The following is a 68,607-nucleotide window of genomic DNA, read 5'->3' as shown; positions in this document are numbered from 1 at the left end:
GGCCTTTGGGGCACAGGGAGGGCCTTTGGGGGTCCGGGGGACAGTTGGGGGCCTGGGGGGCATTTGGGGCCGGGGGTTGGCCTTGGGGGGTCTGGGGGGGCCTTTGGGACCCCGTTGGTCCTTTGGGAGCTGGGGGGGCTTTGAGGACCGGGGGCTTCCTTCGGGGTTGGGGTAGGAGGATCGGAACCCTTTGGGGTTGGGTTAGAGGACCTCACAACACTGTTTCACCTTTAAATTCTCTTCTAAAATCTCTTCAAAAATATTCTTTTAAAATATCTCTATCTGTTTCGCCGAAATAGTTCCATAACCTGTCTAAAACGGTTTCGCCCAAATAATCCCTAAACGTAAATTCAGCGTGTTCCTTTGTTATTGGCATCTCTGTGCTAACGCATTTCAAATTAATATGAAACCTTTTCGCGCGCTAAAACAATTCATCGCTAAGATGTTTCTTGCCTAATTGTTTCCATGGACTTTGGTTATTTATATCTTTTGGAGTTCGACCAGTAGAACTGTTCCCGAGGCAAAGACATTAATGACTTGAATCTATTCCTGGAGAAATGTTTCTAGGCGAAAATTTTTAAAGTCTGATAGATGATGTCATTGATTGATTGATCTGTCAAGAAAGGGAAATTAATTTGTTGTTTCTAAGGGGAATTATTGATTCACGATAGGTGAATTGAGGTCGACAGCACAGGTGTTCCAAATTCTGGGTTTTTGTTGTTGTAAGTGCACGCTCTCAGCGAATGTCAAGGTCGATGTTGTTGTTGTTGACATACTTTGAATACGCAATCAAGTTCTCGGAAATTCACTTCCCCTTCGATTACGCAATCAATTTCTCGGAAATCCACTTTCCCTTCGATTACGCAATCAATAACATTGCTCCCGTTATAATTCAATGCGCATGTGCAACATTCGTCCCGGAGTTATTGCACACAGAAACATCAAATAAATCGACCTTGGAAAAAGAGGTCATTGACCCCATTACGTAATCATTCTCCCTAGGGACGCTATGCCCATATTTGGTGTACTCGTGGGAGTTTTTAAAAAAAGTGTCCGGATCGGGATTCGAAGGGGTATTGTACTCGTGGGAGTAGCACCCCCTCCTCTACTCTTGAAAAAATTTCCCTATTGTTTTTAAGTTGTATTTGTTTGATATGGAAAGGCAGTGTGGTCTTCGTCAATATTTAACTCTTTCGATTGGAAATTTAAAGGGCTAGTGCCCTTTTTAATAGTCAAAAGTAATTTGAGGGCAACTACCCCCCTCTCACGCACACCTTTTCCCCAAACACATCCAATCAAAATTTTTAGATAGCCATTTTATTCAACGTAGTTGAAAGTCTTGGAAATTAGGTCTTTAAGGATGACAACCCCGCCCCCCCCACAACCCTCAGGGCAAGGGTTTTAAGTTATGCCCTGGGGGCATGTAAGGCTTTTATAGAAAGCGATGTTGTAAAAACTTCGAAAAGGACTCATTCAATTGGAAACTGAAAGGGCTATTGCCCTTTTAATAGTCGAAAGTAATTGAAGGGCAACTAACCCCAGTCTCACGCTCACCATTTCCCCTAATACAACCAATTAAAATTTGTAGATATTAATTTTTTTCAACGCAGTCGAAAGTTCTGGAAATTAGGTCATTTAGGATGATAACCCCCTCAGAGCCCTCAGGTCAAGGGTTGTAAGTTATGCCCTGGTGGGATACAAGGTTTATATAGAAAGTTATTGTGGAAATTTCAAAAAGGGCTCATTTTATTGGAAATTGAAATTGCCCGTTTTTAATAGTCAATAGTGAGTGGAGAGTAATTGACCCCCCTCTCACGCCCACCATTTCCCCAAACACATTCAATCAAAGTTTAGAGACAGCCATTTTGTTCAACGTAGTTGAAAGTTCTGGAAATTATTTATTTAAGGATGAAAAACTCCCCAGAGCTCCAAGGCCAAAGGTTGTAAGTTATGCCCTGGGGGTATATAAGGTTTTTATAGATAGAGTTGTCATAAAAACTTCAAAAGGGGCTCATTCACTTTGAAACTGAGAAGGCTAGTGCCCTTTTTAATAGTCGAAAGTGATTGGAGGGTAACTAACCACCCTCTGACACCCACCATTCCCCCAAACACATCCAATCAAAATTTTCAGATAACCATTTTGTTCAACGTAGTAGAAAGTTCTGGAAATTAGGTCTTTGAGGATAACAATGCCCCCCCCCTCCAGCCCTCAGGACAAGGGTTGTAAGTTATGTCATGGGGGCATATAAGGTTTTTATTGAAAGCATTGTCTTAGAAACTTCAAAAGGGCTCATTTGATTGGAAATTGAAAGGACTAGTGCCTTTTTTAATTGTTAAAGTGAATGGAAAGCGACTGATGCCCCTCTCACGCCCACCATTTTCCCAAACACATCCATTCAAAACTTTGAGATAGCCATTTTGTTTAACGTAGTTGAAAGTTCCGGAAATTATGTCTTAAAGGATGACAACCACCCTCACAGCTCTTAGGGTAATGGCTGTAATTTATGCCCTGGGGGCACATTAGGTGTTTATATAAAGCGTTGTCGTAGAAACTCAAAAAGGGCCCATTCGATTAGAAATCGAAAGGCCTAGTGCCCTTTTTAATAGTCGAAAGTGATTGGAAGGCTTGAAATTTTACCAGTTTTTATTAATTGAAGTTTTTATTAATTTATATTCAATATTAAATGACATTTTTTTTATCGGTTAATAAAAAGAATATTTACAAACTTCTTTTGGCTTTTCTCCTTAAGAAACAAGATTTTAACTTATTATTTGTATATTGGACAAAACTTTGCAGCAAATTCTGATAATCGTTGTAGTACAGAAATTTGGATGGATAGGTACGTGGAATATTGTTCAAATAAATGGATTGCAAATCTCTCGGCTTGTTTATGGTCGAAGCCATGCTGAAATGGCTATGTCATGACTCGGCTTGTTTATGGTTGACTCGGCTTTTTATAGTTGAAGCCACCATGTTACAGTCCTGAGTATAGATAAACGTTAATCCATTCCACTAAAAATCCCGTAAATGTGTTAACTTAATTCCTTCCGGGGTTCTTGAGATATTCTAGATAAACATTTTTGACAACCTTGGGTGCACATATCCATTGTTCACATCACCCTTGGCTCAGTTCAACAAACGCCTTAATATGCTATGAAAGTCTTAAACTAATACACTTGACTGTTCCAGAAATGTTGTAGAAACATCCTTTTGACCATCTGGATGCATATAGTGTCTTTTGATTCACCTCAGCATCCCACTCAACATCCCCTGAAATCCTTAGCTTAAAAACCTTGACCCGCTCTATTGGCAACCTGTATACATTCAGGTTCTTTTGATTTAGCTTAATATTCTCCTCAACATGCCCTACAAATTTCCGATTAATAAACTTGTCCATTTCTTAGATATCGAAGATACACCTAATGACAACCTTGGATCCACGTATTGCCTTTTGATGTAGATAAACATTTACAGCAACATGTCCTGAAATTTCCTAGGTAATAAACTCAGCCGTTCCTGGGATATTGTTCATGCGCCCATTTGACAATCTGGATACATACCGTGCCATTTGGCTTAGTTTTATATTCCCCTCAACTGTCTCTGAAAGTTTCAACTTAATATACTGTTCTAATACTAAGATACTGCACATATGTGCCATTTTGACAACCTGGATGCACCTGAACCTCTTGGTTTACTTCAATAGTTTTAGTAGTAGTAGTTTTAGTAGTAGCAGTGCCAGTCAATCCCCTTAGTAGTAGAGATATTAGTTACCATCCCTGAATCAGCTATAAACGGTAATGTTATCTAATAGCCAGCTTTTTTTAACGCAACTTCAATTTTTTTATTACTACGGGCCGTGGTTCGTTCTTTACTAGGTTGCAGCTACCGATGCTGCCATGATTGTTTCTACTCGTCTTTGGTTTAATATAGCCCTTCACTTTTCTTTCAAAAACCTCTTTGGATTTAACTTTCTAGTTAGCCGTTACTAGACTGTAGATCTCATAGAGGTTTATAGTAGAAAAACGTTTATGCAGCACAAAGAAAAAGCGATTCACGCCCTCTCTGCTTAATATTAGCTTAATTAGCTTAATACTCCAATACATTCTAGATATATTGCAAATACACTATTTTGATAACCTGGTACTATATACCTTTTTTTTATATACTTTTGATGTACTGTCTTTACTCAACTAAGACGTGAATGAATCCAATTCTCAAGGAGAATTAAAGTGCAAAACGATCAGGTGAATCGGAGACACAATAATTTTAGCCACTTTCACCCCCAGCAAAGAATTTGCGAGCTCCCTCCCCCTTCTTCTCTACTACACTACCTGAAAGTTTCAGCTCCATCTCCAGATCTGTTACCAAGATATCACCGATACGGTATTTTAATAAACTGGATGCATTTTTTTTTATTTATCTCTACCCCCCCCCCCCCAAGTCATAGTCTAAAGTTCCCCTGCCTCCCACTTCAACACTCCCTGAAATTTCAACTTTGTACCACAAGAAGTTTTCCAGATACTGCAGACACGCCATTTCAATAGCATGAAAAAACAAAGTCTCTTTTGATTTACCGCGCTACTTAACTGTGATGAGAATATATGTTCTATAGGAGCTTATAATGATTCTTTTTTTGTGGATTAGAGAAGAAAATTGTCTTCGTCAATTCCAATCCTCCCCTGTCTTCTACCTTCCTTTTCCCAAAAGTTCCTTTGAGTTTTAACTTCAAAAACCAAGCCGCTCTCGAGGTGTTACAGATATGCTTTTTTGATGACCTGGATACACGCAATGTCTTTCGATTTACCTCTGCCCCTCCCCTAATAACATGAAGTTCACATACCCCTCCCCAAGACTCTCCGTATGTCCAAAATGAACGCAACAAGCCGCTCCAAGTCGAAATAAGACATGCGTGTAAACAAGTAGAAACTTAGATTGTTTTCCATTAAGCGATTTAATTATTTTGACAATCGCAATTTCAAAATTTTGACCAGATGTTTCAGGGGCTGCAGATGAGGGTAAAAAAAAGGATATGAGATAAGGATGGTTCCCTATTTCAATGGCCCATTTTTCGTTCCCAAGATATTATAATTATGGTACTTTGATAACCCGGAGACGAATAGTGTTTTTTGTAAGCTCTACACTCTACCCAAAATCATAATTCAGCGTCCGCGTGATCCTTCCACAACATTCCCTGAATGTTTCAACTTAATGCTCTAAGCCATTCCTGACATATCGCGGGAGCTCCGTTCTAACAACCTGGCAGCACATAGTGTCTTTTGATTAAGCTCGTTACTGAGTCGTGCATTTAAAATTACACTGCAAAAACATCACTTTCGTATGGATCGGAAAAAAGTTAGGTTAGCCCCTTGCCTCTTTTATCAAAACTAAATTTGAATTTCCGTTGCTCCGGCCTACCCCTGTCCTTTCTCCTATAGTACTTGACAGTTACCACTCCATCCAAGATAGCCCATTTCCAACATACTACAGACATGCCAGTACGATGGCCTGGATACACGTAGTGTCATTCGATTTACCCCCCCCCCCCATCAGAGTTAAAATTTGACAGCTACTATAACCCTCCCTCCCCTTCGATACCCCCTCGCAGTCCTGACATCCAGAGGCCTTCCTTGGGAAGAGGGGAAATAATTCTAGTGAAATCTTTGGTTCATATCGCACTGCTTGCATAAAAGTATAGTGCCCCATACAGGAACTTACTGGAAAGAATACTGCAGAAGCGAACAGCAGAAGGAGACAGGGTTGTTGATCAGAAAGACAAATTGCTTGTCATGCAAATGCTTGAAAATTCAAATGTATTCGAAGATTGTAACAGACAGAAATATAGTAAAAATAATGATGGCTTCCTCAAAATGAAGCAGGAGAGAAGCTCTAAAAGCAGGAAAAGCAATTACTGATGGTATAGTCGACAAGTCAGCATAGGATCATGTCTAAAAAGAAATCGTAAGCAAAAAGCATATAGCTAAAATAGCTGGCTCATTGAACATCAACCGACCTCTCAGTCTCAGCCAAGAACCTTTACAACTGATCTTCCAGGTTTTTTTGGTTGTTACAAGACGTTCAAATATACCAGAAAGAGGCTGCTTCCAACAGGAATTATATTTTGTTCCTTTGTCACTTTTGACATTGTTGGGCTAGCGATTGAGACCAAACAAGTCTGATATTATGAAAGCTTTATTTGAAGCATGTAAACATATAGATAACGCGTACTTAAATAAAGCTGAAATAATAGGATCCGAACTTTTAGGCTTTGGACGTTGCAGCTCTTCCTAAAGACTGCTATGGAAGACCAGGGGCGGCTTTTCAATGTTTGATCAGTACAAGTCCTAAGTTCATCCATACCCTACATGTTGCACCCAGAGAGGTTTCGGCGCATACGATGGAGGCAGTGTTGGTAATTACTTAAAATAAAAGGTACTAAATTAATTTTTTAAGTAAATAATCTCAGTACTTGTACTATACTTAAGTAAAGGATTCCGAAAGTACTTAATATTCGCACTTAAGTAAAAACTAGAAGTACTTGAGGTTACTTAAGTACTCAAGTACTTTTGAACCTAAGTTCAATTTCAATACCACCTTTATTGGGAAGACACTCACTACGACGCTCTTGAATCGTCAAGCCAGGGATTCTACTTTTCTGAAATAGTGCCTAGTAGCTGAAATTTTAAACAAGGAGACCTTGGAGTATGTTCAACTGCCTCTCGTTTTGAATGGAAACTTTTTTTAGATTAACGGAAAAATACATAAAGATGGGGTCATTTCAGCTGTTAAGTACAGAAGGCTATGATTCGCAAGTTTGGACTGACAGACTATATATCCTTGAGTGCAGACATTTGGTCTACTAGCAACAATAGTTACTTGGGAATAACTGTCCATTTACTTGACGAAGATCTTAGGTGGAAATCCCTTGCACAAGATTGTTTTAAGAGATCCCATTTTTTAAGAGATTGTTTTAAGATGTTCACGTTATAAAAGATCGCATACTTACGACAAAATCGCTGAGCAACTAAATGGTAACTTTGCGAGACATAAAATTGCGGTTGAAAGAAAGGTACGTGGAGTATTAACTGACAATGCTTTAAAAATCAGTAAAAGCATTTAGAGAGCTTCCGACAGTGTCAAGTGATGAGGGTCAAGCAAGTGGCGATGACAATGAAGATGAAGCAGATCAAAATGACTTATTTACCTTTTTAAAGGTTGGAGAGATTCTTATTAGTCGGAGTGAGCTAGAATACTTTGAGCATTTCCCACTTCCTCCTCATTTTAGATGTATCAGCCATGCACTCAATGAGTATGCATCCACAGATGCTGATAAAGCCTTGAATAATGTTGCATATAACCGGCAGAACTATACCGCTTTTGCCAAGTGTGCTGCTCTCTGGGACACTGTTAACAAGAGCTCAAAAGCCGCAGATGCTGTCAAAGATGTATACGATAGACACCTCATCAGGCCTGTGACAACTCGATGGCATTCGAAATATGACAGTGTCAAACAATTGATGGATTTAAAAAAAAAAAAATAGAGGCTTCATGATGTCTGTGATGCTTTACAGAAACCTAGGTTTGGTTTTCGCGGCGTAGATTTGCTAGAAGAATACATGAAATTCATACCGCTAATGGTTCATTAGCGGAAACTCAGGATATCCTTCGGGGGGGGGGAGGAGAAAGGTGCTACTTTGGTACAATTTACCCTACAGTTCAATCTTTCGAAAAAAAGGCTCAAAAAGCTAAAATGTTTAGTGAGGTTTTGCCAGCCACTGGCATATGCTCTTTTTGTGGGTCTGGAGGAAAGATTTCCAACTATCTTGGACGAGGGACTTTTCCATGCCAAGGATTACGTTGTTGCCACTTCAAGTAATCCTTATTTCAAACTTAAGTGGTTCCCTAGCGAGTGTAGAGATATAACTGTTGAATTCTTGGTAGAAGAAGCAAGAAAGGTTGAAGATCCCAAAGCTGTTAACGAGGCTGACAGAACTGACAGAGCTAGCTACTTTCCTGGTGATAAATACTTTGACAATAGTGACGAAGAAACTATCGCAAATATTTCAGAGAATTCTGAACGCTAGGAAATAGTACGAAGGTCGAGGTCCTTTCATATGTGGCTGATAGGCGAAAGGAAATAACCATGCTAAAAGACTACCCAAGAGTAATGAATGTCTTCAGAAAATTTAACTGCATAATCCTGTCGTCTGTACCCAAAGAGCGACTGTTTTCGGCTGGCGGAGGAATTTTACCCCAAAATGATACATGCTTGGAGATGCTAGGCCTGAAAATCTACTACTCTTGAAGGGAAAAAGCAAGAAATCCAATTGAATTGTTATGTAGCATTATATGTTGCACGTTTGGTATTGTTTTGACTATCTAGCATTCTTATATTTTAAACGAACCGCATTTTTATTATCTAAGAGTTACTGTATCTGGTAATCGAAATAGAAACCATTTCTATTGTCTTTGCTAGGTACCTGTCCAATAGGGTTCAGAATCAGATATCTAAGGACAAGCACTTTACATCTAAAAACTAGCACATAGCATGATCTCAGTCTATATGGTACCATTGTCATAGAAGTGATGTACTCCTAACAAAGATCAGGACGGAAACTTTTTGGTAGTCAAATCTGTGAGATAACTGCAAGTGGCATTCCTTCCTGTTTACCTTGCTCGTTTGGTCTTCGCCAGTACCGGGGAGCCAAGTAGATACCACAGTGGTGACTTATGGATTACAGGTAAAGCCTCAGTACTTCAATACTTAAGTACTGAAGTACTGTGGAACTACTTGAGTTTTAAAGTTCTTTAAAAAAATAATTATTACTTAAGTAGAATTTTAAAGGAATACATGACACTTGCACTTAAGTAAAAATTTTCCTGAGTACTTGGTACTTGTGTTTAAGTAAAAAGTAAAAGTACTTGGCACAACACTGGATGGAGGGCCTACAACTAATGACCATAGATAAAGCAGACTAATTAAATTTAACGGAAGAAAAATTTTGGTCACAGCAGATACATGCCTTCAAATACCCAGGATGATTCTTATTTTAAAAAAACAATAAGACAAGCTTCACCCCGATGTCAGTGAAGCATATACGAAAAAGGCATCGACACTATTCATATGGAACACGAAGCGTTGATGAAGATCGTTAAAACGGCTGTTGAGATGTCTTGTATTTATCCTACTATGTTAGTTGGCAATGATACTGATTTACTCGTTGTTTTACCGATCGTTCCAATTGAAATACAAATAAAAGATGATACCTTCCAGAAGAATAACAAGGCGGTACTAGTGGGTTAAGGGACAAGCACATGAGGAAAACTAGCTTGGGACTAGAGCTATACAAGCCCATGATATTCTGCCATGTAGTATACCACCTAACATGTAGTATAAATGGTGTTGGGAAGGAAAGGCTATTAGTCTATTTACGGGAAACTATATTTTTCCGAAAACTTAAAAAATTTTTTTTAAAGTGAGCAGAAAAGAGGAAATAGCTAGTGGTGGAGAGCAAGCTTTATTGCCTGTCTATCAACACGTAAGCATTAAAGATTTTAACTCAGCTCACTATCGTATAATTCATTTGAAATCCTTAACATCTTCGGAACGTACGCATCCTCGAAACTTGTCACCAAAACGTGCAAAGTTTTGCATGTCTAATATTAGGTGTAAAAATGTAGTAAAAAAACAGTCTCGACCCGGATCAGCAGAACTCTGGGTGCAGAAAAAGTGAACAGCTGCGGCTCAGGGAGATGTTCTTATAAGAAGTCAAGTCTTGATTGATCTACGTTCAGCAAATCATGCAGAGGGATTTTTTCCCGAAATGCCAAGGAATCTTCACCCGATTGAAAAGCTTGCAGAACATCTTAAGCTCATTAAGTTGAGCCAATTCATACACAGTTTATTTAGCATTATTGTATTTAAATTCTTTAGTCGTGGTAAATTTTTTGATTTGAAAAAAGTTCCTCACACATTTTTCAACTGAGGTAAAATTCTTAGCGAAATTATCTAGCGAGGATCGCCTATACTATGGTTTAGAAGCAGAAGGGAGATCCCAAAACAGTATACCACAAGTGGAAAACGAATATATCAGATCAATTGACGAAGGATGGAGGAACAATAAATTTCAGACTTGACATTTCCATTGTAAGCGTCCCCTTTTAATAATTGAAGAAAATCTGAGATGGTGGAGCAGTAAATGTCAACCCACTTAGTACCGGATGAACCAACACTTATTTTGGGATGAATGGTAGGATTAGGTAATTAAGATGATTGTTTCTAATTTACGACCAAAATCAATTTACAAGGCTGCCTTTCTTAGGTAAAATTCAATTTACAAGAGTAGTAGAAAACAGTAATATATGTGCAACAGATATCCTAGTCCATAAAATCCTACAAAATATGGTGCGCTATTACCAAGGGTGGCAATCTTGCCAGTAACAACTACAAAGGTAAACAGTGTTCTCTTGAAAGGCTGCAACTAAGCATTCTTACCTTGCCTTTTTTTCGTCTTTGATGAGATTTTGAAATTCTAAAGCAGCTTCACGATCCGAAGATCGAATTCGCTCCCATTCAAGAGTAAGTTGATAGGATTCACTAACTGCAATGATTGGCTAAAAGTAAACGAAGAAGCTTTAAGGATTTTTCCGTAAAGTTATGATAGACGGTAAAACGGCTCCCTAGCCCGCAAAACGTATAATTGGCCTTGAAGAAAATTACTGTGTAACTTTTATTAAAGAAGAACATAGTCAAGCGACGATTTTTATTAGTGCAGTCTTCACATATGATAATAATAATAATAAACTTAGTGCTCTAAAGCCCTAGGGCCATGGCGATATACTGACATAAGCAAAACTGACATAAAGACTACAAAACAAAAACAAAAATACACCAATTACAAAGATTCATTTCTATACTCTATTGCAAGCCTGAAAAATTTTCGTAGTCTTTCCAAACTTACCAAAACACTCATCCCTCACAATGCTTGCCAGCCATCTTTCATCAAAACTACAATCACCATAAACTTCCTTTCATAACTCACTCAATTCTTCACACTCACTCATCATGTGACCAACCGTCTCTTCCATATCTCCACAAATGGGTCAAAAGTAAGGACCATCCCGCCCTTGCCTCATCCTTAAACATTTTCTTCGTTCCCCAAGTGGAAAATATTCACCCTCAATTCAATAATGTATTTTAGCCCTTCCTTCCTTAAATTCACTTTCAAAAATACCCCTTCGCCCCATGTCTCCATTACAACCACCTAAAGTCACAAGGAGTCAGAAAGGCTTCTTTCATACTGCCAAACCTTCACCTTTTGATCGCTTAAAATATTTCCTACCATCTTTGCCACCTCTTCATCTACACCCGATCCATGATTCTATGTTTCTCCCACTCCACAATCTTGTAAAATCTTCCTTATCTGGTACGGCCATAAGCTTGGGGACTCATCTCTAAAACCCTCTAAATGGGCTGATTTAAGTAGCCGCACTCATGGCATTTTTCACAATATGTTCCCAGAGCCTGATCACATTCACTAGCCTACAACTTCCTAGCGAAAAATTTCTAGATCTCTTCTAACTGAAAAACTATTAATGTTTCTGTTTACACCAAACCATCTCTTATAACAACCTAACTGCATCATTTCTAATTTGTCACTTTCTGGAACATATTGCATCAGCAGATACAATCTTATTTGTAAGAACCTCCCTTTGTATCCTAATATCTCTTATATCCTTTACCTGGATCATAAAAATTAAATTCAAACACCTCCTACCTACCTTCTCACTATGTCCTATATGCTTACTAAATAATTTACACTTTGCCTTAAGCTCACCCCTAAATACATCCATTCTTACAGAGTTTGTATTTCTCTACCTCCTAAAATAAATTTACCAGCCTCACTTAACTGGCGCTGCTTCCTAAACACCAAAGTTACTGTTTTACTAACATTCAACTCGAGTTTCTTACTTAATAGAAAAATTCAATCCAGTGTAAACCATTAGTTTCATAAAAATAAGTCCGTATAAAAAAGTTACGTGCCATGGTAAGTTACCTAAGAATACTAGAACTGTTTTCTGGGATACAAAAGCAGCTTTCTATAAGGGTACCCACTGGAAATTTTCTGAGAGAAGCTAAGGTGTGAAAAACGTTTTTTTTTGCCAGAAAAGCGTCATACTTTGTACACAGTAATGCAAATTTAAACTCCCCTAGTCCAAAACCTACAAGACTGCCAGTACTAAAGCTCTATAAACATATTATAGGTACGATAAAACAGGAATCCAATTAAACATCCCTGTTAAGAAAAAAACAGTACAATTTCAAGACTCTACCTAATGATTCCAATAACATACTTGATTTTAGTTAAAAATGGATTAGGGTAGCATATCACGTTTGGGGCACATCAATCTTAGTTCCTCAGTTTCTCGATATCCACCAACCAGCACTAAAGACGCTTAGGAAAAGTACATACCTTGAACAGTTTTACCCTTCAGATATAAAGTAAAATAATCTACATCTTCCATGTTTTTCAGTTAGTCCAGTAAATGTGATTAGCTGACTTTCCATCTTTTCTTCGTATGAACCAAAATTAAAATGGTTTCCCTCGAAGGATTTTTTTTAGAGTTTGTGAGTGTGGCAAACAACAAAACTGCCAAAATTTAGCGATATAAATTCTGGCTAGTGGCATCGAAAAAAACAAAAAAAAAAAACTTTTTTGCATGTTGACAAATGGACTGCCTAAAGGAGGTATCGATCTTCCGATTCTCTACCTTCGGCCGGGAGTGCAATGCGTGGTTGGGGGCAAATCACCCGAGGCTTCTTCTATTTTTCCCCAAGATTTTTCCAGGTACCTATTTGGAGCTGGGTGAACTCTGACTGAGGGACAACAAAATAATGTGTCATCCTATGTCTATAGGAGGCATGTTTGTTTGTGAGACATTAAAGTGAAACCGAATCCAAGAGCATGAGAAATTGATAAGACAGAGAACACCCAAGTTTGTCCCAGCGAAAAAAAGCTAACTTCCTAAATAACTTGCACTCCGAAATTGGCAAGTTAATTAAAAAAACTCTTATTTCGCCAAAAAGGCAAAATCTGTGCACATAATTTTGCTAATCTATTTTTTTTTTTGCATACTAACCTAGTCCTAACTATTATTACCAACAAAAGAGTAATTATTTTTACTATTTTTTAAATTTTAATCATTAGAAAGCAGTTACCTACTTTCAGAAAGCTATCAAGTCTGATTCATAAAAACTTTATGGAAAATTGGAATCCAATTTTTATAAAACAAAAATTCAGCTTGTCCTGAATTTTTCTGCTCGGTACACCGTTAGGGGCACTAATAGTTTTTAATTTCTAACTAAACTACAATGACGAAACGTCAAATTATAACCAAACCTGATGGAAAGTAAGAGCTGGTGTATTCGTTGTGGCTTTTGACCCTAATGTGAACTCTTAAGAAGAAGGTGAAGTCCTTAGAATTTTATTTACTTACGTCATTATGATATATACATTATTCAACATATTCACATATTCAAAATACGTCATTTTGAAGTCAAAGGCCGATTTGGTATCTTTTGAGGAGGAAAAAGCTTAACCCTAATTTTCGTCGTTTAAACACTTTCTTGAAAGAGTCGGCGGATTTCAACCAAACTTAATGGGGAGTAAGAGCTAGTGTCCACACTGTTCCTTTTAAGATCTAATTCCTACTTTTATGGAAGGTATAAAACAAACTCTATGATCTTTATGGAAGGACTGAATTTTTTTCGACTTGACGTCGACCAGAAAGATTTGTCGAATCTCTACTAAACTTGGTGAAAATTAAGAGCCATTATCCTAGTAGTACCTTTTCTGGGGTACGTAAATGGTTCGATGTTTGTGGGGAGAGGGGGTCCCTGAATTAACGTTATAATGCTCATCACCAATGCTAATAAGCTAATCACTGGAGAATAAATCTGCAAAAGCAGTAGGAGCGCTCCACAAGGGCAAACATTGAAGAATCACTACTCTAGTAGCTCTTTTAAAATTATTGCATCTCAACTTTTTGTCGAGTTTCTAGTACCAAAATACGTTCATTTTAAAGAACTACATGTCTCGGAAAAATAGCAGGTCCTTCTTTTCCTTCCCAAACTCCAAATAATCTAATAGTTTCTGAGATCACGATCTGAAATTTTTAATGACCTCCCTCCCTACAGCCTCTCATGGATGCAAGCACCCTCAAAACAGTCGTGTTATTATCTTTACATCTATAACGAACCAAAATTAACAAAAAAGGGACTATTTTCAATACGATTTAAACGGGGTTTATTTATGATCATCTAGTAGTCAAACAGTTCGTGGTAACGAACTGTAAGTAAGGAGCGACTCGGCTCAATAGTAACCGAAACTCCAAAAATGGAATTTTGATACCAATAGATCCATCAAAAGAATCGGATTTTATGCTGATTTCAAATATATAAGTTTCATCAAGTTTAGTGATACCCATCAAAAGTTACAAACCTGAGATAATTTGCCTTAGTTTCGGAAAAAAAAGGAGATACCCCCTAAAAGTCATAGAATCTTAATGAAAATCCCACCATCAGATTCAGTATATCAGAGCACCCTACTGTAGAGGTTTCAAGCTCCTATCTGCAAAAATGTTGAATTTTGTATTTTTTGCCAGAAGGAATATCACGGATGCGTGTTTATTTGTTGTTGTTTATTTTCTTCCCAAGGGTGATCGTATCGACCCATTGGTCCTAGAATACCGCGAGAGGTTATAATCGAACGAAAATTAAACGATCTAGTGCTCTTTTAAGTGACCCAAAAAATTGGAGGGCATCTAGGCCCCTTCTTCGCTCATTTTTTCCCAAAATCACCGGATTAAAACTTTGACATAGCTTTTGGTTCAGCATAGTCGAAAAATCTAATAACTATGTCTTTGAGGATTACTTAATCCTCCACAGTCCCCGGGGGAAGGACTGCAAGTTGTGAACTTTGCCCATTGTTTACGTATAGTGCTGGTTGTTGGGGAGTATACAGACGTTTTCAGTGGGTTTTTTTCAGGTGGAGGGGGGGGGTCGGGGGAGAAGGTTACGTGGGATGATCCTTCCATGGATGAATTTTTCATGGGGGAAGGGAATTTTCCATGAAGGGGGGGGGGGGTCAGATTTCCCAGCATTATTTAAAAAACAATCAGAAATTTTATTAAAAAAATAAATTTTTTCACCTGAAAGTAAGGAGCAATTTGAAACTTAAAACGAACAGAAATTATTACGTATATGAGGGGGTCAGCCCCCTCGTCAATACCTCGCTCTTTACGCTAAAGTTTTTTTAGTACGTTGAAAAAAGCTATTTATTCTAACTAAACCCTTTGTGATTCAGAGGTCATTCTTAAAGAATTGGATCAAAATTCGAACTGTAGCGTAAAGAGCGAAGAATTACCGAGGGGGCGAACCCCCTCATATACGTAATAATTTCTCTTCATTTTAAGTTTTAATGTTACTCCTTACTTTTAGTTGAAAAAACTTGTTTTTTAATTTAATTTCAGTAAAAACAATGATGTAAGTTATAAAGAGTTTGAATTATTCTAACAGATGTGAACCTGGATACCGGTTTAGAGCCTCTGCTCTAAACAAACTGGGCCTACGGTAGTTCTTTTTTTTTTTTTTTTTGCAATTCCTAAACTTAAGGTGCAATCAGCTTCTGGCACCAAAGATACTTCTGATTACCGAAGATAATTAGACTGAAAATACGATCTATAAAACTTACAAGGAATAACAAATTTGAATTAAAAAGGATGCTAAGAATAAAGTTCTAGTCCGTTCTAAAAAACCGTAGAGGTTGTATGCCTGTTTATGCCTGCTGGTGTTCCATCACTAATTATACTATCAAGTGTGAAAACTAATTAAAGTTAAAAAAAGCACATCAAACAAAGCCACAAAAAATTTCGAATAGATATCACAAACCTGGAGAACCCAGAAAGATTCTGGAATAAAATTTTGAATATCATCATGTCTAGTAACACATAAACCAAGGGTAGGAGTCTGGCAAGGGCCATATGAAATCAGGGTCGAATCTGAGCTACCATATTTGTCCTAAAATGAAAATTTGGTGAAGATTGAAGATTAATTTTCATTAATCTTAAAAATGATTAATGAAAATTGCTCATTAATCGAGATTTTCATTTGTGAAATTTGTTAAGATGATATAAAGTGTATATCAAAGGAGAAGGAGAGACGAAGAGAGAGAGAAAAAAGGAGGAAAGGGAGAAATAATAAGGGATGAAAATGTCTATGCTTCCAGAATTAGACTTTCTTCTGCGAAGATGAAAGTTAAATATTGCCTGAACTTTCAGAAAATCTGGAGATCTTAAAGGCTCACAAAATTCAATCAACTTATCCAGCTCCCATTTTTTTTTTCAATCATATCTGAGCAAAGAGTATTTTACTTCAATATTATTTTCTACTGTGTTTTCTTTTCCGCTTTAATTGCTTTGCTGGCTACTTGATAAAGCCAATGGTACATGTTTGCAGGGGCAAAACTAAGGAAACAAAAGGCATCTCCTCTGCCCACCACCCCACAAGGTCTTTCATTTGGCAACAATAGGTGTATAGGTGTCCTTTTTTTTTTCTTACATTTTTTTTCCCCGGCAGATTGATTTAAACGTAATTAAAAGTTTCATGAGAGTAATCGAAAGCGTGAATCAACTCCATGCATCCCCCTCCCCATTCTCAACAAAAAAAAATGTTTTCTAGATATTCATGCATTTCTAAATATATCTCCATTTCTAGATATATGGTACGTTTGAGTTTTTGTTCATTTCATATAACTGAGATCAAAATACTATTACAAAATTTGTGTTTATTCTCTCTCCTCATTTGCGTAGAGATGAAAATAAAAGTGTTAGTTTCACTGAAATAAGCGTTGAAGCTATTTTTATTTACGTTTTTTGCAGCAAATCTCTACAAGTTTTTTTTTCAAATTACAAAAGCACGTATATTAGACATATTCTTGATGTTAATAACATAAGCTACTACAGTGTTATAGAAAAATGCAGTTTTGCTTAAAAAATTGATTTTTTTTTTAATTACAAAAGGTTTTTAACCACATCAATTTGCTTTAAAATGAGCCATTAAGGAACTCCCTAATATGTTCCAGTGCCTAGCTATCTGAGGAAAAAAAGAAAGAAAAAAAGAAAAAAAAGATGCCGTATATGCAGAATATCGTGGTTGCAGCCACTTTTCTTGATTGTCGAGCCAATATATTTCCCTTTTTGTTCAAGCCAATGGACGGTAAGTTTCCTACATAGGGTTTTCGGACAAGGCGGTTCTAATAGTGTACTGCTTGTTTTGATCTGACTCTATTTTCAGGAGCTATGGATTCTTTTAGGAGTTATATTTCTTAGTATTGGACGTGACCGTCTCCTACTAGATTGCTAACTACCGCTGCAAACCAGACTAATATTTCCTAAACAACACATATCTATTTTATAACTAAACATTTCCAACAGACAGCTTTCAGAACAGTTCAACATAAAGTCAAAGTCTTTAAACTGAGGGAAGACAGAAATGGAAATTAAACAGAATTTACTCTTGTCTGCCGCAACAAACACCTGTGTGTCGCGTATATACAACTTAGGAATCAACAACAATGCAAAATCTGGTACTTACACGAAAGAACTTGGTTTGAAATCTAGTAAAAGCACAACCAATCCTAAGATCGAGCTCTTTTCGGGCATCCACACTCTTAGATTCATTTTCGTTCGGTTCGATCAGATTATCCATAGCTTTCAGAATGTCAATCTCGGTGATTGCAGAAAATTTCGCACGAAAAATAACCTACAAATAAGATGGATAAGACTAAAAATATAAAAACATAAAAGAAAATCCATTCAAAAAAATTGAAGAAAGTCCGAAATGGCCAGTCAAAGATTGTTCTAAAAATTCACTCTCTAGATATGGGATGACTCATTTTCGTAATTCTACAAGCGAGTAAAAGAGCCATGTGTAATATTTGTGGAAACGATTCAATTTTATATTCCAACATTTTAGAAGAGTTTTAAACAGGAATATAAAACTTAGTGAGTAGCAAAACGGCGTATTGTTTTTAGTACGTATTATATAAATAAAATGGTATTTTTAATAATTGTTCTTAAAACAGCAATATTTTCAATATTTTGAAAAGAGGTTAAGATAAAAGAAAAAAAAAATTATACCGAGCAGCTAACCAACGTATTATTTTTAGTAAGTGCTGTGATTAATATTATTTTAATAGTTACTTTAAAAAAATTATTCCTTTTAACATTTTTAAAGTAGATCCGTATTATATATAAAATAACAGTCACTAGCTAACTAATATGATCTTCTGCAGGATTTAGGTCAGGCCTAATTCCAGAGGACCTGAATTTTTCAAAAGATACCAAAATATGCCGGAGCCCATAAAATAAGTTTAACTAATAAAAAGATTAAAACAGTAAAATTAGAATAAAATAATTTCTTCAGGAATCAAAGCTGAAGCATTCAATTCCAAAAATGTTCATGATACAGAGGGTATGTTAAGCCAGGCCAAAGAAGACAAACAAATATATTTGACTTAACTTTTCTAAGATAAGGCCCATTTTTCTATCAATTATTGCTTTTAACTTTGTTCCTTTGTTTTATTATACAGCTTAATTACGAACCAAAAAAAAATGATTATAATGAAAAGAAAATATTAAAACTGATAAAACTTTTAATAAGACAGTGGACTTAGGAAGAAGAAAAAAAAAAACAAGTTTCCCAACTTAATTCAGTCCACTGTCTTATCAAAATTTTTATCTGTTTTCCATACTTTCATTTCATTTCAATTATAAATGGATATGCAGTAAGGTCTCAGAAACTGTCTAACTAAGAAAAAGGATTTTCTTTTGTATTTGTTATGACAGAATAACTATAATAACACATTCATTTGGTTAGCTTTCAAATATATTCTAAGAAAAGGTCAGACAAAAATATAAGAATTCATTTAGCAATCATCATATATCTCAACCTAAGGAACATATTGACCGTCAAAATCCAAAAGATGCTGAATAAAAACAAAGGCATGGCCGGAATTTCATTTCGGATTGCGCCCGATTCCTCAGTAGGAGGGGGAGATGAATAAAACTGCTTTGTAAAACATGTCTTTATAGCGATAATATAATCCAGAATTTATCTACCCAAAAACTTCACAAATAGGGGACAAAAAAATGGCTCAGTCAGTCAACCTTCCCTCTAGGTATGTGATTCCTAAACAATTCGTATTCGCTTAACGATTAAAAAATGTTCAATTCTAGAATCATTAACACAGAAGCCGCCTGACTGAATTTCGTGCTTCTTCCTCTGAGAACTCTATTCCTACAATTGATGCCAATCAAGCACATGAAAATATTCCGCGCTTCAATTTTGAATTGCCTACATTGGGAATAAAACAGCTAACACTGGGATTATTTACATTTTGCTCAATTAATTTATGTTTTAAGAGGGTGGTATGAAACGATTCTGCCCTAACAAAGATTCCAGATATTTGTTCCTTAAATTCCCCTTTTTTACTTTATTTTCTTTATTTCCCATTTAAATTCTTCTATTCTGCAAAGTCTCCTTGTAAGTCTGCAATTCAACTCCCCGGTGATGCTTCCTTAACCCGTCTAAATAGTATAGGGCGTCTTTCTCAGAAAAATAATACTTATGAAAGTATTTAATGAAGGCATTGATTCCTCATTTAACAATAATATCTCTCTTTCAAGCACAACTATTAGACTAGGGAAGGAAAAGAAATCGCTTAGGGATTATTTTAATTAGTAAGAGGGGTGGTCAGCCAACTCAAACTCTAATTTTTGCAATTTCACCATTTTAACTACTGACGCGTGGGAAGCCACACTGCCTAGGTAAACAAATGTTTTTTTCTGTAAATATAGCCGTTTTCCCTAAATTTCTGCCCTTTACTAACTTATGTCAAGTAATGCATCTATAGACAGTAGCAATGGTTTTCCTCTTTAAGAATAAATGACATGTTCATAACCTATGAACATTTGGAAATATTCATTTGACAGTGTTTTTGGTCTAATATGTGCAAATACAGCACTCGACGCGCAAAGGAATTTTTAATACCTAAATCTTGATTCAGTATTTGACAAACACTTTCTTTAAAGATTAGAACTATTACGTATATGACGTGAGTTGCTCCTCCTCAACATCTCACTCTTTATGCTTAAGTTTGAATTCTGTCCCAATTCTTTAAAAACAATTCCTGAAACACTTTGTTCTTTAATTAGAACAATAAGAAGCTTTTTTTAAAATTACTAAAAAAAATTAGCGTAAAGAGCGAGGTGTTGAGGAGGAGCGGTGTTGCGAAACAACAAAAGCACGAAGAGGTGTTGAGGAGGAACAACCCCCTTTCACATACGTAATAATTTCTGTTCGTTTTAAGTTTTAATGTTGCTCCTTACTTTCAGTTGAAAAAGCTTGTTTTTTTTGTGTAATGTCAAGAAAAGACGCTTAGCAACAATTAAAACACATCAAGAAATCAAAATAAAATTTTCTGTCTTTACAAACAACGAAAAATATTACAGAACATATCTATACTTCTACTACCGCAAACACTACTGAATTGAAGTGAATTTATATTATTGTTTGATTATTTTCTCGGGGTGGCGGACGTAGTCCACCAGTCTCTCGGTAATTTTGAAAATGGAACATATTGGTCGCGCTAGTTTTGGTAAATAAATACGATTTCTATTATTTTCCCCCGCCAGTTCTTTAAATTTTTCGACGGGGAGTCCTTGTGAGAAAAAATTTAAGCGTGAATTTTTATAGATACGCTAATTCCGGCTATCAGATCAGCCATAAGGACCACGGAATGCTCTGAATAGGGAAGCATAAGCATATGTACGGAGAAGATGAAATATGTAGTAGCACGTGCTTGATAAGATAGGCAGCATTGATCCAGAAGTCCTATGTCAGTATAGGCGAATTTTCAAAATTTTAGTAGATAAGTACACAGCGGGATAACCAATCGCTTTTCATATAAGACTACACAGGGATAAGCAATCACTATCTAGACAAACTTTCGTTAATATTTAGGAAGAAAGTAGTTGATGTAGATGAAATAAAATTTTTAGAGATCTTCATGAGTAGGTACTTGGGTTGATTCCTCAGAGTTTCATTTATGTAGTTCAACTTTTTTCTGGAAATATTAAAGAAAGTCATAATTGCTACAAAGTTGCAATTTCTATGAAGTGCACGTGAATTAACGCAAAATTTTATGAGATAAATTGTTAGTGATCTTTCGTGGTCCATCCAGCTAATGTATGTTGAAGTAGATTAGGACGATTTTTTCAGCAGGTAAGCTCTTCTCTAAGCCAACAGGTAGTGGGAGGTTAGCGTATCCAGGCCTGTAAATTATGTGCAAAAAGAGTGGTAGAACTGGTTTTAAAAACCATTTCTGTTTCTGGAAATGGAATATCCTAGATATAATGAATTAATCCAAAATTTTAGTGAGTATACATGGTCGCCTGTGGTAAGCAATTGCTTTCCAGTCCATCCAGGAAAACGTCAAATCTTCCTTATTGTTAATATTTCAAAGAACTATCGTAAAACTTTTAGGAATTACCTTAAATATTAACTCTTGGAAATCTGAATGCTTATTTCACCTAAATCAAGTAATTTCTCGTAACATATTGACGAAAATTTTACCCAGAAAGAGATATGTAGATTTGCCTGAAAAGTGATTTTTTATCTTACTATGTAAATTACTTACAAAAAAAAAACATTTTTTCCCCCAGGTTTAATATTCTTCTTATAAATGCCTATGCCTGCCTATCCAGACCCCTTCTTGTTCCTAGTGGCCAAACTTATAGCCAAAATTAGCATATCAGTAAAAATTTACACTTTCATTCTTTTTCCCACGTTGAATCACTTGAAGAACTAGAAGAGAAAGGTAAGAAAAATTATGTTTATTTACACAAAAAGATTGAAACTCAATTAGGTACGTGGTTCGAATCTGAGATTCACCGGTCTACTCTCTGAAACTGATGGTTTCAGCATTATTTTTTTTTAGATTATTAGAGAAACACAGTGAGACTTAAGTGTTAAGCCAATGAGACTGGTAGACCCCCTGAAAATGAAACAAAGAAATAAAATAACTTAACCTGTTCCTTCATTGTAGGTCGCTTAAGAACCGGTTTAATTCTATCTAGAACTTCGAAACAAATGTTTTCTCCCTCTTTATCACAGTCTAACCACAGAACAACAAAGGTGGCCCCTTTAGCTTCACGTGATAGATGTGCAAGCATGCGAAGTTTCGGATTGGCTTCCTTTTTCTCTGTAGGACATGAAAACAGTTCAACCTATAACACATAAAAAATCACAAGTCTATCCTACATCTCAAATATAAGGTACTTTTATGCTTTGACTGCCGAAATAATTAAATGATGTCAATAGTTGAATTACAAAAACTCATACTAATAAGTTTCTGCCTTAAATAGCCTTTTTTGGAAGACGATGAAACATTCACCTACGGTGCATTTTATTTCTTTTCTTTTTTTATCTATCGAGACTTCTCAGAAGACTTTTGATTGCATTCCATTCCATTTCTAGGATCTTAGTTTTATTAAAAGGTGTTTTTTCTCACTGGCAGATCCAGGGGAGGACCGGGGACCCCCCCCCCTCCCATCGAGATTTTTTCTGGTGTCCTCTTATACTGTTTTTTTAACCTTTTTTATAATAAATTTGTCAATTATTGGCACCTTTGTCACATTGCCCCCCCCCCCCAAGATTCTGCTCATAATAAATCTCTTAATAAATCTGTTTAAACGACTCCCATCCCAAAAGAAAACTGTGGGAAAAATATACCGTTTTTCGTAATTTTGATCCCCCTATCCCGAGGAAAATCCTCTGAAAAGAATAGCGCATAGCACGAGTATAGCACATTACCTAGATGCACATAGGTCCGAACTTCAGAAGGGGATGGGATGTGTCAGAGCATTTATCCTATGGGTGGAGTTGTAACTGTAGTAAGTCCATTTTTAGACGACTTTTTATTAAATATTTCTGTATTTTGTTTTTAAAGTTGATTATTTTTCAAAATTTGTATTGCCCCCCCCCTCCCCTCCCCATTATCTTCCCTGCGTGCAGGTGTGGCTCATTTTTATCTGACCAATTTATGTCAGTAACATGTGGTCAGAATATACAAATTAGCATCTGCTCTTCAAAAACAGACAAGGATGTACACGGAGGGGGCAACAGCTTATTCTAGACTTGCTGAAAAATTTTAAACTTAGCCTGAATATTAATAGATATTTACCTATGTCATGTACATAGGGGAGCTTTCATGTCTGTCTCCCCTCCCAAAATTTGGGAGGATTTGCTAAAATACCCAGCATTTCACATTAATTTGACCAATCCTATTGCGTCATCATAGGCAGCGCAATAGTGCTGTCTTAGTAAAGAACGATGTTGGCACAGTGTATTATTATTTTTTATTTTATTTTTTTAGACCAGGGCATTTCTTATTGAAGAAGTTGTCGTAAAAACTTCGAAAAGGCCTCATTCGATTCGAAATTAGAAGGGCTTGTGCCCTTTTTAATAGCCGAAAGTGATTGCAAGGCAACTAACACCCCTTCCACGCCCACCATTTCCCCAAACACATCCAATAAAAATTTTGAGATAGCCACTTTGTTCAACGTAGTTTAAAGGTCCGAAAATTATGTATTTGAGGATAAGACTTCTCCACAGCCCTCAGGGCAAGGGTTGTAAATTATGCCTAGAGGGCATATAAGGTTTTTTATAGAAAGCGTTGTCGTAGAAACTTGAAAAAGGGCTCATTCGATTGGAAATTGAAAGTGCTAGTGCCATTTTTGACAGTCGAAAGTGATTCGAGGCCAACTAACCCCCCTCTCAAGCCCACCGTTTCCCCAAACACATCCAATCAAAATTTTGAGATAGCCATTTTGTTCAACGTAGTTGAAAGTTCTGGAAATTCTGTCTTTGAGGATGACAAACCCCCCACAACCCTCAAAACAAGGGTTGTAAGCTATGCCCTGGGGGCATACAAGGTTTTTATAGAAAGCACTGTCGTAGAAACTCAAAAAAGGGTTCATTCGATTGGAAATTGAAAGGGCTAATGCCTTTTTTAATAGTCCAAAGTAATTGGAGGGCAACTAACCCCCCTCTCACACCCACCATTCCCCCAAACACATTCAATCAAAATTTTGAGATAACCATTTCTTTCAATCTAGTTGAAAGTTCTGGAAATTCTGTTTTTGAGGATGACAATCCCCCCCACAGCCCTCGGGGCAAAGGTTTTAAAATATGCCCTGGGGGCATACAAGGTTTTTTATAGAAAGCGTTATCGTAGAAACTTCTAAAATCGTTCATTCGAATTGAATTGAAAGGTCTTTTTAATAGTCGAAAGTAATCGGAGAGACAATCCCCCACGCCCATTATTTCCCAAACATTTCCAATCAAAATTTTGAGATTGCAATTTTATACGATGTAGTTGAAAAGTCTGAAAATTATGTTTTAGAGGGTGACCCCCCACCCCCTCTATAGCCCTCAGGACAAGGGTAGTAATTTATGCTCTTGGGGAATATAAAGTTTTTATAGAAATTTTTGTCATAGAATTCGATTGGAAATTGAGAGGAGTCGTGTCTTTTTTATTAGTCAGCGGGCAAAATGATATTATTAGTCGAAAGTGATCAGAGGGCAAATGACCCCCTCCCCACTCCCCTAGACCATCATTTCCCCAAAAACTTCCAATCAAAATTTTTGAGATAGCCATTTTGTTCAACGTCTTTGACAGGTCTGGAAATTATGTCTTTGAGAATAACAAATCCCCCCCCCCAGCCCTCAGGGCAAGGGTTGTAAGTTATGCCCTGGGTGCATATAAGGATTTTTATAGAAAGCGTGGTCATATAAACTTCGGAGGGGGCTAATTGGATTGGTAATCAGACGCTCTAGGGCTCTTTTTAAGAGTCAAAGTGATAGGAGGGCAGCTGCCCCCCCCCCACAAACACACACATACACGTCGGATTGTCCCGAAATGCATCGAATAGAAATTTTGAGATAGCCATTCTATTCAAAATAGTACAAATATCATATAACAAGGCTTCTGGGGTTAAAACAAACCCCAGAGATTAGGGGCAAGGGTTATAAGTTATGCCCAAGGGGTATTTTATATGGATGGGGTGGTTATTTAACTTTAGAAGATGCTCATTTGGTTGAAAATTGGAAGTTCTAGTTCCTTTCTAAGCGTCAAAAAAGATGGACGGCATTTAGCCCCCCCCCTCTCCCACAACCCCTCCTTTCACCAAATGCATCTGATTGAAATTACGAGATAAAGATTTTTTTTAAATAGTCCAAAGAACATATAATAATGTCTCTAGCGATGACACAACCCCCCAGCGCCCTGGGAATAAGGTTGTAAGTTATTTAATGAGGGCATATAAGGTTTTTATTGAATGGGCGGTCGTATAAACATCAGACGATGCTTATTTGATTTGAAATTGGAAGTTATAGTGGCCTTTTTAAGATTGAAAGTGATTTGAGACCGAACAGCCCCCCCCCCTTAATGCTCAGCATTTGCCTTAACACCTCCAATTATACTTTGGAGATAACAATTTTATTCATTGTAGTTTAAGGTTTTGGAAATTATGTCTTTCAGGAATACAATCCCCCAAACCCCCCACAGCTCTCAGGGAAAGGGTTGTTAGTTATGCCCTTGGGGCATATAAGGTTCTTATAAAAAGGTTGGTCGTACATACTTTGGATGGGACTCATTGGATTGGTAATCATCAATTGGTAATAATCAATTGGAATCAAGTTCTAGTGCCCATTTTAAGAGTCAAAGTGATCAGAGTGCAGCTATCCTCCCCCCCCCCCCACACACACACACAAACACGTAGTGTTTTCCTGAGATGTACACAATAGATATTCTGAGACAGTCCTTTTATTCAAAATAGAACAAATATCGTATAAAAAGGCTTTTGAGGTTGATACAAACCACCAGAGCCTGAGGGCGAGGGTTAAAAATATACCCCTGGGGCATTTTAGGTTTTTATTTTGGGGATGGTTGTATAAGCTTTAGAGGTGGCTCATTTGGTTGGAATTGGAAATTCTAGTTCCCTTTTAAGAGTCAATAGTGATGGAGGTCAAGTAGCAAACCCCCCCCCCCAACCCCACCAAACTACTCCTCTTTTCACCAAATGCATCTGATTGAAATTGTGCGATGGCAATTTTGTTTAAAATAGTCCAAAGAACATATAACGATGCTTCCAGGGTTGCCACAACCCCCACCCCCAGATCCTGGGGGAAGGGTTTTAAGTTATGCCCTGGGAGCATATAAGTTTTTTATGGAATGTGGTCGCATTAAAGTCAGATAAGTCTCATTTGTTTTTAAATTGGAAGTTATCGTGCCCTTTTTAAGAGTCAAATTGTTTTGATAGACCCCCCCCCCCAACGCTCGTCATTTCCTATAACAAATAACCAAACACAGTTTTCAGAAATCAATTTTTTTCAGCATTGTTGAACGGTTCAGTAATTACGTGTAGAAATGGTTGCAGTAGCAGTAGTAGCATTAGTAGCAGTATGCAAATAGCACCTTTTTTTCAACATCCCCTTCAACACACGATGCATTTTTAACTTAATACCATCAACCAGTCCTGAAGTATTGCTGATACGTCCTCTTCACAACCTAAATGGGCATAACCTGTTCCGATTTATTTCAATACAGTTACAATATTACTCAAAATTTTCGCCTTAATACCCTTAGGTTTATTAGTTGTAGTAGTAGCACCAGTAAATATAGTAGTAGCAGTAGGAGTACAGTTAATAGTAGTAATAGTAGAAGTAGTTGTAGGAGTAGAAGCATTAGCATGATGATGCAAATATTGTGTTTTTGTGAGTTCAGAATCCCCCAGAACATGCGTTGTAGGTTTAGACTTCACACACGAAACTGTTCCTAAGATATTGCTGATATGCCCTTTTGACAACCAGCATACGGATGACAGGTTGTCATTCGTACAACAGAAATATTCTCTGAAAATTTTGCCTTCATACCTTAGAAGGTTGTGGATTTTGAGATAGCCAGAAGACACTGTGTGTATTCATTTAATGCTGCTTCTACGGTTACTGTAACTAACGACACATATTACATTATCTAAAACCTGTTACCTACAAAAAAACAGTGACCTATTGAATGAAATTGGATACAATTTTTTGGATATTTGGAATGATGAACCAATCATAAGGTGATTGCCAAGCTCACGTTGACCTACCTATTCAAAATTAAGTGTAGTTTTTGCCTTTTTGATAATACATTTCAATGGTTCAGTTCACAAAGGATGCTGTTGTTCTAGAAAAATTCAGAAGTTATCCACCATGGCCCTGCCGAGTGTTGGACATAATTAAGGCCAAGAACAATAAAATATCTTACGTTGTATTTTGTTACGGAAGCCATGAAATCGTGACAACAACAGCCTCACAGCTTTCGACCTTTGTTAGCATTTCAAAGGAGGCTAAGAAGAGTACAGTTAATAGTAGCAATAGTAGCAGTAGTTGTAGGAGTAGAAGCATTAGTAGCTCCAAGTTAAAACAAAAGTATTAACTTTTGTTTATCAGGTCAACTAGAGGATGTATATGACTAAATTAAACACTAGCCTACTATTTGTGTCATGATTTTCAAAAGAGTTTATGTTGTTAAAAATTGCTGAAAAAGTTTCTTCAGCATATAAATAGCAGGCCAGACAATAAATTCTTAAAGAAAAACCAGAAAGATTCAAATTATTATTTTCTTTCTCCCAGAAAAAGACTATGTCTATATAAAATGAACAGAAATTAATTAAAAAAACTTTTTCCAAAAAAAAGTTTTTAAAAAAACAGTAAATAACTACATTAAACCAAAAATGAATATGATTAGAAACAAGTAATATATCAAGCATACAGCTGCCACTAATCAATATCAATAAATAAATGAAACCCAGAACAAACAGAAATTAAAATAAATAGCATAGTCAAACAGAAATCTAGCAGATGTTAAAATGAGTAGAGTTTCAGAGTTCAGAGTTTTTATTCCACAATACATACACAATCCAATCACAACACTCCTAATCCCCCTCGAAAGGCTCCATGGCCAGGGATACAAGGGGGAATGAGAAAAAAAAATACAATATATCCAAACAACCATAAAAAAGAAATCAATCGCCAAACAACATATAAAATTAAACCATAAAAATAGACCATACCTGAGGCCTGGGAGTCATAGCAAAGAGAAGACCACCATATAAAAAAACTAAACATTCAGGGGAAATCAACTCCACATAAAAAAAAAAAAAAAAAAAAAAAAAAAAAAACTATTCTGTTTGATTCTTAACTAAATGGTCCTTAAAAGTCCTCTTGAAAGTGCCAAACGAGTGGCATTTCTGTACTGAAGAAGGCAGGGAGTTCCAAACCTGATGACAAGCGATGAGGCGATTGAAATCTGACCGCACAGTGGGAGTAGGAGGAATGCAGATATTATGTGACGAACGAAGGTTATATGGAGCTGAATCAGAAATAAACTGAGGAGTTTTTTGAAGAGATTTTGGAAGATTGCCATGAAGCTGATGAAAAACAAAAGAAGCACAAGAAAGAATGTAGATAGACTTTATATTTAGACGCCGTCTTGGTTAATAAGGGTTGGTAACAATAACCAGACGCCTTGCTTTGTTATACTTTATAGAAAATGACCGCAGTGTAGACGGAAAAGTAGACATCCATACTATGGGACAATAAGAGACATATGACTGGACAAGGCAGAAAAAAAGAAGCTTCAGAATAGATCCAGGAAAGGTGTGTTTGAGTTTTCGAATGACACCCAAACTCCGTGAGACCTTAACCCTAATCAGGGCTATATGGTGTCTAAACGAAAGGTTCTCATCAAGCAGGATACCAAGAAACCGAACCAACCGATTCTTTGGTCTACACAAGGAGCCTTGTGACACCTGAAGCTCTGTCAGTTGAGGGAAATCTACACCAATTCGAGAAAAAATAAGAAAATGTGACTTGGCAACTTTCAAGGCCAAGTAATTCGCATCAAGCCTTGAAACTACTCTCTCGAATATTGCCACCAGGTTAGACCTGATATCACATTCCATCTTCCCTAGAGTCCCAAAAGTGTTGTCGTCAGCAAAAGCAACGAGGCAATCTTCATTAGAAGTAGCATTATTGCAGCATACTAGAGGACTGGTGTTCTTGACTGCTGAAATCAGATCATTGACGTAAATCAGAAATAAAACGGGGCCAAGAACAGATCCCTGGGGGATGCCATATTCTACTTCAGAAGGGCTCCGGAAAAGCAGATCAATTGAAATAGGTCTATCAGAAAGATATGATTCAAACCAAGAGAAAGCATTTGATCTTATACCAATATGCGAAAGTTTCCAAAGAAGAATCTGATGAGTCAAAGAATCAAAAGCTTTACGAACATCCAAAAATAAAGCTGCCAGGATAAGACTAAAATCTATTGCCGAAGGACTGAAATTCAAGAGAGATACACAAGCATACTGTGTAGAGCAATTCACTCATAATCTAAACTGTAGATCATGAAAAACTTTTTTGTGATCCAGAAAACTAAGAAGCCAGGATAGCATAGCCTTCTACAAAATTTTGCTGAAAACAGATAGAAGAGAAATAGGCCTTTAATTAGCAGGATCACTCCGGGACCCACCTTTATACAGCACTATAACCTTAGCTCGCTTGAGTGATTCAGGGAAAATTTCTTTCTCGAAAGACAGATTGACAAGCTTAGTCAATAGTGACAGAATAGCAGGCAGAACGGCACGGATAACCCTTGTAGGAATTCTATCTGACCCAGAAGACGCTGAGAGTTTAAGCGCATTTACGATCTGACCTACCTTAAAATCATGAACAAGAGTCAAGACCACTGACTTTAAACCTGGGAGTCAAAGGTAGACTCTGAAATCGCAACAAGGAGTTGTAGAGCTCCCTGAGGAAGCTATCGTTTTTCCTATATTAGCAAAATAAGACGTAAGCTCTAGCTGAACATTTTCTTCTCCTTAGGCAATTTTACCATTGACTATTAATATTGTTGAAACTGAAGACGGAGGGGGATTAGGTCTAAGTACAGAATTTATAACTTTCCATGTCTTCCTAACATCTTTTCCATACTCAAAAAAGTTTCTGTGACAATACTGAGATTTGGTCTTCCGACACAGAGATTAAACATACTCCTATAAGCCTTGAACCGCTCATGATGAGAAGCAGATGACGAAGCCTTGTATAGCTTCCACAGATAATCTTTCCTTTTCCAGCTTTTATGGAGACCTGGAATCATCCACGGATTCAGAAGTACTATCCTTATTGAAGTATGAGGTATTGGATTCCGGTGACAAACTTATAGGATACATTCTTGTAATGAGTCATAACAGAAATCAACCGAGCGTTGAAAATACAAGTCAGACTAAAAACTCGCTCAGGGCTGATCAGTCAAACGAGAGTTAAGTAGACTAATATCACTGACACCAAAACGGAAACAGGGGAGAGTAGATGGCGACGCTTTACGCTGCAATCGATCAGCAGTCCTATATCGGGAACTAGCAGGAAAATGATCAGAAATATCACTAACCATCACCGAATTATCTAAGACATCTAGTGACGAAAAAATATTATCAATAAGTGATGCAAGCATCTCAGTAACTCGGGTTGGTATACAAACTGAAGGTAGAGTTCCCGCAGAAAGCATCATTGACAAAAAATCTGCAGCCGAAGCAGAATTTTGATCCAGCAGGTTAAGGTTGAAATCCCCCATAAGGATTAGTTCGCAAGGATGCTTTTGGACTAAGTCCAAAACCTCTTCCAGAATTTTCAAAAACGAAGGAATAGATCCACTAGGGGATCTGTACACCAAACTGACAACTAAATCCTTACAACCTGACTTAATCTCAATACAAAGGGATTCAAAAATTCCTTCCTCATTTCTCTCCAAATCACTTCAGATATTATATACAAGATGATCGCGAATATGGAAGGCGAGGCCACCTTTCACCAGCTGTTTCCGGTTCATCCTATCCATCCTAAATCTTTGGATATCCAAAAGCATATCCTTTTTTGAATCCAGGAAAGTTTCACATAATCCAATAACATCCAGAGTTCCACCACTGACGATCCGTTTCAGCTCATCAAAAGAGGAGCAAAGTCCCTGAATGTTCAGGTGAAGCACAGAGAAAATACCATCTTGTTTAGAAGAGGCAGAACCATTTAATTGCAAAACATATTTACTTTCAATAACTGGTTTAGGATCATTATTATTCCTATTTCTACTTCCAACTGAATTATTAATTATACTTTCTATATCTAAAGGATTATTTTGTAACTCAACAAAACTTTCCCCCAAAGAGTTGACATCACCCTGGTCACCAAAAGTATTAATCATTTTACTTACGGTGGATAGTAGATCCGCTCCGCGACCAAACTCACCAGACCAAAGGTTATCGACATCACAGCAGAGCTATGGCATCTATGCAGAAGTAACGCTGAACTCAAAGTAACGCAGTAGGGTTCAAAACCCCTATACTTTCTAAAAGCCAGAATATAATTTGTACTTTACTGAAAAAATTCTTTTAAATGTTTTCACTTTTATAACTTTAAGAGTCAAAAATTAATTAAGATTTTAATTAATAAATATCAGCATATGTTTATTAAACTGACAATGCACATTCATTTGAATTTTTTTCAGTAAAGTACAAATTATATTCTATTACAAATTATTAAGAATATGAGAAGGTTTGCCCCTAGTCAATACCTCGCTCTTTACGCTAGAGTTCGAATTTTGTTCCAATTCTACAAGAATAACCCCTGAATCACAAAGGTCGTTTCATTAGAATAGATAGCTCTATTGAAACTACTAAAAAAAACCTTAGCGTCCAGAGGAAGCAACTAGTGATTTAAGGAAAACTTTAACTGATACCCAGTATAAGAAAGATGACAAGAGTGAATGTAGTAATTATAGTGGCATTAGCTTGATTTCAGTAGTAAGTGAAATGATTGGCACAATGGTATTTATTAGACGCAGAGTTGTTGCACATAAGATCTTAAGAGAAGAAAATAAGTAATTCCTTAGACCACAACGCCTTAAAAATGCGAATAAATAGATATATATATATATATATATATATATATATATATATATATATATATATATATATATATATATATATATATATATATATATATATATATATATATATATAACGGGTAAAACTTCTAATTAAGATAGTAAATATTAAACTAAAGAATGCACAGATATTTCATGGTTTCGTCAGAAAACCTACAAGAGATGAAAGAAAAGCTAAAGTTTTTAATAAGTTTTCTCTTTTCTTTCTTCAAAAAGAACGCTTTTCTCTCCTTTTATTCGTTGGTAAAGGCTTCCAGCGATGAAGCCGAAAGATTCGAGCATATTTTTTTCTTACTGTCTCATTTGTCTTATGCAACTGAATTCTTGTTTACCCTAACCCCAATAAATTATAATCATTTGACTCAACCCTCGTTCTACCCAATTCCCGTTTAACTCAAACCACATTTAAGTTAACCCTCGTTTAACTCAACAAACATTCAACTCAAACCCATCAATTCCCCAAACACATCCAATCAAAGTTTTGAGATAGCAATTTTGTTCAGAATAGTTGAAAGGTACAGAAACAGTGTTCTGCGGATGTCAACCCACCACCCCCACCATCAAAGTCCCTGTGGCAAAAGCGGTAAGTAAATGCCCATTGTTTACATATAGTATTTTTTTTAATGTGCTACTAGTATTAGTACTATTATTGCACCAACTACTTCTAAAGCGACTACTATTAAAGCTAAGGGTATTAAGATGAAAATTTTAGGATATGTTGAGGGAAAGTTAAACGATATGGAAATAAACTATATGCATACAGGTTGTCAAAAGAGGGTATCAGTAATATCTTAGGAGCAGCTTAAGAGTGTCAAATCGAAACTTTCAGGGCATGATGAGAGGATGTTCAACTGACCAAAAAGCAGTATCTGCATACTACTACTGCTACTACTAATACTGCTATTACGATTACTACTACTACTACTACTACAACTGCTACAGCGACCATCACTACTTCTAACAGTATTAAGGTAAAAATTTCAAGGGATACTGAGTGGGAAGTTGGTTTTTTACTATTCAAAACCAGAAAAAATGAAAATTGTTGAAAAAGGAAATGTTAGCATGTTTCATGTTTTTATGGATACACTGATTTTGTAGTTAATTCGTTTTTAGACTTCAGAGTCTACGTTTAGAGTCTGTGTTTAGAGTTAATGTTGAGAGTTTGTCGGAGTTGACATTGGAGATTACAAAATTTTCTAAAAAGAGGGCATCTAAAAGGATATGGGAATGGGAGTAATTTCCCTTCAATCACTTTTCCACATCCCCCTTAACATACCCTAAAAGTTTCAAGCTAATGCCCTTAACCGTTCCTTAGATATTGTTGATACGCCCTTCCGACTACCAACTCTGGCAAGATTAAGTCAGCAACTATGTTGACTCACAAAGAAATATTAATGCTACAAGCCAATGTGTTTTCTTGGTCAAATTTAAGCTCGAAAAATTAGTTTCTTTAAATCGCAGGTGGAAACTGTTTATATATACATAGGAGAGCCATGTCATTTATTTGGTAGTGAGGGCCAAGGGTCCAACCCTCCACTAAATAGAGAAGAAGTGAAGGTACTTCGCTGTACATCAATCACACTAACCAATATACTTGTTTCCATTCTTAATTAGCCCTAGGAAGCTCAATTCAGGATTCAATTATCACGGATGCCATCAAGTGTGGGAAACTGTTTGGAAAGTCATCCGTGAGTCAATTTCAAGAAATGCCATTTTTTGAAACAGATATTCTTGCAGATAGATCTCAAGGATAGATGAAAACTAAAATGTTGGTACCTTGAAGCTTCACCATGAGATTTCCCTTATTAGCAAGTTGGTGCATGTCCTACTTAGGTGTGTTCTTAATTAATTTTGTATCTAGGGCCATTAAGGAAAAAAATTAACAGGAGAACTTACAGGATCAACTTTGCTCCAACTTTTATACTTTTCTGGAAAATCTAATGACATAACATGACCACATACTGAAGTCATTTTAAACAGGACATCTTGGCCAAGGAATTTCCCTTCCCACTCATGGACGGAACAAGCTCCGTTTGACCCTATAATTGAGAAAAAGAAACATCATAGAAAAAAAAATGACACCAAGCACAGGAAAATGATAACGAGTAGTGCCTTTCAATTTAGGACAAAAATTTAAGTTTAGAAAAATAATTTTTAAACTGAAAGTGAGGAGCAATATTAAACTTAAAACAAACACAAATTATTCCGTATATGAGGGGGATGCCCCCTCCTCAATCCCTCGTACGTTACACTAGTTTAATAGTGCTTTAAATAGGCTTCTTATTCTAATCAGAGAAAGAGCGAAGGATTGACTGAACTGACTGTTTTAAGCCTGAAAATTAAAATAACCTATTAACTTTCAACTGGAAAATGACAAAAAAAAAACGGATTAAATAACCGAGGAAAAAAATACAAAGAAAATCAAAAACAAATGAAGAAATAATAGGTAGAGAGAAGAGGGAAAGTAAACAAAGGAGGGAGAAAAATTATATGACAAAATTGCGGAAAAACCTGCCGAGAAACTGCCTTATTGGAGAGAGATAGAGGGACATCAGAAGGGGTGGAGTTACATAGTAGAATAGATGGATGAACAGGAGAGCTCTGAGCTGCTATTGATGATCGTTTAGCTACAGAGTACTTCTGCGATAACAACTACGCAAAGAAGAAGACTGAACCTACCTGAGTCTGTCCGTGAAAAAAACTGTTGTAGAGAAGGTGGAATTGTACCCTAAAAAGTAAAATGTGCAAAATAAAGATTACTTTTACCTACAATACGACCCAGTAGAGCTAATCCAGCATAACTATACAGATCAGAAGAAGGGTATAGCCGAGGGAGAAATAAAGTAGCCTTCACCACCCTATTTTAGGCTCTTTGAAGTAAGCACATAAAAGATTTGTTAGTACTGCCCCAGACAGAGCAATAATATAAAGGCAAGGAAATATAAAAGCATATTAAAGAGAAAGTATAACACCTGGGGGAAGAAATGAGTAAACTTGCTGCAACATCGAAGACAGACGGAGGATGAGGGAACGGGTGTGAGTAATATATCATTTAAAAGGAAGAAAACAATCAAAAAACAAACCTAGAAATTTCACAGTAGTAGCTTGCGGTACAATATCGTTTCCATAAGTCAGGATGATGTCAGATTGATGCCAACCAGCCAGATTTGCCATCTCACTCCCTCGGACTATTTGTTTGGGCTTTTTCTACAATTAGTGTATGGCTCGACGTCCGCAACTACTTGATTTTAACTACTTGATAAGTATATCTATCATCCGTCCATACGTCATTCCTAGGGCAGAACTAAGGTAGATAGTCACAGAACTAAAGGATGAAAGAATGGATTGATTTTGGGTTGACGCGTGACGAACAATGTCCACTGGACTTGTATGCAAAATCTGGGACTGAATTTGCTGGGACTCACAGGCGAACAAGTGAAATCTAAGGCTAATAGGCTTGGCCGCTTGTAGTCTAAAGGTGAAATACCGTGTAAGAGGATTTACACATGAGCAATATGTCCCCTGGACTAGTAGGTAAGCGGTTAAACCTATAGTTTTCTAAGTGTTTGATGAAATAGCACGGGTAAACAGCGGGAGTAAGTATGACTCTCTTATTGGACAAATACTTGTGTGTAAATTTTTGGAAAGGCACGCCCACCTAGACTCTCAGGCAGGTTGACCTATAATTTGAAATTGACATAGGACCTGGAATGAGAGGATTGTCTCCTGTACGACACAAATACAACAAGGGTCCTGAAATGTACCACGGCACTCTTCCGGCTGTTAAAGAGGACATTGAGCTACGGAAGTGGCAGATGGTAGGTCCGCTGCAGCAATGGAGAAGTTACTGTCATCAGCAAAAAGGTGCACATGATGATGAAGATCATCAACAAGATCGTAAACACAAATTAAAAATAAAAGTGGTCCAAGCACAGAGCCTTGTGGGACACTTTTCGATACAGGCAAAGTAGAGGAAGAAATACCAGTAACTAAAACATACTGAGCCCTCCCTGAGAGGTAAAACCTTAGCTATTCTAGTGGGGTTCCATGCACTTCAAATAAAGATAGCTTATACAGAAGAATAGAATGGTCGATGATATCAAATAGCAGATTAATCCCTTTTCCAGATTAACTCGCACAAACTCTGTGGCATCTGAAAGCGCATGCGAAGTAGAAAAAGAGGGATGAAAGCCATACTGATGGCTAGTTGTGAGAGAATTTCCTGCAGTCGTATTAGTACTAAATAAAAATGAAGAGATTCTACGATACACTACTTTTTCAACAACTTTAGAGACGACACGAAAAACAGAAATGGGTCGATAATTTGAAATTGGAGAGGAATGCTTTTTTATGCACAAGTACAACGTTAGCAACTTTAAATAAATCAGGAAAACCACCAGAAGAAAGAGAAAGGTTAGTTATATGTAATATGGGGTTAAAAACAAACTGCTCAGTTTTTTTTTTTAGGGACAAATTATTATTCAAACCAAAATCATCAACCGAACGACAACTCAGAAGCTCGTAAATAATACTAGAAATTCCAGTATCACTACACGAGGAAAGGAAAGAAGACTTTTCTGCTAAGGGAATACTACCTACTCTCCTCTGGGGCTGAATGGGAATCGAAAGAAGTGTGGTGAAATACAAATTTAATTCGCTTGCTGCTGGATTTTTGTCCATAATGGATCCATCAGCTTTTTTGCAAAGACAAGGTAAAGACTGTTTGAGTTTCTTGCGGGAAAGGCTTTATTAACAACAGTCCAAACTTTGCGTAAACACCCCTTACATTCATCAATTCAACGCGAAAAATTCAGCTTTTTGGCTGCATGCACTGAAGAAGTAAGCACATTTTTATATCTTTTATACTTCAACCTGTTTCTTACATTTACATGCAGACTAGAACAGAGACGCTTTCATATGTGTAGCAGTGATCAAACCTCTAGACATCCATGGACATTTGGGTGTGGAATTCCTCGGCCTCTTTCTAAGACGAAAATGCTTATCCAGCAAAGTTTAAATACGGCACAAAAATAAACTCGTCGCACATTTTACGTCATTAGCTTAAAAAACACTATACCAATCGTCACTCTGAAGACTATGCATTCAAGTAGCAATTCCTTTATCTGTATAAATTCTAAAAGAAGATTCACCTTGCTCATCTACAGCAATCTCAGTTTTAGGCACAAATAATGGCAGATAAATAGGGAAGTGATCAGAAAAGATCCCTCTGCATGGAAAAGTCCCCCCCACACAAAAATTCCTCATGGGAAATTTCCTGCCGCGTAAATCCCACCTCAAAAAATTCCACTGGACAATTCCTTCCTTGCTGAAATTTCCGATGAAAAATTTCCTGTAGGCTAAGTAGGCTAAGATGCTTCCAGAGCAATTGCCTACGGATTGTTCTGGCTACCTGGCTGACTGACCGTATTTCAAACAGTAGTTTCAAATATTGAATTTAAAAATTTTATTTTATTTTCTTAATTTTAGTTTTAATGTTTTACTTTGAACAAACTACTTTGATAATGCGTTACTTTTTATAAACAATTGGGTCTAAAGGCATTAAATTTTTTCGTGTTTCATAACCAAGTTCAAAACTGTCAATATTTTAAAAAAATATCCGTCCAATGCTTCGGCATTGCTCAGAAGAACTGATTGCTGGGAGTTTATATCTTAAGTTTTGTAAGTAGATATAGATAGATAGATAGATAGATAGATAGATAGATAGATAGATAGATAGATTTATTTTCCATATACCAGTAAAATAATTACATAACAATCTACAAATCCCCACAAAGGCTCCATGGCCTGTAGGAGAGGGATTATGAAAAGATCAAATAAACATTAAACATTTAAACGCTTAATATTTAAAAAATATAAAAAAAAAATTAATATTTAAACATATAAACATAATCATTTTAACTTTTAAAATTTTAAGAATTTGATTAATAAAAAAAAAAAAAAAAAAAAAAAAGGAGAGTTCACTAAATAAGCTTTATCAAACTACAGTGAATCACAACATCTAAAAAAAAAAAAGGAGAGTTCATTAAATAAGCTTTATCAAACTACAGTGAATCACAACATCTATATATATATATAAAAAAATAATAATAAAAAAAAATAAAAATTAAATGAATAAAACTATTGGCAGCAGACAAAAGTAAAGAAAATTAATCACATGAAAACAAATATTTTTTTACTAGTCTTTTGAAGGTGCTAAACGAGTGGCATTCTCGAGCCGAATCAGGAAGGGTGTTCCATGTCAAATGACTCGCAACAAAAGGATTAAAATCGGATCTTATTGTTGGTGTATGCAGAATCTTGGATATTTAGAGAACTACGGAGCTGAAAATCTGACCGATCTGATACAAAAGAAGACGTAAATCTAAGGGACCTAGGAATATCACCATGGAGCTGAAGAAAAGCGAAAGACTCACATGAAATAATATACATTTTTTTAATATCAAGTAACGGTTTAGTTTCCGAACGATTTACATCCTGGATAAGATTTATAGCTTTATCATAAGTATTCGAAAGCGGTTTGAGAAAAGAAGGGAAAGTAGACATCCATATGACTGAACAATAGGAAACATAGGAATGAATTAAGCTATGAAATAGGATTCTTAGAATTGGCCCTGGAAAGATATGTTTTAGTTTTCTTAGAGTACCGAGGTTTCTGCAAACCTTCATTTTAATCAAATCAATATGGTGTTTAAAAGATAAATTTTCATCTAGGAGGATACCTAGGAAACGGACATGGCCATCTTTTGGTCTATTAATAAAGCCTTTGGATATATGAATTTCAGATAATTGAGGACAAGCCTGGGATATATGAGAAAAAACTAAAAAACTAGTTTTAGAAACATTTAAGGCAAGAGAGTTAGCATCAAGCCAAATTGAAACTCTCTCAAAGAGGTCCACTAACTTTGTACGAACCTCATCCTCAGTTCTCCCAGAAGTAATAAGGGTGGTATCATCGGCAAAAGTAACAAGAGAATCCGAGGTATGCAAACTAGTTATTAGTAAGGGATACTGTTGGATGACATAGATGACAGCACTCATGAGGAGTTTTATTTGCAACTGCAAAAATTAGGTCATTTATATAAAATAAAAACAGTGCCGGCCCTAAAGCTAACCCTTGAGGGACCCCCTGGTCAACATTTGATGGTGAGCGAAAAAGTGGATCAACAGAAATTATTCTACCAGACAAGAAAGACTTGAACCAATCAAACGTACTACCTCTTACGCCAAAATGAGAAAGTTTAAATAGAAGAACACTGTGGGTTAAAGAATAAAAGGCTTTACGAACATCCAGAAACAAAGCAGCAGGAATCAAATGGGAATCTATGGCAGAGTGAAAATAATTCAGTAAAACTGCACAAGCATGCTCAGTCAAATGATGTTCTTGAAAATCAACTTTAAAAACTTTAACACAATCTTTAGAACAGAGAAAATTATTAAGACGAGACAGCATCGTCTTCTCAAAAATTTTTCTACACACAGACCCCAACGAACTTTGCCGATCATTGGCTGGATCAGTTCATGTCCCCCCCTTATATAATCTGATGCCTCGAGCACGCTTGAGACTACTCGGGACAATCCCATGCTGAAAGGAGAGGTTAATAAGTTTTGTTAAGGAATAAATAATGGAAGGAAGTATGAACTTAATTACTTTAGTAGGAATATTATCTGGGCCAGACGACGAACAATTTTTCAATCCCATAACAATTTTAGCTATTTCTTTCTCCGTCGCTGGTTCCGAAAACATTGACTTCATACAAGGTGGCCAAAGATAAGACCTGAAGTTGGATCCTGAAGGAGAAGAACCAACAGCCGAAGTGGTCCTTTTACCAATATTCGCAAAATATAAAGTAAATGCATCTTGAACATTCAGTTCACCTTCGATGATTTTGCCATCGAGATCCAAAAAGAAGGGGTTGATGGAGACTGAAAAGAGGGCCTAAGCACAGAATTTATAACCTGCCATGTTTTTCGTATATCTTTACCACAATCTGAAAAACAATTAAAATAATACTGGGACTTGGCCTTTCGACACACAGAATTAAAAATATTCCTATAAATTTTAAATCGCTGAAAGCAAATAGCTTTCATTGAAGGACTAGCAGACTTAAAGGCCCTCCAGAGATTATTTTTTCTCCTACAACTCCTAAAGAGACCAGGGGTCATCCAAGGATTTAGAGGAAAATCCTTCTTAGACTTTCGATTAGAAGGTGAAACAAAACAAATATCAAGAACAGCATCTTTAATAGACTCATAAAAAGTATCAAATAAATTACCAAAATCAGAATCACTCTCAAAACCACCCCAAGAATTTTCTGCCAATCTTGACCGAAGAAGCATCAATTCCACTTCACCAAACCTAAAAGGCCTCTTACCAGACTCACAAGTCCTCTCAATAGTCAGTTTATCAAAACAGTATATAGAATAAACAGGGAACTGATCGGACATGTCGATCACTAAAACACAATTTTGGATCAAGGTGGACGTACAGAAAATATTGTCAATCAGAGATGACGTAGTCTCTGTTATGTTAGATGGGATACATACAGAAGGTAAAGTACCTGCGGCAAGCATGGACGACAGAAGATTCAAAAATACAGAAGACCTTATATCCATCAAATTTATATCTCCCATAATAATTAATTCAGTCGACTGTTTTAGGATGGTATCCAGTAGATCATTAACGGTGCGTAGAAACAATGGAATAGAGCCGCTAGGAGATCGATAAATAATACCAACGATTTAAACCTTGCCTCCACATTTAATATCTACAGAAACTGACTCAAAGACATCATTGATATTTCTGGACAAATCCATTCAAAGATAATATGGGAGATTATTAGAAATATACAAAGCAAGACCACCCTTGGCAATCTTTTGTCGATTCAGTCGTTCCATTTTATAACCTTGCAAATCCAAAAGTATATCATTTTTAGAATCTAAAAAAGTCTCGCATAAACCAACAACGTCAGGTAGCCCATCAGAAACAATCTGTTTTAGATGGTCTATTGAAGAACAAAGACCCTGGATATTTAACTGGAGCACTGAAAAATATCCATCCCGCTTGACAGCCTCCTCAGACTAGAAACATATTTACTTATTACTGTGTGGTTCACTGTGATCAAATCACTGTTGACATGTCCGATAGAATTATTGATAATGCTTAAAACATCTAACGGGTTATTTTCAAGCTCAAAAAGTCGTCCTACAACCGGGGCGTTTCTAATTTGCCAGTAAAAAAAAGACAATCGATTTTAGATATGGCATTAAATCAAAAAAAATAAATTCAAAAAAAAAAAAAAAAAAAAAAAAAAAATCTAAGCACAATCCGCGAATGATCGCATCTTTCGTATCATTGATTGACCAGGTGGTATTGCCAAAATTTGCCCGCGGTCAGTCCACACATTAAATTTACTGAAGCAATTTCTTGCTGCATTTAAAACTTCACGACGCTTTTTGTTAGAGATTCTGACAAAAATATTCCACTTTTTGCTAGTTTAGTCTTTGCTTTGAAAACAACTCGAGCTAATTCCACATTTTTGAAGCGTCTTAGCCCTGGAGACACTTTAGATTGATCGTTAGAGTCATTCGAACTAAAGCGAAAAATATTTACAATATTATTAACTTCAAAACCAGGGACCAGCATCTTGTCTTTAATGATAACCGATACTTCTTTCTTTAGGTCATTTCTAGGCCTCTGCCTTACTCCATTCATCACTAAGCAATCCAACATCTTTTCTTGTTCAAAATCATCCACTTTCGATTCCAATGACAAAATCCTACTTTCCAAGCTTTTAACCATTGCAAATAGTCCTTTAAGTGATTTTTCTATTTCTTGGAATTTTGGGTTGTAATCAATGGAAATAGCATCATGAATTTTTTTTACTATAATATCAATTGCTTGATTCGCTGTATCAGGGTCTGATAGTTTAGCCTTAACTTGACGGGAAATCTCAGCTGTAAGATTCACTTGTGTCCGATTTAATTCATCCTGGGTAAAGGCTATTTTTTGCAGGATTAGGCTAGGGGCCAGTGAGTCTTCTACAATAACGCTCGCTGGGTTTCATGATAGATAAGTAGGTGATGCCTATTTATAAATGTCTGGAAACGAATCTAATTCGGTAAATGCTTTACCAACATATTTTTCCGTTCTTTTGCGAACACTAGGGTTATCCGAAAGTAATTTCAAATTAGACTCTGAAACTTGGTGCTCAGAATGATCGCCGTAGCAAAAAACTGTATATCTCCATAATCCTTTAGCACCACTTTTTGACTGCAAAACAATTGCTGGCCAAGGGGGGTAACTTTTGAAACTAGCGAGAACAACGTCAAAAGGCTTGAATTTCGACATGAGCGTAGCACTGAAAATAAATAATTACTTATCTTTGAGTGGGCCAATTAATCAAGTAATTTGCAAATAATTTAAAGTAATTGCAAGTAGTCCAAGTATTTCAATGCACGATTCAGATGATAATAGTGCTGAATACTAATCCAAAGCCACGATCCATAAATAATCCTTAAGCCGTAATCAGATGAAAGTCACTTGTGTAATCAGAGTTTAGCTTAATAATTTCTTACGCAAAATCAATTGGCTCCGTGCCTAGGTTTATCCACAAGTAAAAAATTAATCCATGAAATGTACTTTTTATTTTAAGATTTAAACTGGTCAGAGACTGAATGAGTACTGAATAAGACTGAATAAGTAGGCAATTGTTTAGTGTATTTTTTGTAATTAATCACTTTTTTTCATTTTTTTTTTATAATTTTACTTTAATTGACATTTTTTTTCCATTGCTTTTAGACAAATGTTTGTCTCACAGCTTCATTAAGTAAAACAAACACAAGTGTTTTCTTTAGCGTAAAGAAAGATGTGCTGAGGAGGGGGCAACTCCCCTCATATACATAATAATATCTGCTCGTTTCAAGTTTTAATGTTGCTCCTTACTTTCAGTTGAAAAACAATTTTTATTTAATTTCTGTTTTTTTTTAAATAGCACCAGGATAACTGGCTCCTCCTCCACGAAAAAATCCCCCTCTCCTCAGATATATCCTCTGGGCAATTCAATCCTTGCGAAAATTTACCACGGACAATTACCCTTAACTCTCCACGGCTAAAATTGAATCGGTTAAGAAAAACAAAGACATAAAAAGAAATTTCGTATGGAAATTCTGGCAAATTCACCCAGTGTAAAATTTTCCCTGAAAATTCCAATCCCCGGAAACTTCCCTCTCAATGGAAAATTCTCTCCGTGAAAAATCTTCCCAGCACAAAATTCGTCCTCCCCTGCCCACTCAAAAAATGTATGCATACTTCCCAATAACAAATAAAACAAGAGGTAAATTTTATAAATTAAAAACCTTTCCCCAGGGGCTCTTGGGGGTCATTTTATCTCTAGACACATAGTTATTGGACCTTTCAGCTATGCTGAAAAAAAAGCTATATCTCAAAAATCTGATCGGACGATTTTGGAAAAAAGTGGCGTGGGAGGGGGCCATGTTGCCCTCCAATTGTTGGTCACTTAAAAAGAGTACTAGAACTTTTAATTTCCGTTAAAATCAGCCTTCTCTCGACGTTTTGGGCCCACTGGATCAATAAGATCACCCATGAAAAAAAAACACAAATAAACACGCATCCGTGATCTGTTTCTATGGTAAAAATTACAAAATTCCACTTTTTGCCTGATATGAGCTTGAAACCTCTACAGTAGGGTTCTTTGATACGCTGAATCCGATGGTGTGATTTTCATTAAAATTCTATGACTTTGAGGGGCTCTTTCTACTTTTTTGAATGGTAAAACTAAACTTAATGAAACTTATATATTTGGAATCAGCATAATAAGCCAATTCTTTAGATATATCTATTAGTATAAAAATCCGCCTTTTTTAGAGTTTCGATTGCTTTTAAGCTGAGTCACTCCTTACTTATAGGTCGTTACCACGAACTATTTGATTAACGCTTAAAATACAAACAGAGGTCATTGAAATATTGATCTTTTTTTCTTTGTTAACAGAAGTATTATATTAATAAAAATTTACAGTTCCAATAAATGTAATCGGACATATAGAAAAAGTTTTTCACCTAAAGCAGGGAGCAAATTCAAAACTAAAGACAAATAGAAATTGCTTTGTATATAAGGGGAACTGCCCCCTTCTCAACACCTTGATAATTGAACATAAAGTTTTTATTGCCTTGAACAGTCTTTTATTTTTCCAATTACGATATTTCTTTAAAAATTTGAAAAAACCCAAACTTCACAGTAAAAAGTAAGGAGCTAAAGAGGAGACAACCCCCTTCATATATAAAGCAATTTGTTCAAATAGGTCTCAAATTTGTTCCTTACTTTCATTTGAAAAGCTCTTTTTTATTTAATTTCTGATTGTTTTCCAAATCATACCCAGGCCTAACCAAGACATAATTTGAGGTATCGGTCCCTTAATCCCCTGGTTAATTGCTTTTAAATGTGCAAATCAAAAATTGTACGTTGATTAGTACCATCCTACGTTTAAATTTGCAATATCAATTTCGGACAAAAGTTGAACATACTTAAAAAATTGGCAATTAATAGTAATTCTGGTAAAAAGTCCTTGTTAATATTATTACTAAAGAATTTCGGTTGGATGAAAAGGAGTATTATAGTTTGTATGTATTGAAATTCTCTGAGACCTTTGATCTTCTACATAACTGAAGCCATCCCAGCCTCCGCAATAGGATATTCTTATCGATAAATATATGACATACATTTGTTAGGATACATTAAAGAACTTCATATAAATAGAAAAAGAAAATAATACCATTTAAAATTGCTGAAAACTAAGGTCCTTGCAGTATTTGCCATCCCAAAGAAATTTCCTGGCGGGGCTGATGATGACCTGCCTTGCATTTTCCAACTCTGTGCTGGCAGTTATGGGAATGTAACATTTTAGCTGAATAGAGGAACAGTTTAATTAATTCCTACTCTCCCTACCTCTTTCAACATTTGTCTGAAGCCTCATGAAGAGTAAGATGTTTGTGTATTAAAATATACTTTTTTAGGAATCTACCCTCCCCCCACCGCAACAGTGATTCACCTCCCCCCCTCATTATAGCTGATACGCAATTACAAATCACCAAACATAGCCCATTTTCATTACAAATAAAGCGAATCAACTTGGTTGAATCCAGTACTGCCACCGTGTGGCATTACTTCTTTTGCAACCGTAAAGCCTAAAATATAGTTATTGATACTTTTAAATCAATTACCTTCTCAGAATTTTAAATTGGTGCCCTAAAATAGCAAGAAAACAAGACTTTCTCCTGGCCCAATCTGTATGGTCACTTAAAAAAGAGCTCTAAATTAACGTTTGAATGAGCTCCCTCCCAATCATCTTTGAACTTCGGTTTGATATAATCACCCCTGTGAAAAACAAAACAAATAAACATTCATCAACGATGTTTCTTCTGAAAAAAAAAATTCGCAATTCCACATTTTGAATATTGGACCTTGAAACCTCTATGGTAAGGTAATAAGGATCTCTGATATGATGTATCTAAAAAAGGAATTTTCAATAAGATCGCTTGCTTTTTTTTTTTGGGGGGGGGGGGTAAAAATAAACTGAAAGAATTTTATATATTTAGAGGCAGCATAAAAAGCCAATACTGCCGGTGTAGCTGTTAAGCTGTAAATGTAGCTGTAAAGTGTCCTGTTAAGAAAAAGGTGCATTTTACATGGCCGTTATAAAATCAGAATGTGGTATCTATGCAGACAGGATCATTTTTGAGTATCGCTAATTAATCTGTAAACTATTCTAAGGCGTTGGAAATTACATAAAGACAAGTCTACAGCTGTTATAATCTATGGAAACAATATATCTTCCTGTAATTTTGGTTTGAGTTTGATTTTCCTTTAAGATTAAATGTATAATAATCAGATATATTATTGGTTAAATAAATTGATCCCTTTGCCAAGAACCCTTGTCGTTTAAAATTTACTGTATTTCATTTAATTTTCCATGCAATTTAATTGCTTTTTTTATTTGAGAGATTTTTCCTGAAAGTATTTAAAAACAAACTTATTCCTAAGAAAAAAATTCCTGAAATATTTTGCCTGTCACCCAACCACCACTGCTCTTTTGGGGTTTGCCCCCCCCCCCCCGAAAATTTTCTGCGGGCACCCATAGAAGATATGGTTCTGAAGCCTGAGAACTCGGGAAAACAGAGGAAGATTTGCTAGATATTTTCCAGAGAAATTACCAACAAGCTGTTTTGAGTACCTGACATACTGATCGTATCTCAAACAACAAGCTCTAAGAAAAATGTGTTTCAGCCCCACTTTCTAGGGCAATAGCGAGAGAAAGGTTGAGATAGCTAGGGCACGTTGTGGGGATGAAGAATGTGAAATTAGCAAGAAGAGTACTTGTCAGTCAATCGTCTAGGGCCAAACGAAAAGCAGGTCGTCCCTAAATGGGATGGGAGAATGTTGTAAGGAAAGATTTAAGGGAAATGGGAACTTCTCAGACTGGTGTAAGTAGGTACGTTTTGAATAGATTAGGATAGAGGAGGAGCGTGCGTAGCTGTGTTGGCATCAGGCGGCTTGGTACTGCAGTGAGGTATTAGTCATAGTAGTTTTAGAAGGTTTAGGGGCATTAGCCCCACTTCTGTCTATTGTAATTTTTTTCGTTTTAAGTCTGATTTCCTTATTCATTTCAATTTCTATGTTTTTCGAGGTACATTTATTCACGGAATTTAATTGCTGTTCGTTATAAGTTGAATTATCATGTGGCTTTATTTCGGCTCCTCTTTGATTTAATATTGATCTTTACTTTTCTTTGAAAAGCTAGTTTTATAGAAAATATTTTTTTTAAATTAACAAGCGAGCTGAATTAATGGTGATCATTAGGGCCCGGATTTAAATGTGATAAAAATGATAAAATATGTACACATATATGTAACTATTTATTGGACAATAGGTAAGTAAAAAGGCAGAATACGTCAATGCGATATGTAGACGGGATTTCAAGTAGAAATATGGTATTTTCATTAGGTGATTTTGTAAGCATAACGCCTATTATTGCTATGAAATTAAAAAGTTGTTATTTCTATATGACGCTATCAAGAATTAATTATCTAATTGGAAAGACTAAGAGAAACAAGATGTCGAATGACAGCATGACAAACGAGTCTATTCTGTCTGCAAACCAGGCGTATTTAATGACGTCACCTCATGCACATAAATGGCGTCACCTAATGCATATAATCGATGGTTTCAGGTAATTTTTACTGTTAGTATTTTTTATTCGCAAAGCAAACAAGATATCATGTCAACTGAACTTCATAAAGAAATGACAAATTTTGGGAAGAAAAGATATATAAGGCTGCCTGTTGAAGAGAAGAGCACAGTAGTGAAAAAAAAGAATGTATCTGATTCTACTAGACTTTCCAAATTGGAACCTGAGGTTAAAAAGTTGCCTATGGGAATCGACAATTCAGCTCGGATGGACAAAAAGACCACCAAAGTTTCAAAAATCAAAAAGATGGCTGGTAGTAAACGGATTGATTCATTCGAAAAACTTTACAATGAGCTTGTAACAATTGCCAATACGCTAACACAATTGTACAGAACCTCAGAAATGAAGCAAGCAGGAAGAGCACGATGGGAAGTAATGAACTTTATCCGATGCGCAAACTCACTTATGGAAAAATTGAAAGGATATCAAAGCCAAACTCGGAGAATGAATTTAGATGGAATATTATCTAGTTTCTACCATCAAATGGTCAAAATAAGTTCAACCATGACATACTTGGAAAAAGAAGTGAAAGGGAAGCAACAGATAGAACACAAAACAACGGAAAACTTATCTCAGTCTGAGAAAGCGTGGCTTGATTCTAAGAAAGTTCTTGAAACTAAGAGGAAAAGAGTTAGCGAAGAGGTTCAGCAAAAGGATTACCTTGAGACAGAAACCATGTTGCCAGATAAGAAGAATTCAGATAATTTTTCTGCTGATTGCGTGAATCCCATATTTTTTGCGAATGCAGTCCCTGATATTGATCACTGCTTTACAAATGTTTCGGACATGGAACGTCTCAAGAACGATATAAGTAAAGAAAAACAAAATGAAGCCACAGAAACAGAGAGTTCTGATGAAGCCAAGAAAAAAAACGGTGGAAAGAAAAAACGAAGAAGAAATGTTGCAGCAAAAACAAGTCAAAATCCTGTACAAGGCTCATCATCTGATAGTTGGTGGAGGCGTGGTCCGAACCCCAACTCAGAAAAAGATCCTCCTTCCTCCTTCCTTCCTCCTATAAAAAGTGGCGGAGCCAACACTTCAGATGCAGAGAACCATGTAAAAATAGATGCTGCTACAAAAAATGACAGTTTAAATCAAAAATCAATCGTCGACGACCGAAACAAAGTCGCAGATACCAATGTGTATGTGCCACCGCACAGAAGAGGGGCAAACTACAAAAGGAAGAGCCGTATTCTGGAAGATTTTACAGAATTACGCCAAAATGACTGGTTTTTTGTTCAGATGTTTTACTGAAACCGTACAAAGAAACGGGCCAGTTCGACCAATCTTCTTCTGAAAGATAATGAAGTTGGAGTTGTGTGTATTTTTACGTTACGTTAGGATAGGTTACGTTAAATTAGGTTTTGTTAGTCCACGTTAGGCTACGTTAGGTTAAGCAATGTTGGGATAGATTACGTTAGGTTAGGCTAGTGCTATTACACTTGTAACACTTGTCAGTGCTATATTTGTTGTTGGTTTCCTTGTGTATTTCGAAAGTGCCCTGTTTGAAAGATGTATTTTGATGTTTTTAGTTATGCTGTTTCAGTATTCTGGTCCCAGAGCTAATGTAATTAGGCAGCTAAGAGCGCCAGATGGAAACCAAAGGTTTTAAAAAGGAATATTTTCAAAACTTCCACGAAAAACGTGATGGCGCTGATGACAGGAGCACGTTTCCAGAACGAAACTTTGTGGGATGAATTAGTTCCAATTAAATTTATGTTATTTGATTTTTGTTAAAGTGTGTTTAATAAATGTACAAAGAACCCAAATGTTGTAACTTATAATAATGAAATGTTGTAACCAATCATACAAATAATGATTGGTAGAAACAGCAAGACTCATAAGAGTAAGAAGGTAAGATGTCAGATACCTGAAAGAAGCAAGCTTCTAGGTAAAACTAAAGTCAGTTCTTTGGTGCCTAGGTTGGGCCCCTTAGCAGTGGCTACAATTGACTAAAATTTAGGTTAGGGCACAAAAATGTTAAAAATCAAGGGATGGGAAATTTAATTTTTTTTTAATTTTTTCAGTGAAAAAAAAAACAAGAAAAAACAACTTTTAATGAAAATACCGAAAAAAGGTACTTTTCGAAAACTATGCGGAGGGAGGCAAATAAATCTTGGAGAGTGGTACTGCCCTCGTTCTTCACCGCCAAACTGACACCATTGACTAGGTATATACCATAACGACAAAGACTATTAGAGGTAAAATATTCAAGGGGGGCCAGGCGTAAAAAAATTACCTCATGTTTCTTTTATCTATAGTAATGCGAAATGGCAACGGAATTTCTGACAAAGAATTGACTCAACTGGCGTAGCTTGAGATTGTCCTTTGATGACTAGTATTTTCTTTGCATAGTGAATTTCAATTCCTTTTTACTTGGTTAACTACAGTTAACATAATTTCTAAACAAAAATCTCTTATATCAGAAGACACTTCGGAAATATAATTCATCGAAGCCCTGTTTTATTCGGAGAGAGCTATTCCAGTTTATTTCTCACCTCCTACAATTTATTAAGAAATGCTGTCAACTTTAGTGTTATGATACAGAAAAGTTACCCTTGCCTTCGTGACGCTATTACGAATCCTTCATACCTGAAGAAGAGTCTTTTCACCTGGGGCACTGAAACACCTGAAGCCCTGAAATTGCTACATCTTGTGCCTTTTGTAAGTAATATATTATATAACACATAGCTGGATCTAGTAAAGAACGAATCCTTCATATATGAACAAGAGTCCTTTCACCACTGTACTATGACAACTGATTAGACAAAAATACATTTCAGTTCATGGTATCTAAGAAGTAATATCCAAAAGCTTGCTATAGCGAACTGCAAGCAAGGAGAAACTCAGGCCAATCGTAACCAAAATTCAAAAGAAAGGAATTTTGTTACTAGTCAAAGAATACATAAAAAACATTGGCTTTTTATGCTAATTCCAAATACATAACATTCTTTATTAAGTTTAGCTTACCCTTTAAAAGCTTTGAACCTGAGAAAATTTGCCCGATATTCAAAAAAGGGAGGAAACGCCCCAAAAATTTGAGTTATATGAATGAAAACAAGGAAATTAACTTATTCCCATGGGAAGCAATGACGTCTTATTTTTAATTTTTCGCCCATCTTTTCCTCTTCTCTGCCTTTTTTTCTGTCGCCACTAGTAGGGAACATAGAGAGACCTGAATCATAGGGAATCATTCAGGAAACTTTTATTCTTTTTTCTTTTATTTTTCGTCATCTTCTTAAAATCAGCCAGAAAAAAAAAAGAAAAAAATCAAAATGGATAGAAAATCTATGATCAACCCATCAAAAGCTATGAACCTGAGAAAATTTGCCGGATATTCAAAAAAGGGAGGAAACACCCCAAAAATCTGAGTTATATGAATGAAAACAAATAATTATCCCATGGGAAGCAATGACGTCTTATTTCTGATTTTTCGCCCGACTTTTCCTCTTCTCTGCCTTTTTTTCTTTCGCGAAAGAAAAAATAAGACGTCATTGCTTCCCACGGAAAAAGTTAATAGAAATTCTGTGAGACCTTTGATCTTCTACATAACTGAAGCCATCACAACCTCTACAATAGGATTTTCTTATCGATAAATGCATTCCATATATTTGTCAGAATCCATTAAAGTACTTAATATAAATAGAAAAAGAAAATAACTCCTCTCTGAGTTTCATTTAGAAAAAGAAAATAACACCATTTGAAATTGCTGAAAACTATGTTCCTTGCAGCATTTGCCATCCCAAAGAAATTTCCTGGCGGGGCTGATGATGACCTGTCTTGCATTTTCCACCTCAGTACTGGTAGTTATGGGAATGTAACATTTTAGCTGAATAGAGAAACAACTTAATTAATTCCTACTCCCCCCTACCTCTTTTAACATTTATCTGAAGCCTCATGAAGCATAAGCAGTTTGTGCATTAAAATGTACTTTTTTAGGAATATACACATACTGACAAGTATGTGTCCAACAAGAGTCATTCATACTCCTGCCATTTACCCGTGCCCCAGCCATTTAAACATTTGCCTCTCAATTACTTGGACTATCTGTCTTGACTTTTCTCTGTCTACAATTACCCAGCCCAGTCTTGATGCAACCTATTGCCCAAAATACTTGATAACTTCAATACATGGCCGTTATAAAATCAGAACGTGGTATCTATGCAGACAGGATGATTTTTGAGTATCGCAACTTAATCTGTAAACTATTCTAAGGCGTTGGAAATTGCATAAAGACAAGTCTACATCTTTTATAATCTACGGAAACAATATATCTTTCTGTAATTTTGGTTTGAGTTTGATTTTCCTTTAAGATTAAATGTATAATAATTAAATATATTATTGGTTAAATAAATTGATCCCTTTTCCAGGAATCCTTGACGTTTACAAATTAATGTATTTAATTTAATTTTACATTCACTTTAATTTCTATTTTTATTTGTGAGATTTTTCCTGAAATTACTTAAAAACAAAATTATTCCTAAGAAAAAAAATTCCTGAAATATATTCCCTTTCACCCAATCACCACTCATATGTTGGCGTTTGCCCCCCCCCTGGAAAATTTTCTACCGGCACCCCTGGAAGGTATGGTTCTGAAGCCTGAGCCCTCGGGAAAACAGAGGAAGATTTGCTAGATATTTTCCAGAGAAATTACCAACAAGTTGTTTTGAGTACCTGACATACTGATAGTATTTATACTGAAAGTATTTAAAAACAAACTTATTCCTAAGAAAAAAAATCCTGAAATATATTCCCTTTCACCCAACCCCCCCCACTGATATTTTGGCTTTTGCCCCCCCCCCCCGGAAAATTTTCTACCGGCACCCATGGAAGGTATGGTTCTGAAGCCTGAGCCCCCGGGAAAACAGAGGAAGATTTGCTAGATATTTTCCAGAGAAATTACCAACAAATTGTTTTGAGTACCTGACAGTTGTTTTGAAATATGTACACATATATGTAACTATTTATTGGACAATAGGTAAGTAAAAAGGCAGAATACGTCAACGCGATATGTAGACGGGATTTCAAGTAGAAATATGGTATTTTCATTAGGGGATTTTGTAAGCATAACGCCTATTATTGCTATGAAATTAAAAAGTTGTTATTTCTATATGACACTATTACAAATTAATTATCTAATTTGAAAGACTAAGAGAAACAAGATGTCGAATGACGGCATGACAAACGAGTCTATTCTGTCTGCAAACCAGGCGTATTTAATGACGTCACCTCATGCACATAAATGACGTCACCTAATGCATATAAGCGATGGTTATTAGTATTTTTTATTCGCAAAGCAAACAAGATATCATGTCAATTGAACTTTGTAAAGAAATGACAAATTTTGGGAAGAAAAGATATATAAGGCTGCCTGTTGAAGAGAAGAGCACAGTAGTGAAGAAAAAGAATGTCTCTGATTCTACTAGACTTTCCAAATTGGAACCTGAGGTTAAAAAGTTGCCTATGGGAATTGACAATTCAGCTCGGATGGACAAAAAGACCACCAACTTTTCAAAAATTAAAAAGATGGCTGGTAGTAAACGGATTGATTCATTCGAAAAACTTTACAATGAGCTTGTAACAATTGCCAATACACTAACACAATTGTACAGAACCTCAGAAATGAAGAAAGCAGTAAGAGCACGATGGGAAGTAATGAATTGTATCCGATGCGCAAACTCACTTATGGAAAAATTGAAAGGATATCAAAGCCAAACTGGGAGAATGGATTTAGATGGAATTTTATCCAGTTTCTACCATCAAATGGTCAAAATAAGTTCAACCATGACATGCTTGGAAAAAGAAGTGAAAGGGAAGCAACACATAGAACACAAAACAACGGAAAACTTATCTCAGTCTGATAAAGCGTGGCTTGATTCTAAGAAAGTTCTTGAAACTAAGAGGAAAAGAGTTAGCAAAGAGGTTCAGCAAAAGGATTGCCTTGAGAGAGAAACCATGTTGCCAGATAAGAAGAATTCAAATAATTTTTCTGCTGATTGCGTGAATCCCATATTTTTTGCGAATGCAGTCCCTGATATTGAACACTGCTTTACAAATGTTTCGGACATGGAACGTCTCAAGAACGATATAAGTAAAGAAAAACCAAATGAAGCCACGGAAAAAGAGAGTTCTGATGAAGCCAAGAAAAAAAACGGTGGAAAGAAAAAACGAAGAAGAAATGTTGCAGCAAAAAGAAGTCAAAATCCTGTACAAAGCTCATCATCAGATAGTTGGTGGAGGCGTGGTCCGAACCCTAACTCAGAAAAAGATCCTCCTTCCTCATTCCTTCCTCCTATAAAAGGTGGCAGAGCCAACACTTCAGGTGCAGAGAACCATGTAAAAATAGATGCTGTTACAGAAAAAGACAGTTTAAATAAAAAATCAATCGTCGACGACCGAAACAAAGTCGCAGATACCAATGTGTATGTGCCACCGCACAGAAGAGGGGCAAACTACAAAAGGAAGAGCCGTATTCTGAAAGATTTTACAGAATTACGCCAAAATGACTGTTTTTTTGTTAAGATGTTTTACTGAAACCGTACAAAGAAACGGGCCAGTTTGACCAATCTTCTTCTGAAAGATAATGAAGTTGGAGTTGTGTGTATTTTTACGTTAGGTTAGGTTACGTTAGTTTAAGTTATGATAGGTTACGTTACGTTAGGATAGGTTACGTTAAATTAGGTTTTGCTAATTCATGTTAGGCTATGTTAGGTTAAGTAATGTTGGGATAGATTAATTTAGGTTAGGCTAGTGCTATTACACTTGTAACACTTGTCAGTGTTATTTTTGTCGTTGGTTTCCTTGTGTATTTCGAAAGTGCCCAGTTTGAAAAATGTATTTTGATGTTTTTAGTTATGCTGTTTCAGTATTCTGGTCCCAGAGCTAATGTAATTAGGCAGCCAAGAGCGCCAGATGGAAACAAAAGGTTTTAAAAAGGAATATTTTCAAAACTTCCATGAAACACGTCATGGTGCTGATGACAGGAGCACGTCTCCAGAACGAAATTTTGTGGGATGAATTAGTTCCAATTAAATTTTATGTCATTTGATTTTTGTTAAAGTGTGTTTAATAAATGTATAAAGAACCCAAATGTTGTAACTTATACAAATAATGATTGGTAGAGACAGCAAGACTCATAAGAGTTAGAAGGTAAGATGTCAGATACCTGAAAGAAGCAAGCTTCTAGGTAAAACTAAAGTCAGTTCTTTGGTGCCTAGGTTGGGCCCCTTAGCAGTGGCGACAATTCACGAAAATTTAGGTTAGGGCACAAAAATGTTCAAAATCAAGAGATGGGAATTTTATTTTTTTTTTTAAGTTTTTCAGTGAAAAAAAAAAACAAGAAAAAACAAATTTTAATGAAAATACCGAAAAAAGGTACTTTTCGAAAACTATGCGGAGGGAGGCAAATAAATCTTGGAGAGTGGTACTGCCCTCGTTCTTCACGGTCAAACTGATACCATTGACTAGGTATATACCATGACGACAAAGACTATTAGAGGTAAAATATTCAAGGGGGGCCAGGCGTAAAAAAATCACCTCATGTTTCTTTTATCTATAGTAATGCGAAATGGCAACGGAATCAAACAGTTCGTGGTAACGAACTGTAAGTAAGGAGCGACCCGGCTCAATGGTAACCGAAACTCTAGAAAACGGGTTTTTGATACCAATAGATATATCAAAAGAATCATATTTCAAGGCTGATTTCAAATATATATTTTTCATCAAGTTTAGAGCTACCCATCAAAAGTTACGCGCCTGAGAAAATTTGGCTGATTTTCAAAAAAAGGGGGAAAGACCCCCTAAAAATAATAGAACCTTAATGAAAATCACACCATCATATTCAGCGTATCAGAGAACCCTACTGTAGAGGTTTCAAGCTCCTATCTACAAAAATGTGGAATTTTGCATTTTTTGCCAGAAGAAAGATCACGGATGCGTGTTTATTTGTTTGTTTGTTTTTTTTGTTTTTTTTTTGTTTTTTCCCAGGGGTGATCGTATCGACCCAGTGGTCCTAGAATATTGTGGGAGGGCTCATTGGAACGGGAATTAAAAGTTCTAGCGCCTTTTTAAGTGACAAAAAATGGAGGGTAACTATGCCCCCTCCCACGCTCATTTTTTTCCCAAAGTCATCTGATCAAAATTTTGAGATAGCCATTTTGTTCAGCATTGTCGAAAATATTATAACAATGTCTTTTAGGATGACTTGATCCCCCAAAGTCCCCAGGGGGAGGGCTGAAAGTTATGAACTTTACTCAATGTTAACATATAGTATTGGTTATTGGGAAGTATACAGACTTTTTCAGAGGAGATTTTTTCTGGTAGGTGGGGGAAGGAGAGGGTCGGGGGCTATATGGAAGGATCTTTCCATGAAGGAAGTTTTCATGGGGGAAGGGACATTGCTATGAAGGGGGCGCCGGATTTCCCAGCATTATTAAAGAAAAAGATCAGGAATTAAATAAAAAAAAACAAGTTTTTCAACTGATCAACTGACTGTGATTAAGAGGTCATTTTTAAAGAACTGGAAAAAAAAATTCGAACTATAGTTTAAAGAGCAGGGTATTGACTAGGGGGCGAACCCCCTAATATACGTGTTAAAAATTTATGAATATAGAAGTTCGTTACGTAAGTTAATTCTAAGTTACGTATATTTATTACTAATAAAAACGTTCGTAAATAAAATTAAACAAGTTTCGAGAAAGCCATTTAACCAAATAATATGAAATTTTGTTTTAATTATTCATGTACGGTGAGCAAAAATCAAAACCTGCATTAATTCAAAAACGTTAAAAAATTAAATAAAAAAAACAAGTTTTTTAAACTTAAAGTAAGGAGCAACATTAAAACTTAAAACGAACAGAAATTAGTCTGTATATGAAAGGGGCTGTCCCCTCCTCAACGCCTCGCTCTTTACGCTAAAGTTTGACTCTGTCTCACAACTTTATTTTTTAAAACAATAAAAAACTTTAGCGTAAAGAGCGAGGCGTTGAGGAGGGGACAGCCCCTTTCATATACGGAATAATTTCTGTTCGTTTTAAGTTTTAATGTCGCTCCTTACTTTCAGTTTAAAAAACTTGTTTTTTTTATTTTCTGAAAAAGAATTGACTCAACTGGCGTAGCTTGAGATTATCCTTTAATGACTAGTACTTTCTTTGCATAATAAATTTGTATTCCTTTTTACTTGGTTAACTACAGTTAACATAATTTCTTAACAAAATTCTCTTATATTAGAAAACACTTAGGAAATATAATTCATCGAAGCCCTGTTTTACTCGGAGAGAGCTATTCCAGTTCATTTCTCACCTCCTACAATTTATTAAGAAATGCTGTCAACTTTAGTGTTATGATACAGAAAAGTTACCCTTGCCTTCGTGACGCTATTACGAATCCTTCATACCTGAAGAAGAGTCCTTGCACCTGGGGCACTGAAACAGCTGAAGCCCTGAAATTGCTACATCTTGTGCCGTTTGTAAGTAATATATTATATAACACATAGCTGGATCTAGTAAAGAACGATAGTAAAGAACGAATGCTTCATATATGAACAAGAGTCCTTTCACCACTGTACTATGACAACTGATTCGACAAAAATGCATTTCAGTTTATGGTATCTAAGAAGTAATATCCAAAAGTTTGCTATAGCAAACTGCAAGCAAGGACAAACTCAGGGAAATTGTAACCTAAACTCAATAGAAAGGAATTTTGTTATTCAACCGTCTTTTCCTATTCTCTGGCTTTTTTTTTCTGTCGCCATGAGTAGGGAACTGAGACATCATAGAGAGACGTTTTAGGTTTCATTAGAAAAGAAATCGCAGCATCCAGTGTCTTTTGTAAGTAAAATATATACCACACGCAACAGGATCTAGAAAAGAACGCTCCTCAGAAAATCAGGCAGCAGAATCAAACAAATAAGACATCATATCCCAGAGAAGCCTCTAACCAAAGGATACGTGTGTCATCTTATCTTTATTAGATCATGCTTTATTATGATTATTTACGATGTCCTGAAAAAACATACTCTCAGAATAAACAGAATATATATTTTTTTTCCCATGGCGATAAGGAAGACTATACATTTTAGAAGTTAGAACTTTCCTTGAAAAAACCATTGCAAATATCTTTTCTGTTACCTCAATTAGTAGGCCTATAAGTAAAGAGTGAAACGGGTTCTAACCAAAGCCTCTAACCAAAGGATACGTGAGTCATCTTATCTTTATTAGATCATGCTTTATTATGATTCTTTACGATGTCCTGAAAAAACATACTCTCAGAATAAACAGAATATATATTTTTTTTCCCTGGCGATAAGGAAGACTATACATTTTAGAAGTTAGAACTTTCCTTAAGAAAACCATTGCAAATCTCTTTTCTGTAACCTCAATTAGTAGGCCTATAAGTAAATAGTGAAACTGGTTCTATGCATGAAAGTTTTATAACGTAATTGTTTTCATTATATATCGCACATAGAAAAAGCCTTCGGCTTATTCTTCTCTGGAATCTAGTAAAAAACAAACCAAAGGGAGTCAGGCAAAGGAATCATTCAAATATGGTATCATACAACAGAAAAGCAATTTTCAAAAGATATGTGCATTATATCTTGTCCAAAGATGGAACTGACCACCATATAGCTCTACTATAACGTTATTTATGGTTAAATAATACTATAACCTCATATAATGAATATTTATTCAGTTTTTATGTCTCTGGCGTAAGAATTAAAATATCTAATTCTCCCTTAATAGTTCTAATTAGTAACTTTTAACTTATTCCAACAAACCCTGTACATTCCCTGGAAGTTTCAACTAAATGTGATTATCCTTCCCTGGGATATTTCAGACACGCCCTTCTAACAACCAAAGTATAAGATTTACTGGCGTTATTTAAAATACGATCAGAAATTCAATAAAAGAAAACTAGTTTTTTAAACTGAAAGTAAGGAGCAACATTAAAACTTAAAAACGAACAGAAATTATTATGTATACGAGGGGGTTGCCCCCTGCTCAACACCTCGCTCTTTACGCTAAAGTTAGGATTTTGTCCCAATTCTTTAAAAACAACTCCTGAAACACAAGGGTAGTTTAAATAGAACAATACGTATTTTGCTTTTAATTCAAAAAAACTTTAGCGTGAAGAGCAACGTGTTGAGGAGGGGCACCCCCCCCCCCTCGTATACGTAACAATTTCTGTTCGTTTTAAGTTTTAATATTGCTCCTTACTTTCAGTTGATAAAACTTTTTTTTTATTTAATTTTGATAATAAAACAGCCTAGCAACTATGTAATAATCTTCCACTTGGCTACTAAAATATGAAAGCTCGTACCTCCTTTACCCGAAATTATGTACAGAACATCATGGTTGCAGTGGTAGCTGCAACCTAGTAAAGAGCGAACCCCAGCCCATAGTAACAAAAAGTTCAAAAACGCATTTTGAATAAAACTACCTAGTGAAAAACAATTGCCATCTTACACAGATTCAGGAATGGTAACTATTATTTCACTTCGTCTTAAAAGTAAAAGTTCATTGCGAAAAGAATTTTATGGTTATTTCGATGAAAAAGTCTGAAAACCCTCAAAAATGGCGTCAGATCAAAATGAAAAGTGTACCATTGGAATCACCATGGTCGAAAACCTTGAACAGATAAATTACCGCCCCCCTCCTTGAACAACAAGGAAAATGACTTTTTCCTTGTTGTAGCACTGATGTGTTTCCCGTTTTTTCTTCTTTTTTTTCTAGCAGGGCTAGGAGGTGACCAGAACATCGTAGAGATGTATAATAGATCATTCAAACGGAAATTAAATTTGCTAGTATCCTTTTTAAGTGACCAAAAAGATTGGAGGGCAATTACCCCTCCCCCTCCCTAAAGGCCCCCTCCCCCAAAGTCATCAAATCACAATGTTGTGAGATAGCCATTTAGTTCAACATAGTTCAAAGGTCAAATATCTTTGGTTTTAGTGATCATGTGACCCTCCAAAGTCCCTGAGGAAAGGGCTACACACTGTATCGGAATCGGACGTATTTATATCACGCATATCGTTGTGAGCGTATTGTTATTGGGCGTATTGGTGTCGCAAGTATCTAGACAGATATTTAATGGCTCATACAAAAGATATTGCTCATATCTACGTCCAGAGGCGTAATTTCGTCAAAATCCTGGAGGGGGGCAGAGTTGGAGCCAATTTTCCCGAATCAAGTGAAAATTACAAAGAAAACAAAAAAACGAGTTGTTTAGTAATAAAAAATGTTAAGATTTACTACATAAAATTGACTTGTTTCAGTGGATGCTTGGATTAAGCAGATTTATCTCAGTTTTGACAATATTTCTAGAGAAAATAAGTTTAAGCTGGGAGGGAAGGGGTGATGAACTGAGGTCTGGGAGAGGAATGTAATTCCCCTCCCAGACCTCAGTTTTTTCTTCTCAGTTGGTAATTCTTCCCAAAATTCTTGAAATGAAAACAAACTTAGTTTATAATACCATGTATTGTACCTACACAAGAAATGATCTTTTTTTGAAATTTCCATTCATTTCAGAGCAATGAGTGGTTTTTCATTTAGGGACAGGTCAAATAAATCCATAAGCCTAAAGGCACATTTCTGTACAGCTAGAAAAATTTTCCGCAAGTATGTCGATACACAAACCTGTCCGCTCAGTTAACCTTTTGTGTCGTAGCTACTTGCCTGGAGCTACTTCCTTAAGTGCGACTAAATTTAATGTTTAAAAAAATCAAAGATCTATTTCTTCTTTTTTTGTTTTTTTTTACAAAAAGAAACGATACTATTTTTTGATTTTTTTACCACTCTAAATTTATTTTTTTCCTTCAATTCTTGTACGGCTTCTTAGATCAGCTCCTTAATAAGGGTTGAGGTGTCTTATCTCCCCTAAGTTAAGTATTCAACTGAAACTAAGGACCAACATTAAAACTTATAACGATTCAATTAAATTTAATTGAATTGAACAGGAATTATTCCGTATAAATAAAAGAGGTCATAGCAGTGATTTTTCCAAATTCAATTTTAATCAAAAACGAGTATAGATAAATTTAAAAAAAAAAACAAAGTCTTTCCGAGGGAAGTAAAGAGCGAAGTTGAAACTTAAAACGAACAACAATTATTACTTCAAAGCCTAACTAGCATATATCAATAAAACTAATGCAAATAAATCAACTGTTTTTCCCTATGTTTGTAAAAGGAAGAAACACCCCTTAAAAGTGATAGAATCTTAATAAAAATTAAACCATCAGATTCAGCATAACAGAAAACCCTTCTGTAGCTGTTTCAAGCTCCTATCTACAAAAATGTGGAATTTTGTATTTTTTGTCAGAAGAAAGATCACGGATGCGTGTTTACTTGGTTTTTTTTTCGTAGTCCTAGAATATCGTGGAGAGGGCTCATTTGAACGGAAATTAAAAGTTCTAATGCGCTTTTTAAGCGACCAAAAAAATTGGAGGGCAACTTGGTCCCCTCCCACGCTCATTTTTTCCCGAAGTCACCCAATCAAAATTTTGAGATAACCATTTTGTTTAGCATTGTCGAAAATAAAAGAAATATGTCTATGAGGATGACTTAGTTCCCCACAGTTCCCGGGGGAAGGGCTGCAAGTTATGAACTTTGCCCATTAGATACATATTAAATAAAGAAAAACAAGTTTTTTCAACTGAAAGTAAGGAGCAACATTAAATCTTAAAACGAACAGAAATTATTACGTATATGAGGGGGTTTTCCCCCTAGTTAATACCTCGCTCTTTACGCCCCTGAATCAAAAAGGCCGTTTAATTAGAATACATAGCTCTTTTGAAAGTACTAAACAAAACTTTAGCGTAAAGAGCGTGGCAAAAAGTACAAAATTCCACATTTTTGCTCTTTCTATAATAATTATTCCTATAATATTTATTGGTAATTTTTGGGGAGAGGGGGGAACTTTCTGAAAATTGGGTATTAGTATTATTAGTAAAGATGGTGGGAGCAGTGAAGTTGTTAAAAGTAGAATAGCCAAGGCTCAGGGTGTTTTTTTACAGTTAAAAAAAAGTCTGGAAGAATAGGAAGATAAGTCTGCGAACCAAGATTATTGGAAGCTACAGTGATGACAGTGGTCAAGTATGGTTCTGAAGTATGGGTGCTCCGAAAAGCGGATGAAGATTTGCTAGATGTTTTCCAGGGAAATCGCCTAAGGATTGTTTTGCGTACTTAGCTGACTGACCGTATTTCAAACAGTAGGCTGTACGAAAAATGTGGTTCAATACAGCTCTCTAGGGCTATAATGAAAGAAAGGTTGAGGTGGCTAGGGCACGTTGTGCGGATAAAGGATGACAGATTGCTGAAGATGGTTCTTTTCGGCCAACCGTCTAGGGCTAAAAGAAAAGCAGGTCGTCCTCGTCTGGGGCGGGAGGAGGTCATAAAGAAAGATTGAAAGGAAATGGGAACTTCGTGGGCGGGTGTAAAACGGAGGCTTTGCATAGATTGGGATGGAGGAGGAGCGTGCGTAGCTGTGTTAGCCTCAGGCGGCTTGGTGCTGCGGTGAGTTGTTAGTAGTAGTAGTAGTAGCATATTCGAAGAAAGCTGGTTTGAGGGCTAGCATACTTTTACAATCTTGTTACACAAATATTTTTCTGCATAGCATGGACTCCAGTAGTGGAGGGGGGGGGGGGAATGGAACTAAGGTCACTTGTAGAACAGAAATCAGAAAGCTGAAAACATAATTTGTCCATATAATGCCATAAGCAGGTTGAACATCCTCACCCAAAAAAATGGCTATACCCAATACTGATGTTTTCATAAAGTTTGTCAACAAATACTAGTGCAAAAAAACCAGACAGAATTCGGGGATGCTCCTGCTCCCCCTTGTCACTCACTTAGTGTGCACAGGTTTAGGCCCACCTTGTTTACTGTATTTAATATTAAACACGATGGTATTTTCATTAGGGGATTTTGTAAGCATAACGCCTATTATTGCTATGAAATTAAAAAGTTGTTATTTCTATATGACGCTATCACAAATTATTTATCTAATTTGAAAGACTAAGAGAAACAAGATGTCGAATGACGGCATGACAAGCGACTCTATTCTGTCTGCAAACCAGGCGTATTTAATGACGTCACCTCATGCCCATAAATGACGTCACCTAATGCATATAAGCGATGGTTTCAGGTAATTTTTACTATTAGTATTTTTTATTCGCAAAGCAAACAAGATATCATGTCAACTGAACTTCATAAAGAAATGACAAATTTTGGGAAGAAAAGATATATAAGGCAGCCTGTTGAAGAGAAGAGCACAGTAGTGAAAAAAAAGAATGTATCTGATTCTACTAGACTTTCCAAATTAGAACCTGATGTTAAAAAGTTGCCTATGGAAATCAACAACTCAGCTCGGATGGACAAAAAGACAACCAACGTTTCAAAAATCAAAAAGATGGCTGGTAGAAAACGGATTGATTCATTCGAAAAACTTTACAATGAGCTTGTAACAATTGCCAATACACTAACACAATTGTACAGAACCTCAGAAATGAAGAAAGCAGTAAGAGCACGATGGGAAGTAATGAATTGTATCCGATGCGCAAACTCACTTATGGAAAAATTGAAAGGATATCAAAGCCAAACTGGGAGAATGAATTTAGATGGAATTTTATCCAGTTTCTACCATCAAATGGTCAAAATAAGTTCAACCATGACATACTTGGAAAAAGAAGTGAAAGGGAAGCAACAGATAGAACACAAAACAACGGAAAACTTATCTCAGTCTGATAAAGCGTGGCTTGATTCTAAGAAAGTTCTTGAAACTAGGAGGAAAAGAGTTAGCAAAGAGGTTCAGCAAAAGGATTGCCTTGAGAGAGAAACCACGTTGCCAGATAAGAAGAATTCAGATAATTTTTCTGCTGATTGCGTGAATCCCATATTTTTTGCAAATGCAGTCCCTGATATGGAACACTGCTTTACAAATGTTTCAGACATGGAACGTATCAAGAACGATATAAGTAAAGAAAAACAAAATGAAGCCACAGAAACAGAGAGTTCTGATGAAGCCAAGAAAAAAAACGGTGGAAAGAAAAAACGAAGAAGAAACGTTGCAGCAAAAACAAGGCAAAATCCTGTACAAGGCTCATCATCAGATAGTTGGTGGAGGCGTGGTCCAAATCCCAACTCAGAAAAAAATCCTCCTTCCTCCTTCCTTCCTCCTATAAAAAGTGGCAGAGCCAGCACTTCAGATGCAGAGAACTATGTAAAAATAGATGCTGTTACAGAAAAAGACAGTTTAAATAAAAAGTCAATCGTCGACGACCGAAACAAAGTCGCAGATACCAATGTGTATGTGCCACCGCACAGAAGAGGGGCAAACTACATAAGTAAGAGCCGTATTCTGAAAGATTTTACAGAATTACGCCAAAATGACTGGTTTTTTGTTCAGATGTTTTACTGAAACCGTACAAAGAAACGGGCCAGTTTGACCGATATTCTTCTGAAAGACAATGAAGTTGAAGTTGAGTGTATTTTTAAGTTAGGTTAGGATAGGTTACGTTAGGTTATGTTAGGTTAGCTTAGGTTATGATAGGTTAGGTTACGTTAGGATAGGTTACGTTAAATTAGGTTTTGCTAGTCAATGTTAGGCTACGTTAGGTTAAGCAATGTTGGGATAGATTACGTTAGGTTAGGCTAGTGCTATTACACTTGTAACACTTGTCAGTGCTATTTTTGTCGTTGGTTTCCTTGTGTATTTCGAAAGTGCTCTGTTTGAAGTTGTATTTTGATGTTTTTAGTTATGCTGTTTCAGTATTCTGGTCCCAGAGCTAATGTAATTAGGCAGCCAAGAGCGCCAGATGGAAACCAAAGGTTTTAAAAAGGAATATTTTCAAAACTTCCACGAAACACGTGATGGCGCTGATGATAGAACCATGTCTCCAGAACGAAACTTTGTGGGATGAATTAGTTCCAATTAAATTTTATGTTATTTGATTTTTGTTAAAGTGTGTTTAATAAATGTACAAAGAACCCAAATGTTGTAACTTATACAAATAATGATTGGTAGAAACAGCAAGACTCATAAGAGTTAGAAGGTAAGATGTCAGACACCTGAAAGAAGCAAGCTTCTAGGTAAAACTAAAGTCAGTTCTTTGGTGCCTAGGTTGGGCCCCTTAGCAGTGGTGACAATTCACGAAAATTTAGGTTAGGGCACAAAAATGTTCAAAATCAAGAGATGGGAAATTTATTTTTTTTTAAGTTTTTCAGTGAAAAAAAAACAAAACAAGAAAAAACAACTTTTAATGAAAATACCGAAAAAAGGGTACTTTTCGAAAACTATACGGAGGGAGGCAAATAAATCTTGGAGGGTGATACCGCCCTCGTTCTTCACGGCCAAACTGACACCATTGACTAGGTATATACCAGGACGACAAAGACTATTAGAGGCAAAATATTCAAGGGGGGCCAGGCGTAAAAAAAATCACCTCATGTTTCTTTTATCTATAGTAATGCGAAATGGCAACGGAATTTCTGACAAAGACACTTAGGAAATATAATTCATCGAAGCCCTGTTTTATTCGGAGAGAGCTATTCCAGTTTATTTCTCACCTCCTACAATTTATTATGCTGTCAACTTTAGTGTTATGATACAGAAAAGTTACCCTTGCCTTCGTGACGCTATTACGAATCCTTCATACCTGAAGAAAAGTCCTTGCACCTGGGGCACTGAAACAGCTGAAGCCCTGAAATTGCTACATCTAGTGCCGTTTGTAAGTAATATATTATATAACACATAGCTGGATCTAGTAAAGAACGATAGTAAAGAACGAATGCTTCATATATGAACAAGAGTCCTTTCACCACTGTACTATGACAACTGATTAGACAAAAATGCATTTCAGTTTATGGTATCTAAGAAGTAATATCCAAAAGTTTGCTATAGCGAACTGCAATCAAGGAGAAACTCAGGGAAATTGTAACCTAAACTCAATAGAAAGGAATTTTGTTATTCAACCGTCTTTTCCTATTCTCTGGCTTTTTTTTTCTGTCGCCATGAGTAGGGAACTGAGACATCATAGAGAGACGTTTTAGGTTTCATTAGAAAAGAAATCGCAGCATCCAGTGTCTTTTGTAAGTAAAATATATACCACACGCAACTGGATCTAGAAAAGAACGCTCCTCAGAAAATCAGGCAGCAGAATCAAACAAATAAGACATCATATCCCAGAGAAGCCTCTAACCAAAGGATACGTGTGTCATATTATCTTTATTAGATCATGCTTTATTATGATTCTTTACGATGTCCTGAAAAAACATACTCTCAGAATAAACAGAATATATATTTTTTTTTTTCCCATGGCGATAAGTAAGACTATAAATTTTAGAAGTTAGAACTTTCCTTTAAAAAACCATTGCAAATATCTTTTCTGTTACCTCAATTAGTAGGCCTATAAGTAAAGAGTGAAACGGGTTCTAACCAAAGCCTCTAACCAAAGGATACGTGAGTCATCTTATCTTTATTAGATCATGCTTTATTATGATTTTTTACGATGTCCTGAAAAAACATACTCTCAGAATAAACAGAATATATATGTCATATTATCTTTATTAGATCATGCTTTATTATGATTTTTTACGATGTCCTGAAAAAACATGTTTTTCCACAAGATGGCCACACAACATGGCCTGATGTTTTAGCTTTCGTTTGCTATCTTACACACACAGTTTCTGCAAACCATTACAAATTACAGCACAATAAACTATTGCCCAAATATTTTTTTGGGGTATACTCGAAACTTTGAAGTCGATTTTCTCAAAAACGAAAATAGCAAATTACCAAAATGATAGAACGTCATGTCCGCCATTGAATGAACTATACTAGGTGACTTTATTGGATTTTTTAAAGAATGCTAGATGGCTGATAAGTACCGTGTCCCACCTTATACCCCGTCCCTGCATATACCACTTACCCTACTACTCATGAGGCATCAGATAAATGTTAAAATAGGTAGGGGGAGTAGAAATTAATTAAAATGTTTCTCTATACAGTTAAAATTTTAATTCCCATATCTACCAGCATAGAAGTGGAAAAGGCAAGGCAGACCATCATCAACCCCACCAGGAAATTTCTTTGGGGGTGGCAAGTACTACTAGGAACCTAGTTTCCAGCAATTTTAAATAGTGATATTTTTCTTTTTCTATTTATATGAAGTACTTCAATGTATTTACACAAATGCATGTAATGTATTTATCAATAATAAAATCCTATTGTAGGGGTTGTAATGGTTTCAGTTATGTAGAAAATCAAAAGTCCCACAGAATTTCCATCATTACAAACAAAAATACACCTTTTCATCCAACCGAAATTCTTTAGAAGTAATATTAACAAGGACTTTTGACTAAAATTACTATTCATTGCCAATTTTTTAAGTATATTCAAATTTTATCCAAAATTGAAATTGCAAATTCAAACGTAGGTCGGTATAATCAACGTACAATATTGATTTACACATTTGAAAAGCAATTAACCAGGGAATTAAGGGACCGGTGCCAGAAATTATATCTTGGTTAGGCCTGGGTAGGATTTGGAAAACAATCAGAAATTGAATAAAAAAAGAGATTTTCAACAGAAAGCAAGGAACAGATTTGAAACCTATTTGAACAGATTATTCTTTATATGAAGAGGGCTGTGTCCTCCTTAACTCCTTACTCTTTACTGTAAAGTGTGGCTTTTGTCCAAATTCTTAAAGGAAATTTGCAATTGGAGAAAAAAGATTGTTCAAGGCACTAAAAAACTTTTGTTTAATGAGTAAAGTGTTGAGAAGGGGCAGTCCCCAAGGCCGTACCCAGAGGGGGGGAGTCGGGGGGTTTGAACCCCCCCCCCCGAAATGTTTGTTTGACTCGTAAAAACGTAATAAAAATGGATATAAACGCATTTTGTATGCATTTTTTGAGGTTTTTTGTGTACCCCCCCCCCCCGAAAAAAAAATCTTTGAGTAAAACCCCCTCCGAAAAAAAATCCTGGATACGGCCTTGGCAGTCCCCCTTGTACAGAGAGTAATTTCAATTTGTTTTAAATTTTAAACTTGCTCCTTACTTTAGTTGAAAAACCTTTTCTATTCGTTCAATTACACTCCGTGAAACTGTAAAGAATTATGAATACAATACTTTTGGTAACGAAGAAAAAACGATTAATATTTCAATGATCCCTGTTTGGATTTTAATGGGTAATCAAACAGTTCTCTATAACGATTTGTTAGCAAGGAGAAATTATTACGTATATGAAGGGGGTTGCCCCCTCCTCAACACATCACCCTTTACGATAAAGTTTAAATTTTGTCCCAATTCTTTAAAAGCGACTCCTGAAACACAAGGGTCGTTTAATCAGAACAATGTGTAACTTTTTTAAAGTACCGAGAAACTGCAGCGTGAAGATCAAGGAGTTGAGGAGGTGGAAACCCCGCTCATATACCTAATAATTTCCGTTCGTTTTAGATTTTAGTGCTGCTCCCTACTTTCAGTTGAAAGATCTTGTTTTTTTTTTATTCAATGAAGGTTAGAAACAAAGATTTTTCGAAAGGCAATGGAAAAAGTATGTCAATTAAAGTAAAAGTATATAAAAATGAAAAAAGTAAGTAATTACAAAAAAAAACACAGAACAATAGCATACTTACAAAAAATAAGGTATAAACTCCCAGCCTTCAGTTCTGTTGTAGCCTACAATGCCAAAGCGTTGGACGGATATTTTTTAACAATATTTTTTAACAAAAATTTGACACCTTTGTGCTTCAAAACTGTAAAAAATTTAATCTTTTTCAAAGTCACAACTAGTCAAATACAATCACTCATGAAAAAAATGATAATAAAACACAAAAAAGGTATCCGTTCAGGGGGAAAATACAGAAATTCCCAGCATTCCATTCAGGGGAAACATTTCTGATGATGGTAGCTTCATATATCAGCTCATGGATACTCTTGAAATGCAAGCAAAAGTTGAACGCTTTTTTTCTATAATTATACGAACTTTCTTGTGTACTAATAACTGCACTAATTACTAATAAAGAAATACACATTTAGGGTTGCCATAAAAAGCTGATTCTTTGGTTTAATGTTATCAATAGTTAGGCTCTTATACTCAGGGGCGTCCCGAGGGTCATTTTATTTGGGGGGGGGGGGGCGATCTTCGTAAATTTTACCGAATCGCTACCAG

The 68,607-nt window shown here is 36.1% G+C and overlaps 1 protein-coding gene across 1 annotated transcript; it reads right to left on the bottom strand.

Annotated features, from left to right (window-relative positions):
• Positions 1 to 8,424: 8,424 nt before the first annotated feature.
• Positions 8,425 to 35,346, bottom strand: LOC148955248 (DNA topoisomerase 3-beta-1-like). Its single transcript, XM_089106750.1, has 7 exons — positions 35,250 to 35,346; positions 34,063 to 34,205; positions 22,148 to 22,345; positions 17,652 to 17,819; positions 15,948 to 16,076; positions 10,494 to 10,612; positions 8,425 to 8,506 (listed from the first exon to the last, which is right to left on the bottom strand). The coding sequence occupies exons 1-7, from the start codon at positions 35,338 to 35,340 to the stop codon at positions 8,425 to 8,427; spliced, it is 930 nt and encodes a 309-aa protein (XP_088962876.1). The 5' UTR covers positions 35,341 to 35,346.
• Between the last annotated feature and the right edge of the window lie 33,261 nt (positions 35,347 to 68,607).

This window comes from Artemia sp. Qi Xiang Cuo, chromosome 2 (assembly GCF_049724085.1).
Source record: "Artemia sp. Qi Xiang Cuo chromosome 2, ASM4972408v1, whole genome shotgun sequence".
NCBI lineage: Eukaryota > Metazoa > Arthropoda > Branchiopoda > Anostraca > Artemiidae > Artemia > Artemia sp. Qi Xiang Cuo.
The sequence above is the reverse complement of the archived record's forward strand: the minus strand, read 5'-3'. Positions and strand labels throughout refer to the sequence as shown.

Excerpts from the sequence above, each read along its gene's own strand:
- LOC148955248 (XM_089106750.1), bottom strand. The coding sequence starts at position 35,340 with ATGGCAAATCTGGCTGGTTGGCATCAATCTGACATCATCCTGACTTAT. Across the intron at positions 22,346-34,062 it reads GTTGGAGCAAAGTTGATCCT|GTTGAACTGTTTTCATGTCC; the intron begins GTAAGTTCTCCT and ends TATGTGTTATAG. Across the intron at positions 17,820-22,147 it reads GACCTACAATGAAGGAACAG|GTTATTTTTCGTGCGAAATT; the intron begins GTTAAGTTATTT and ends TCTTATTTGTAG.